Consider the following 72,089-nt stretch of genomic DNA (forward strand, 5'->3'; position numbering starts at 1 on the left):
GTGAAGTCTGAGTAACCGCTATTGGGTCACCTATTCCGCTGATTCTTGATAATTGTAGTTGTTGTTTAGGTACAATGAGATCTTCAAAGAAGAGACGCACTATCGGTGGTTCATCCTGGGCACTGGCATCATCCAATTCAGGGCAGTTTTATAGCACCTGGTTTGTCTCCAGAGCTGCCCAAGACCGTTTTGTTGAAAAGGGTATTATAAAGCCTATACCAAAATGGAGAATTGATAGGGGCTCCCTCTAGGCTTAGTGCCCCAATATGTTTAGGGAGCTGACTAGGCATAGGCTTGGCATCTTCTTCGAGGAGCCGGAGGATGGTAACTTGTTGCTTGTTAGGGAGTTCTACGCCAACTGTCCCGAACATGAGGATCACGTTTACATGGTGCAACAAAAGAGGGTGAATGCCCCGATTGAAGTTATCAGACGAGTGTATCGCTTGCCTACATTTACTGGGGAGAGGGATTACTATGACACTTATAAGCGAGAACCCACACATTGGGAATTGTTTTTCCAAACTATCTGTAAACCAGACAAGGTAGTAGTGTGGGTTGCTTAGGGATCGAAGTCTCTTCACTTACCTTTGAAGGCAAGTGTTGGTTGTACATCATTAACAGTCGACTGCTGCCGTCCCATAGCACCACTGAAGTTTATGGACCATGAGCTGCTTTGATCTGGTGTTTTATGAATGGCCACGATTTTGATGTGGCCGAGGTTATTCACTCGGAGATGTTCACCTGTTCACCATTATGGATGTATGTGTTGTTTTTCCCATCTCTGGTCACTCGATTGTGTGGGGTTGTAGGGGTAGCAGAGAACCCCCATGTAGACGGCAAGGTGAAGAAAGAACCCATGTTCCGAGCTTCCAAGGTGACCATTGGGAAAGAGGCAGTGGTAACCAGTTCAACTGATAGTGATGATTCTGAGGCATCTGAGGAGAGGGATAATGCGCACGATGAAATAGGGGTTGCGTCGCCCTCCTATGAGCATGTTGTGGAAGCCGAATGACCATCCAAGGTTGGTTGGGTTACACGGCTGGCCGCCTTAGAGCAGGAAATGGCAGGGCTGCGGACTACAGTCACGGACTTGGGGACTAGAGTTGATGCCTTGGCCACCGAAAATGCTAAATCAGAGAAGAAAATCATGGGTTGGCTGCGTGCACTGGGAAGAGCATGTCACTTAGACCCCGGTACAGTCTCTGATCAAGACTGACCTTCTACGGAAGTTCCCTTGCCTCGCATTACTTTCTATTTTATGACATGAGGACATGACATTTGTTTAAGTATGGGGTGGGGGTTACTTCATTGGTATGTTGTGTATATATAGGAATATAGCTTGATTCTAGTCGTTGGTTAGTTTGATTTTCGTTTGATTAGTAGTCTAAATGTTTTCGACTTGTCCCGACGTTGGATATCACTCGACGGGTTTCTTGAGGGTCTAAGTCGATATATAAACAAATAGATTTTCTTTTGTAGGTAGTGTATCAATTACCCCTTGGTTTTTCTTTTGACCGCGGTTCTTTTCCAAGGGTTTTTGTTTGAACCGGGTTAGTTAGTTTTTTTATATTTTTTTTTGGTACTTTTAGGCTAAGGGCCGATATGGAAGGAGGATCCCTTATCGTCATTATGCCTTGAATATAGTAGATACTTTAGTATGATGCTTAGGCTCGGTAGTTGATTTTTATTAGAGTGCCTTAAATTGTATGTTCTTAATTTGGCTTAAGTACTCTGACTAGAGCGTTTCGATGATCCAATTGGGAGTGAGTCATGTGCCATATGTGTGTGAGGATTGTTGTATTCTGTGCACTGCATTGGATGCCTAGAACTTGCCCTGTGTATTTGCGAAGCAAAATAGTAGTTTGTTCAGTCTTGGAAATGATATAGGCATTTTTTGTTAATCTAGATATATATTTTACCCGCCTAATTGTTATGTATCGTAGTTAACCCCTTTGAGCCTGTAAACCAATTTTTTGGCAACCACATTACAAACCTTACCCATTTGTTTGAATTAATCATCTATTTGAACCCTTTACCTCTCATAAGCACTTGAATTGTTCTGAACTTTGTAAAAGTTAAAGTGTTGGGTAGGTGGTTAGGCTTTTGAGTGGAACTAATGAAATAAGGAGAAAGGTGCACTGTTTTGAACAAGTAAGAGACACTTGAAGTGAAAGAGAAAGAAAATAATAGTGTTGTGAAAGAAAAAACAATTCCTTGATAAGGGGTGGCTCTTGATGTAATTGTGCTTAAAGAAGGAGGGAGTTAATATATAGTGATATGAAGGTGGAGTTATGGTTTGACATAAGTGAGGGGTTTTAAATGATAAAGGTTATGTTTTAAAGTGCTTAGGGAGATGTAATCACTCTTATACCTAAATGTATCCTATCCGTCCCGCAGCCTACATTACAACCAACTGAAGTACTAATTGATCCTAGATTGAATGAACTCGAATTAGTGGAGTAGTACACTACGGGCAAGCCTGTGGTGCATTTTTGTGGCATATGAATGTTCTTCTTGAGAGTGAGTTAATTCTTTCTATCTTGAGTTCCTAATTGTTCTTAAATGTTATCGTGTGTGGAATCACTCTCATTTTTTATGAAAGGGCACTTGATTCATGAAGGAAAGGTGAGTCTTAACCTCTGCGCTAGAGTAAGTGAGTAAAGTTAGGAATATTGCATGGCATGGGAGAGTCAGCTCTTGAGGTGAAGATGTTACACTATTGAGCTCAATTTTTGTGAAATGTTCTTGGTGTGACGAGTTGGGGGAGTCGCTCAGTGAAGTTAGAACATTGTAGAGTGTGGTGTGATTGCTCGAGGACGAGCAAGGATTTAAGTGTGGGGTGTTGATAATAGATGATAATTATGAAAGTTAGTTGATATTTACACTCTAATTTGGCCGCATTTTACCTATGTTTGATTGTAAAAGATAACAAAATGCTCTAATTATGAGTTTATTGCTTTGCATGAGCCACTCCGAGCTAGGAGAAAGCTAAAAGAGTGTTTTGGAGTCAATATGGAGCATGGAAGGCCAATTGGAAGACAACACGATCGAAAATAAAGAAGAAAGAGCAAGTATGAAATCTGCGCCCAGGTCCGCGGTCAATCCGCGGCCGCGGACATAACATATGTCGAGTCCGCGGTCCATCCGCGGCCGCGGATGGGGTGCTCAGAGCCAAACATTGCAAGGTCAATTGTGTAATTTTCAGGACGACTCTCCTTGACCTATAAAAAGCCCAACTCGCCCAAATAGAGGATATCGAGGTTTTTGAAGGCAAGAACAAGTAAGAAGCAAGGTGGAAGATTCGGCATAGAGTTTTTACCTTTATTCGTCTTGTTTTTATCATTGAGAATGAATTATATCATTATGATTGTGAAAGCGATTATGCGTAGCTAAACCTCTAATCTAGGATTGATGGAACCAATTGTTGGATGAAGTCTTGATTACGTTTTGATATAATTAAGTCGTTTCTTAATCTATAATTGTTCAACTATGTGTTTTCCTGTGATTAATTGAAAGGTCCCTTGATTAATCGTGTCTAGTTACCTTGTGTTGCTTGAAAAAGAACACTGGGTTAGATTGTTATTGAACAAAACCACTTTCGGGTAAGTTAAGAGATTAATTACTTGAATTTAAAAGCAGGGTTAGAGATAACGAAGCTTTGTGGAATAATTCTGAGTTGCATAAATTGTTAACTAGAGTAGTTTGAGAGAATACTTCTAGTAAATTATCGTAATTAATCGAGAGATAATTGCGGTAACCCAGAACTCATATTTCTTATAGAGTATTACGACGAGATTATAGCTAACGTATCAGGAATTAATCCGACAATTGGGGAAATTAATAACCCTAGATCATTTTACCATTGAATTCAACTCTATTCTTGATTATTACTAGTTTTATTATTATTTTTTCTTAGTTAACTAAATTCTACTCATTATCCATTAAAAATCTTGCATTCGGAGATTGTTTGAGCTATTCATTAGCAGTGTTAAAAGTTGTAGTAAATAGATTAGCTCCCTGTGGGATTCTACTCTGGATTGAACCGAATTATATATTTGCAGCGACTGCTTAGTCCTTTTTATAAGGCATAGTTGGGCGTGATCACAAGTTATTCTCTCTGATTATATGGTAGCATAGCCATGTAAAAAATTGGGATTAATACCTCATCGGAGTTGGGGTGCGTGACCCGCCGGCAAAAGTTTCCTAGCAAAGTTCTTTCAGGCAGAGCCTGGAGGCGCGTGATAAATCAATTTTGTGTCTGGTTTTTGTGACGATATTGCCTTTCTATTTCAGGTCATGTTGTAGTGGTTCGTTGACCAACAAACCACGACTGTACCTGTTCGCTTAAGCAAAAACTATCCATCTTATCTCTCTCGGTTAGATCTGAAACCTTTCCTTTGTCATCATATTTGGATGATTTTGTGTCTGAATATTAACAAGTTTTGGGGCATTGTTGTGTGTCTTGGTTTGCTAGCTTCAATTGATTTTGGCATTGCTTGAATTTGGTGGAGTCTTTGTGTTCATTAGCATTTGATATTATCTTATTTGGTGGTGCAGAGTTTCTTTGACTTATCACTTTTGGTTTATTTGGTCAAGCTGCTGCATGATTTCCCTCTTTGTTGGTCGATTTAGATTATCAGTTTGGTAAAGAAGCTTTAGTTTTGTCTACTTTAATTGTGATATTGATTTTATCTAAAGGTTAGTTGAGACATTGACTTGGCCTCTCTTTGGTTGGCTCTGTTTTGTGCATGTTGAGGAGTTGATTTTATAGCAAAGCTTGTCAATATCATAGGCCGTGAATTTTAATTGAAAAAAATGGTTGTAAAAAGTAAGCAGAGAGGAAATAATGCTACTACTCCTAGTTCAACAATCTTGGTTTATGATGAGTTTTTGAAATTCATTCAATATCATATTAAGGAACCTTCTTCAATTACTGCTTTTGCTGGATCAGATAATATGTCTTATCACCTCTTCAATAGATGATTGATTTAGGTACCACAAATCACATGGCAGTTAATCTAAATATTTTTCTAGCTTTCGGTCACACAAAGCACCCTCTCCAATTACTGTAGCTGATGGATTAACTTGTAGCAGTGTTGGATCTGGGATTATTAAACCAACTTCCTCTATTACCCTATCATCTGTGTTAAGTCTACCGAATTTGGCCTTTAATTTGATTTATGTTAGTAAAATCACCAGAGACTTTAACTGTTGTTTCATGTTCTTTCCCGATAATTGTTTGTTTCTAGATCTTACAACGAAGCAGGTTATTAGCAAAGGATATTTATCTGATGATGTCTACATCCTTGATGAATGGGAGCCGTGGTCTGTTGCATGCTCTAGTGTCGTGTCTCCTTTTGAAGCACATTGTCGATTGAGACATCCCTCTCTACCTTTGTTGAAGAAGCTCTTCCTCAGTTTTAGAATATTTCTTCATTGAACATTGAGTCATGTTGGTTTGCAAAACACCACCATAGCTGTAGGTCTTAGAGTTAATAATCGGGTTGAGTCAATTTTTGAGTTAGTTCATTCTAATTTTTGGAGACCATGCCTTGTTGTTTCTAAAACGGGGCATAAATATTTTTTCACTTTTGTAGATGATTTTTTTCGAATGACTTGGATTTATTTTGTGAAAAGCCACTTTGAAGTGTTTATTCACTTTTGTGCCTTTTGTGCTGAAGTCAAAACTCAATTTAATTCTTCACTACGTATTCTAAGGAGTGATAATGCTAAAAAATACATGTCAGAATTATTTTAATCTCACATAAGACAACACAATATTCTTTATCAATCTTCATGTATTGATACACTCTCCCAAAATGGAGATGCTGAGAGGAAGAATAGGCATCTACTTAAGACAGTTCGGACACTTTTATTCCAAATGAAGGTTCCTAAATAGATTTGGGTTGATGGGTCTAAATGACTTGTTTTCTGATTAATCGCATACCATCTACTGTGCTCGTTGGTGATGTACCTTATAATGTTCTTTTTCCAAACAAGCCACTATTTTTGGTGGAACCTAAGATATTTGAAAGCACATATTATGTTCACGATGTTCGATCATTTGTTACTAAGTTGAATCCCAAGGTATTGAAGTGTGTGTTTTGGACTATTTTCATCTTTAGAAGGGTTATCGATATTATTCTACTGAACTTGGTAAATATCTGGTGTCAACTGATGTGGTACTTTCAGAGACTACACCAGTTTTCTATGCACTTCGTATTTCTACGAGTCAGGGGGAGGATGATGAATGGTTAGTCTATCATGTTACCCGTGCTTTGGTAAAACAATCAAATGATGTTGTTCCTCCATCTCCCAATTCTTCTATTAAGCACTAATCGACTATTGTGCCCCCGGAACCTGCTCCATCTACGTTAGAAATACTACCAATTATTCAAGTTTATTAGAGGAGAAAAAAGAACAATGACAAATGTCGTGCACCAGTTCATTAGATACTTAGCCACCCGATCCTTCCGAAAACCTTGACCTCCCAATTACTCTCCGTAAAGGTATGTACTTGAAAATCCACTTATTCCATTGCTAATTTTGTATCTTACTACTACTTATCTTCTACGTCTAGATCTTTGATTGCTTCTCTAGGCTCCATCTCTATAGCCAAAACAATGAATGATGCTTTGAATTATCCTAGATAGTCAAATGCAATGCTTGAGGAAATACCGCCTTAGAGAAAAATCACACGTGGGATTTGGTGGATTTACCAAAGGGAAAGAGACTAGTGGAATGTAAGTGGATCTTCGCAGTTAAATTTAATCTAGATAGTTCTATGGCGAGACTTAAGGTGAGACTTATGGCTAAAGGGTATGCTTAGACTTATGGGACGGATTTTTCAGATACTTTCTCTCTAGTTGCCAAGCTCACTTCTATTCGCTTGTTCATCTCTCTAGTTGCTTTTGAAAATTGTCCTTTACATCAGCTGGATATCAAGAATGCGTTCCTTCACGGTAATCTTTAAGAGGAAGTGTATGGAGCAACCACCTAATTTTATTACTCAGGGGAAGTATGGAAAAGTTTGTCATTCGGAGAAGTCATTGTATGACTTAAAGCAGAGTCCCCGGGCTTGGTTTGAAAAGTTTAGTAAGGTAGTTCAGAAGTTTGGGCTGAAAATGAGCAAATGTGATCACTCAGTCTTCTATAAACAATCAATAGCTGGCACTATATGTTGATGACATTGTCATAACATGAAGTGATTATGCATGGATCTCATCCCTCAAGTCTTTCTTGCACACTATCTTTCATACGAAGGACTTGGACTAGTTGAAATACTATTTGGGAGTAGAAGTAAATAAAAGCAAGAAGTGAATTCTTCTGTCTTAGAGAAAGTATAATCTTGATCTAATTGCAGAGACTGAAAAGTTTACAGCCAAACCATGTAGTACTCCAATGATTCCCAACATGCATCTTATGAAATATGATGGTGATCCTTTTGAGGATACAAAGGGATATAGGAGATTAGTTGGAAATTTAAACTACGTCACTGCGACCCATCCAAATATTACTTTTGCGATAAGTCTTGTTAGCTAGTTCATGTCCGCACCTACGGTCAAACATTGGGCAGCTTTGGAACATATTCTATGTTACTTGAAAGGACCTTCTAGAATTGGAATATTGTATAGTAATCACGACCATACTCGTGTTGAGTGTTTTGCAGATGCTGATTTAGTTGGATCCAAAATTGATAAAAGATCTACTACATGCTATTGTATCTTTGATGGAGGGAACTTGGTATCGTGGAGGAGTAAGAAGCAAAGTGTTGTATCTCGATCTTGTGCAAAATTTGAGTACAGAACTATGTCACAATCTACATGCGAGATTACGTGGATACATCATCACTTAACTGAAAATTGGATTGAAGCATCATGCACTAGCAAAACTCTAGTGTGATAATCAATCTACTCTTCATACTGCCTCAAATTCGATGTATCAAGAAAGAATTAAATATATTGAGGTTGTCATTTTATTCATGAGACGATTCAGGAAAACTTGATTTTCACTGGCTACGTGAAGACAAGAGAGCAACTAGTTGATTTATTCACAAAGGCGTTGCATGAAACTCAAGTTGATTACCTTTGTAAAAGGATGGGCATGATCAATATGTGTGCTCCAACTTGAGGGGGAGTGTTATCGAATAATTGGTAAGTTGTAAGTTACTTTTTATAGATAGGTGACTCAATTATAGGAGTTAGTCCTTAGAATTTTTTCCTTTATTTTGTTTGATTTAGTTTCATTTGATAGAGTCTTGTGAAAGTGTATAAATCTCTTGTATTCATGAATAAAAATACAACAAGTTATTCTCTCTGATTACCGTGTTATACTTGGCTCTGGTCAATCCTCACAATGTTAGGATACCTATCAGGCCTTCTTAGATGCTACGTGGTGGCCTCAAGATGCGATGACTACCAACTTTGGCTTGATAAGATTTTCTCCTAGACGTACAACTATGACATGCAAGACGTATCGCGAGGTTTAGGGTTGAAAGGAAAAAGAGAGCTTGCTACGCGAGTTGTAGCGCGAGGTAAACTGGGCAACATGAAAATCAAGAGCACAAGAAGGAAAAGTTATCTGGAACTTTAGCATGCTATGGAACATGACACAACCTAGTGCCCATGGCCCAGGCAAATGAATAGCAAGCCGTTGACTGGAAGAGAAATAATTTGACCAAAATTTGTTGAGTGTTGCAAGCTTTTGAAGGGGTTCGGCCATGGGGTGAAATATATACAAGGTAAGTTTACATATTTTTGTTAGTTATATCTAGTTAACACAACTATTAACGTCAAAACACTATTAAAATTGTTAAATTTCACCAAATCTCGAAGAATCTACCAAAAATATCAAAATAAGAGTTTTCTAGGATTTGTGTAATGACCCGGCCGGTCATTTTGTGTATTGTAGCTCTATTCCCCCATTTATCGCATCTTCTATGCTCATTTGGGATTATGTGACTTGCCGGAGTGGTTGGTCTGGTTGCAGGAATGTTTCGGAGTGAATTGGGACACTTAGTCCCAAGGTTGGAAGCCTAGGTTAAAAGAGTTAACCGAAGTTTGACCTTTGTGTAGAAAACTCCGAAATGGAGTTTTCATGGTTCTCGATATCTTCGTATGGTGATTTTTTACTTAGGAGTATGTCCGAATATTGATTTGGAAGTCCATAGGTCGTTTTGGCTTGAATTGGCGAAAGTTAGAAAGTTGAATGTTTAGGAGGTTGAGAAGTTTGATCGATAGTTAACTTTGTTGATATCGGGCTCGGATTTTGGTTCCGAGAATTGGAGTAGGCCCATTGTGTCATTCATGACTTATGCGAAAAATTTGAGGTCAATCGGAGTTGGTTTGATATGATTCAACATTTGATTTTAGAAGTTGAAGTTCATAGTTTCAATAGGCTTAAATTGGGGAATGATTCATGAATTTGATGTGAATTGAGACTTCAACTAAGTTCGTATTATTTTTTAGGATGTGTTGGTATGTTTGTATGAGGTCTTGGGGGCCTCGGGTAGGATTCAAATTAAAATCGGATTGAGTCTTGGACTTAAGGATTACTGAAGCTTTAGGTTTCTGGTATGATCGCACCTGCGTGGATTTGGCCGCAGGTGCGAGACCGCAGAAGCAGCCCTGGGGTCGCAGAAGTGGTTTTTGCTGAAGCAGGGTAGATGTGCAGGTGCGAGGGAGTATTCTGCACCTGCGAGCTCGCAGGTGGGGGCAGATGGGTCAGGAGAGGCGACTCATAGAAGAGGAGGTTCTTCTAGGTGCGGACCCACATGAGTGAAGGAAGGACAACTGAAGCGGTCCCATAGGTGCACATGAGGGGCTGCAGGTGCGCTTGGTCGGACGTTAAGTGAATTTCGCATAGGCTGAACCCTTGACCGTAGAAGCAGAAAATAAGGGCACATGTGTGATAGTCCAGGCAGAATTCTAAAACAACGGATTTCGTGATTTTCTCTTATTTTAGACTTGTGGAGCTCGGCGATGTGCAATTTTTGAGATGGTTTTGGCTACAATTGAAGATGTAAGTGAAGATTCATCACTTTTATCGATAAATAATGTTTACCATTGATTTTTACACCTAGATTATGTGTTTTTGAGGTGAATTTTTGGACTATGTATTGGAGAGTGAGATTTGGGGAGTTGGGGGGTCAATTTGTGGTTGGAATTGTATGATTTTTGCATGGACTCGTTATTGAATTGGTGTTAGGATTTTGTGAATTTTATCGGGTTCCGAAGTGTGGGCCCGAGGTTGACTTTTTGATTTTGGTTAAAGATATTAGCTTGATCTTTTGGGATTGTTTCCTATAGCTATTATTGATGGAATTAAGTTGATTTAGCAAGATTCGAGTCGCTTAGAGGCCGATTCGCGTGGCAAGGGCTTGTTGGAGCTTTGAGTTGCGTGTTTTGAGGTAAGTAACACTCTTAAACTTGGAATTGGGGATAGTTATCCCCAAAAAACATGTTATTTGTGTTGTGTTGGAGTGACGCACATGCTACGTAATGGGAGTATGGCATGCACCGTGATAATGATGATCCGGGTTGATTCTTGTAATGTGGTGCTATGAAGTCTTGTTTTATCCGTGTAATCCCTTCGTGTTAGAGTAATTGAGATGTGATTCATGTTAGAAATCATGCTTAGGCGATGTGCTTATTTGGTTAAGATCTAATTAGGTTAATTATGTTGTTTTGAGTTATCCGCTTTAATTGCAATTATGTACTCAGACATGATTCTTCATTTGCATATCATATCTTAGTCTTTATTATCATTCATTGTCACATCACATGTTATCATTTTTGGGACAGAATGGTACAAGATTTCTGAGCCTTTGAAACTTGAGAGATTGATAACTATTTATCTCGAAAAATGGGTGTAACAATTAAATGTGATTTGTGGTTTTAAAGATACGTTATCTATTCTAATACTAGTGAATATACAAGTAATATTAAGTTTAAGTAAGAAGAATTGATGAACCAAATAAGTATTGCTATAACAATGAGGACCTTGAGCTCAACTTTCTTGGGGGCCTCGAGGTCAGCTAAGAGCACTGAAGTATGAATAATAAAGTAAAGACAACAACGCTGAAGAACACTTGTTGAGCACGGCAAACAAGAAAAGCAGAGTAGCATATTCTATTGCAGTGAATAATGTCCCCTTTACAAATAATTGGGGTCCCCTTTATATAGGAGGAGAAAACCCCAATATAATACATTCCTAATTGTGGTAAAGAATTCTATTGGTATAGGTGTATAACAGTCTAGTACGGACTTGTACTATTTTGTACAGATCTTATCCTATAATTTATGCTCTGACCCACGTGTCCTTGAGAAATTTCCGCTCTTTCTTCAGTGTCTTCGAGATTGTACTGCCTCGATGTGGGTCGTACCAGGCCTTCGGCCTGCTTCCTCGAGGTGTGTGTCCTTCATCCGGGTCCGACCCCTACTTTGAGTCGCCCAGACTTGGACTCATAGCCCAATTTAAGACTTCAAAATCGGGCTCCTTGATTTGACCGTATACAGATAGTCCCCACGTTTCTTAGAATAAGATGATAAGAAATGATTTGAACCTCGATTTTCCCGATCCTCTTGTGATAACGTCATGCTCGTAACGTAGGCACTTGAAGTGATCAGAAATGTCATGTCAGCATACTTACCCAAAACATCAAATACGTTTTAGCTTTTTTCAGCCACTTGCGCCGCCGGTCCCATCGTAGGCTTTTTATAAATAAGGGGTTACTTGGCTAAACAAAAACTACACGTATTCCTTATTCATCTGCTTCTAGCCCTTTCCTTTCTTTATCTCTCCCTCTAATCACCTATTTCTATGGTTCAAATCTGTGACCACAAGGTCACATGATAGCAACTCTACCAGTTACGCCAAGGCATCCTTCTTCAATGCTTTGGCTCGAGACAATGAGAGAAGGGCACCGAATCCTTCCCATATCAGAAGATATGAGAACTTTACACTGCTGCTCATCTCTCTTAACTTCAACCTGGTGTGACACCTCATTCCTTTTGCTTTCCATGGCACTATCATCTACTAACTTTTGCATCTCATACCAGAATAAAGTTCCGAGGATGATCACTTTTGGATTGTTGCTCGTGCATCTTGCAACCCTTTTTATTTTTTATTCTTTTGCTTGTTCTTTATTAATGTATTGTGGTCCAAAGTTTCAAAGGAATGCTTGATATGGGTTGCTGGAGATATAATTACACTTATCGAGGGCCTTCTGCCAAACATTTCCAAATATCAGAAATGGTGCCCCCGAGAAGAGGACTTCCGGAGATGATGCTCTCGAGGTCGTGGCCTTAAAAGTGAATTAGGATCTTTGGCTTTTGTTTTTTGCTTCTTTTGTTCCTGTGCAAGTATCCTTCGTGGGTGTCGTAGTTATACTTTGTAATCAATTCTTGGAAGTATAAAAGTATCCTTTTGTATCCCTTTCGACTCATGCTGAATTTTATTCTATCTTTATTCGTGAAAGACTCGAGTTTACTATTCCAATGACTAGCCCAAATATCGAGCTCAAGGCATAACAAACCCTTAGGTTTTTAATTGATCAACACAATACCCCTCGAGGTTCTCGTTAATCCTCGAGCTAAGCTTATACATGAACTCATAACATTGGGATTCTCGAGCCCGAGTTAGGCGAGAGCAAGATCTCGAGATGAAGTAAATCCTTAGATTTCCTAGCAGTCCCCGAGTGGGAAACTTCTCCAATTTGGGTAGCCCTCGGGCTTTTACAGTTGAGCGGGCATTTGCTCAAACTTGTAATAAGGATAACCCTTAGGACTTTTCACAGTCTTCGAATGAGAAATTCCTCGAACTCGGATAGCCCTTGGGCTTAGTAATCGAGTGGATACCCTGCTCGAACCTGACTTATAAGATGCTCTTTATGGTTTTGACAAATTAATCCTTGATGTCTTGGTCCTAATGCCAATATCGTAACATCAACGGTTGAAGCGACTGAAAAGTTGCTTTTTGTGCGATTCTCAAAATTATTAATTGGAGGCGGCTGACGGTTGGCCTTTTGGCTTCTTCAGCACGATTAAATGACCTCTATAAATAGACAGATTTCACAACCTTACAAACTTTATTCTCATATTGTTCTCATAGTCTCATTATCCTTTTTCAATTTTCTTGAACTCTCTCCCTTCTCTTTACTATCAGCACTTTTCATTTTCTTGGAGCTTCCGTATTACGATGTCTAAAACCTCTAAACCAGTTTCCCAAAAAGAAAAAGCTTCTTCATCTGCTCGATCAACCAAGAGCAAACCGGTAGTGCCTCCTCGTATTGAGGAATGCATCCCGCCGCCGTGTTAAATAACATCTAATTTCAAAATTGAGAAACCTGTATCGACACCAGGCCAATGCGAGCCCATGTCTTGATATGTTTGTTTGGTGACCAAGGCCGAGCTCAGGCAGGTAAATGAGGATTTCAAGTGGGATAACAAATAAATAATGATTCCTTCCTCCGAGGAGGACATCACTACATTTAAAGCGGGGTACTTGAGTGTATATACCTACTCTTTTACGTTAGATCCTATAATTCTGAATCAGGGTCCCATAGATCCAGTTATCCTTGACTTTTGCCAACAATACCGAGTAACGCTTGGCCAGATCTACCCCTCCTTCTGGCAAATTGTTTACTTGATCAGGTTTTTTTCGAGCCAAATCGAGGGGATGACTTTTACCCTTGATCATCTGGTCGGACTGTATAGTCCCTGACTTTATCGTGGGGGTTTGATAAAATTGCAATGCCGATCCTTAAAATCTCTCTTTTCTAGTATCGATAAGGACAAAGACTGTGGGTGGATGATCCGGTTTGTCCGCGTTATGACCTCCGATCTGATTCCTGTTGATTGGATGTCGTTCCCCGAGGAGTGGAACATGAACCGTGAGTACGCATCAGGTTTATACCCTGCTTTCTTTTCTTTTCCCCGGCTTTATAGTTTTCATTGGTCTAATCCCTTTATGATGGTGCAACCTCTGCTTGGTTTGCTAGTGGGGTCCCGGACCTAGAGGTTAGGGTCCGAAAGTTGGCCTCCACCTTCTCTTACTCGGAGCATTGCTGGCGAGATCTGGCCAAGGGTCGATGGGAGTCCAAAACCCATGGTGAGTTCTCTTGTTTGTTTTCTTGTGCTTCTATTACGAGATACTTACCTCGGTTTCATGTAGGTCTTGGAGATGCCGTCGATTTGAGGTCGGCCCCGGCTGATGAAGTGGAAGTTCTGAAGCCTTCAAAAGAAAGAAAAAGAATAAGACAGTCATCTAAAAATCCCCTGAAGCCGAAGAAGAGTGTGGCTCGAAGGCCAAAGGCCGATACAACGGCCTTATCTCCGAAAACGGCCCAATGCCTTCGGGATATGGAGGAATAAAAAGATGACGACTACCTACTGGTAACCCGTGAAAGAAAAAATACCGATGCTTTAAAGCCCATTAAGTCGGTGGCAGTTGATATGGCTCATTCCAGAGCTGAAGAAATCTCCAAAGGGAGTTCAAACAAAGTCCACGAACCATCGTCCAGAAAGAAGGTGCCTCACCTAGGAAATCATTTGGATGGTGAGGCCGACCAACCTGATCCCGAGCCTCTTCAAATAAAAGAGAGTGCCCCGAGCAGATCACTTAGGGTAATCAACGTGGATGATTCACCTCCTGGCCCCGAGTTCTCCGAGGGACAAATCCGAGATGCTCAAAATATGAGGTCTTCCAAAGTGGAAGCAAGCCATGAAGGGTATGACATCTTTCGAGAATGTCTCGCAGGACTTGAAGATGGCCTCGACCCCGATGCTTCTTTCATTTTAGATGAGGCTAGTAGCCTCTTTAAACAAGTGAGTTTTCTGTTTTTTATGCTTGCGCCTTTGTTTTAGCTGTTCTGAATCTATCTTTTCTCTTTTTTCATGAAGGCTGTGGTGCTTCATAAAAGGGTATTTTCCAAGTCCCAGGCCGATCTAGCTCGATGCGAGACTGATCGTAAGAAGACTTTGGATAAGAGGGATGTCGTCAAAGCCCTCTATGCTAAGAAAGAGATAGAGATCCACGATCTACAAGTTGAGTTGACGTAGGCATGCCAAGGTCGAGCCGAGTATGTTGAGAAGGTAATACAGCTCTTGAAGGTCTGTTACGTACCTGTTTGTTTTGGCGACTGACACTTTAATTTTGCAGTTTCATCAGAAGGCCGACTTGGAGGCGCAACTTCAAGAGGAGCTTAAGATGAAAGAAGCCGAGACCCTGGGGTGGAGGTAAGGTATGGACAATCTCGCCTCTAAGAAGGATACTTTAAGAGAGCAGTTAGCTTTGCTCGAATGCCAGCTTCGAGGTGTGAAGGAGGAAAGCCTAGCTTGGGGCCTTGAAATCAAGGAGCTTAAAGCCAGATCTGCTGCTAAGCTGGCCAAGGCCAAATCTGATGCTGCAGTAATTATGACTTCGTATCGAGCCGACGCTGAAGCAGCTAATGCTCGGGCAAAGGAGATCTCTTCTGCGGCGGAGGCTAATTTATCAAGTACCCTTGATCATGCTAGGCGGCAATCCTAGAGGATGACAATAGGTTAGGATTTTGGGTCATGACAAGTTGGTATCAAAGCACTAGGCTACTTACATCTCACGAGTCATGAGCAGGTTTAGTAGAGTCTTGCGAATAGGTACAGAGACGTTTGTACTTATCTTCGAGAGACTACCGAACCGTTAGGAAACTTCACTTTCTTGTATTCCAATCGTGCGGATTTGTGAATTCCAAAATCTGAACTTTTAATCTTCTATTCTCTCATAGATGGTGTGGATTGATAACTGAGGTAGGCTTGAGAGCTGGTTATGAGTGTTATTGTGGGGCGGGCTGCATGTCGCATCAGGCTTTATTGGCTTATTTATTATTGTGGATCGGGCTGCACGTTGCTGCAGGCCTTATAGGCTTTCTATTGGCACTTGGGCAGGATCCGCCTATCTGGAGTCTGACATACTAGTAGTGAGCGCAAGCATAGTGATATATATACACGTTCTTCGGGGAAAGGCATTGATGCCAGTCACGCATATATAAGTGATTGTGTGTGGATTATGTGGGCATTTGGTAGACAAATTAAGTACTCTGAGAGTGTGAGTACCTAGGTTTCATTGTGAAATCATTTATTTGACATGCATATTTTACATGTAGGCATAGAGATTTACCATTCCACATGCTAGCTATACTTGACATGTTCTTATTAGTTTTGGTCTTTAATTGAGAACTTGAAAGCATGTCCAAATTTCTGTAGTATGAACGAGATGACTTGGAAATTTCTCTGAGTATTTATTGTCATTGTAGATATTATACTTGTGCTGTCATTATACTGGTTCTGATTGTGTCCTTTTGAGCTCTCACTACTTTTAGCCCAAGGTTAGTTCTGTTACTTATTGAGTATATGGGGTAGGTTGTACTCATACTACACTCTACACTTCATGTGTAGATCCAGGTACACTGGATGAGGTGATTGCTAGATCCGTGCTAATACCTGCTCGGAGAATTTGAGGTAGCTGCTATGATGCCTGCAGACCTTGACTCTCCTTCTTTTTATTTTCTTCAGTAATGTTCTATTACTCAGACAATTGTACTAGAGTTTTGGTTATGTTGATACTTAGTAGTGCTCATGTACTCGTTGACACCAGATTTTAGGGTGGTTGTAGTAGCATTTCAGTTATTTGTTTCAGCTATTTATGAAATTTTCCACTGTTGAATTTATTAAAACATGTTTTTTTCAAATTTTCAACTGTTATGTGATTGTCGGCTTGCCTAGAAAGTGTGTTAGACGCCATTACAATAGGTTGAGATTTTGGGTCATGGCAAGTTGGTATCAGAGCACTAGGCTATTTAGGTCTCACGTGTCATGAGAAAGTTTAGTAGAGTCTTGCAGATCGGTACAGAGACATCTATACTAATCTTCGAGAGGCTACCGAACAGTTAGAAAACTTCAGTTTCTTGCATTCTTGTCGTGCGATTTGTTAATTCTGAAATATGAACTTTTACTCTTCTATTCTCTCACAAATGGTGCGGATTGATAACTGAGGTGGGCCTGAGATCCGGTTTGTGAGTGTTATTGTAAAGCGAGTTGCATGCCGCAACAGGCTTTATTGGCTTATTCGTTATTGTGGATCGGGTTGCACGCTGCATCAGGCCTTATAGGCTTTATATTAGCGCTTGGGCAGGATCCACCTGTCCGGAGTTTAACATACCAGTAGTGAGCGCAAGCACAATGATATATATATATATATATATATATATACACACACACACATTCTTCGGGGAAAGACATTGATGCCAGACACCCGTACAATGCTGAGTGATTGTGGGTAGATTGTGTGTGGGCATTTGCAAGACAGATTGAGTACTCTGAGAGTATGAGTACCTAGGTATCACTGTGAAATCATACATTTGACATGCATATTTCACATGTAGGCATAGAGATTTACCATTCCTTATGCTAGCTATACTATACATGTTCTTATTAGTGTTGGTCTTTAATTGAGAACTTGAAAGCATGTCTAAATTTCTGTACTATGAACGAGCTGATTTGGAAATTTCTCTAAGTATTTATTGTCATTGTAGCTATTATACTTTTGTTGTCATTATATTGGTTCTGATTGTTTTCTTTTGAGCTCATCACTACTTTCAGCCCTACTTATTAAGTACATGGTTGGTTGTACTCATACTACACTCTGCACTTCATGTGCATATCCAGGTACACTGGACGAGGTGATTGCTAGATTCATGCTAATACCTGCTCGGAGACTTTGAGGTAGCTGCTATGACGCCCGCAGACCTTGACTCTCCTTCCTTTTATTTTCTTTGGTACTGTTCTATTACTCAGACAATTGTACTAGAGTTTTGGTTATGTTGATAGTTAGTAGTGCTCATGTATTCGTTGACACCAGATTTTGGGTGGTTGTAGAAGCATTTCAGTTATTTGTTTTAGATATTTATGAGACTTTCTATTATTGAGTTTATTAAAACATGTTTTATTCAAATGTTCAGATGTTATGCGATTGTCGGCTTGCCTAGAAAGTGTGTTAGGCACCATTACAATAGGTTGGGATTTTGGGTCGTGAGAAGTTGGTATCAGAGCACTAGGCTACTTAGGTCTCATGAGTCATGTGCAAGTTTAGTAGAGTCTTGTGGATCGGTAAGGACACGTCTGTACTTATTTGCCAGAGGCTACCGAACCGTTAGAAAACTTCACTTTCTTGTATTCTTGTTGTGCAGATTTGTTAATTCCGAAATTTGAACTTTAACTCTTCTATTCTCTCATAGATGGTGAGGACATGTATGACCGGATCAGGCAGACGACCACCAGTACTACCAGCTAGGGCCACGAGAGGCCGGGGCTGTGGCATAGGCCTAGGTGCGGCTCGTACTACAGCTAGAGCAGTACCTGTGGAGCCACCAACTGCTCCAGCTGAGGAGCAAATACCAGATGTTGTTGAGCCAATTGGACCAGCTCAGGCACTAGCTGTTCACTGTGATCTCAGGCCTTATGGAAGCCTAAGCCCATATTTTCACTGTGTGCACGAGCTTGGCTCAAGTAGTCTCAGTTCCAGCTGCACTAGCCACTTCACAGGCCGGGGGAGGTGCTTATCCTCCCACTGCCCATACTCCAGAGCAGGTAGCTCAGGGACTCCAGACACCTAGGGTACTACCAGCCCAATTGGTTGCTGTTGTTCAGGCCCAGGTTGGCCCACTTATGAGTGATGAGGAGAAGAAGAGACTAGAGTGGTTTAGGAGGCTCAAGCCTTTAGAGTTTAGTGGGGCAGAGTCAAAGGATGCTCAGGATTTTTATAGAAAGGTGCCAGCGGATCCTTCACACAACGGGTATCTTTGCATTCACTACATTTCAGCTGACAGAGGCAGCCTACAGATGGTTGGAGGCCTATGAGTTGAGCAGGCCAGTCGGCACTGCACCACTTACGTGGCATGAGTTCTCAGTTATCTTCAAAGAAGTTTGTTCCACATACTCGTAGAGAGGAGTTGTGCAGGCAGTTTGAGTAGCTACGTTAGGAGGGTATGATAGTGACTCAGTATGATATGAGGTTTGCATATCTGGCTCGTCATGAAGTGTGGTAGGTTCCTATATATATATAGAGAGAGGGAGTATTATAAGGTTCATTGATGGCCTCAACTATGGCTTACGCTTTAGTTTGGCTCGAGAGGCCGAGACAGACATTAGGTTTTATCAGGTGGTCAATATTGCTAGGCGTTTGGAGTTGGTTAGCAAGCTAGAGCATGACGAGTGAGAGGGAAAGAGGCCCCGTCTTTCAGGTAGTTCCAGTGGTACCTCATATGGAGGTCAGTCACATCACAACTGAGGTAATCCTTATACACCCACTCAGATGGCTCGTCCAGTTCATCATGGTGCATCAGCTAGTCATGGTTCATACACTGCTTGTTCGGGTCAGTCATCTTTCAGTGCTCTCTTAGATCAAAGTTCATCCCATGCTCCATCAGTTTAGGGTTCGTTTGTACTATGTTCTTCTAGTGGATATTTTGGTTCTCGGGATCCAGTTCAGTCCCCACTACCATCTTTGGATTGAGGTTATTCGAGTGTAGAGAGTTGGGGCATGTGAGGACGTATTGCCCCCGTCTTATCGGAGGCCTAGGTCAGCAGGGAGGTTAGGATATGAGTTCTGCACCAATTACTTCACCACCCGCTCAGCCAACTTGGGGTGGGACTCAGGCAGTTCGAGGTTGCCCTAGAGGGGGAGGTCGATCACGTGGTGGTCAGGCTCGATGCTATGTTTTTCCCGCCAAGACAGAGGCAGTTTCCTTAGACGTAGTGATCACATGTATTGTTTTAGTGTGCCACAGGGATGCTTCCATATTATTTGACCCTGGTTCCACTTATTCATATGTACTATCGTACTTGCTCGTTATGTAGATATGCCCCGTGATTCTTTAGTTATGCCTGTTCATATATCTATGCCGATGAGTGATTCTATTATTGTGGACTGTGTGTATCAGTCGTGTTTAGTGACTACTGGGGTATTGGAGACGAGGGTTGATCTTTTACTGCTTAGGCATGGATCTTTTACGGTTTATTGACTTATTTATTATTGTGGATCGGGTTGCACGCTGCAACAGGCCTTATAGACTTTATATTAGCGTTTGGGCTGGATCCACGCATCCGGAGTCTGACATACCAATAGTGAGCGTAAGTACAATGATATATCTATACACATGCTTTGGTGAAGGGCATTGGTGCCAGACACCCATACAGTGCTGAGTGATTGTGTATGAATTGTGTGGGCATTTGGTAGAAAGATTGAGTACTCTGAGAGTGTGAGTACCTAGGTATCACTGTGAGATCATACATTTGACATGTATATTTGACATGCAGGCATAAAGATTTACCATATCTCATGCTAGCTATACTTGACATGTTCTTATTAGTGTTGGTCTTTAATTGAGAACTTGAAAACATGTTTAAATATCTATACTATGAACAAGCTAATTTGGAAATTTCTCTGAGTATTTATTGTCATTGTAGCTATTATACTTGTGTTGTCATTATATTGGTTCTGATTGTGTCTTTTTAAGCTTGTCAATGCTTTCAGCCCTACTTATTGAGTACATAGAGTCGGTTGTACTCATAGTACACTCTGCTTGTGCAGATCCAAGTACATTTGGACGAGGTGATTGCTAGATCCGTGCTAGTACCTGCTCGGAGACTTTGAGGTAGCTGGTATGACGCCCGCTGATCTTGACTCTCCTTCCTTTTATTTTCTTCAGTTATGTTCTATTACTCAGACAATTGTACTAGAGTTTTGGTTATGTTGATACTTAGTAGTGCTCATGTACTTATTGACACAAGATTTTGGGGTGATTGTAGTAGCATTTCAGTTATTTGTTTCAGATATTTATGAGATTTTCCGTTGTTGAATTTATTAAAACATGTTTTATTCAAATGTTTAGCTGTTATCTGATTGTCGGCTTATCTAGCAAGTGTGTTAAGCGTCATCACGATAGGTTGGAATTTTGGGTCGTGACAATTTGCTTCTAAAGATAATTCCTACTACTTTGAACTTATTTATGAAGTATAATTTAGCATTTTATTATTATGTATGAGTTGAGAAAGTATTTTGAAAGCATTATAAATGAATCCTAATTTTGACTTTTAATGATGTTGGTTGCGATTATAAAAAAGATATTTCCATGAAATAAGTTTGTTATTATTTAATCCCACATTATAATCCTAATATTATTATTCTGATATACAATTAAATTTCTCTATAACAATTTTATTTGTTCTACTATTTTTTGGTTTTTGTAGTGAGTGACTATTTGTAGTGAATGACTATTATGCACCTATAATAGCTGATGTTTAAAAATTATTTGGTTGTTATAGACAAAAATATCCAAAAAAAAGAAATTATTTATTTTTTAATGTTATATATAAACGATATGAAAATTATCTTTGTTTGGTACAAAGGAGTAGCTTGACATTCAAACACCATATGACATGAATTATGCTAATCAAGAAATCAATATGCCTCACATAAATACGTTTATACATTACAAGAAATATTGAGTCCAATGAAAAACTTAAACTTTAGTGAGTATTCTTCAAATATTAAACTTATGCACGATGAATACTTTGTCTAATAAAAAATCTATGCGCAGATCTTCAAATCGTAAATATTACGCACAATGAGAAACTTTCTCCATTGAAAAGGTATGTGCTGGTATTCAAATATTAGACGTTATGCACAACAAAATGAAAATATACTAAGAATTTTCAATTATAGAAGTATGTACAAACATAATATTGTTTATCATAAGTGGTGCATTATATTTTTGAAATATTTGGTCAAAATCTCTAGATTTACTATCGTCAGTCTTAAAGATTATTTATAACTGTTATAGAGGGGTAATTTTATAAGAACGTACTGTAATAAAGATGAATGCTACTATTATAAGTTAAAAAATGTTATAGAGAGATAAAATACAACATCAAAATCAATTTCGAGAAAAACTTGACTTTTATAGGAAAATACTATTATTATATAAGAATATTTAACCGTAACTTAGTTTCTAGATAGAAGATGAAGGTGGCTGAAATGAGGATGTTGAGATGGATGTGCGGACATACCAAGTTGGATAGAATTAAAAATGAAGTTATTTGGGACAAGGTCGGCGTGTCCCTTGTGGAGGATAAGATACGGGAGGCGAGACTTAGATGGTTCGGGACTGATGCTCCGATGAGGAGGTGTGAGAGGCTGGCGTTGTAGGGCCAACAGAGACGTAGAGGCAGGCCGAAGAAGTATTGAGGGTGAGGTGATTATGCGAGATATGGTGTTGCTCCAGCTGACTGAGGACATGACATGGATAGAAAGGGTGGAGGTCGAGAATAAAGGTAAAGGATTAGGAAGCCGAGTGTTGTCCTTGTTTGTCACAGTAGCTTTGATACATCTCTTAGCGTCCTTGGGGTTTTCTTTTATCCCTAGGATGCTGTTATTTTTTATTGCTGCCTTGTTTTGGTTCCGTGTGCATTACTTAGTGTAAGTGTTGTATTTTCGCTTTGTTTGTCAGATTGGTTTGCTTGTTGTTGCCCTTTCTCTTTTTCCTCCCTGAGCCGAGGGTCTACCGGAAACAACCTTTCTCCTTAAAGATAGGTAGGGGTGAGATGTGGGTACACTCTAACCTCCCCAAATTCCATTCGTGGGACTACACTGGGTTTGTTGTTGTTGTAACTTAGTTCCCAGACCAAACATCTTTAGAAATTATCACCAATTCCATTTCATCTTTAACAACAATTCACCCAAGAAAAGGAAACATGCCAAATAGCAATAGAAGAGCAAAATTTCTTTCCACAAAAGTGAACTATCCCTTATGCAAGAGTGACTCCCAACTCTAGACGAAACCGAATTCTCCCAACTCTGCCCAACGGATTAGTTTTAATTAAAGTGTGCCATTATTGAGTCAAATCATATACCACAATGACACACTATCTAACTTATTTTAAGAGCTACTAGTAATTAAAATTCATCGTATCTGGGAATTCCGGTGGCATATCAATCTTCAATTTGCTCTTCATAGGATTGCGGCGTCCAATCCCCAATCCTATTAACGTTCAATTTTCAGATTCATTTGTGTCAAATGGCAACAGAAGCCAAGAAGATCATCATTGACACTGATCCTGGCATTGGTATCTTCCCTTTCCTCTATTCACACACATATCATATGTCAAAAAATATACCTCAAGAAAATCCCAATATTTTTACTTTACTATAATGGAATTTCCCAAGATTTATCTGGGTTTCGTTTTCTCTAGACTTTTAGAAACTTCAGTGTTTGACTTAAAGTTAAATTGTTTTTAAATATAGAAAGACTTGAGCTTTCCAAGATTGATTTTTCCAATATATTGTGGTTAATTGAGAGCTATTATGGATGAATATGATCAGATGATGCAATGGCGATATTTGTGGCATTGCAATCTCCTGAAATCGAGGTCATCGGGCTTACTACTATATATGGAAATGTCTACACATCTCTAGCTACTAGAAATGCTTTACATCTGGTAACTTCCCATGACTTGTTGAATAATTGTTGCAACTTCTCTGCCTTTTATTCTTTTTGTTGTAAGTATAAATTATAAAAGCTTAAGGACATTTGACTAAGATTTGCTCCATGGTTTGGCTATCGTGTAGTGGTGTATGCTATTTTTTTAACTGTACCTATAATCACAGTTATTGATTTAGGATCTTAATGATTCAGCTGGACGTAGCTGGAAGGACAGATATTCCAGTGGCTGAAGGCTCTCATGTTACAATCACTGTATGTAATCTTGATCTCTCCATTCAATTCTGTTCTGTTGCTCATTTTAACTTGCTGTTACTTATTTTAAGGTTTTATTTATTGTTTTTTTGTAATTCACTGTCTTATAAGATCACTCAAATTTACTTGTTAAAGGGGACTCAAGTATTTGGCGCTACTGTTGCGTTTTTCATTTTTGGTTTTGTTATGACGATCCATAGTAGATAGACTTGTGTTGGTACATACACTGTCCTCTCCCCCCCCCCCCCCTTCTTTTTGTTTTTTCCTTTTCTTTTGCTCCCAGGTGAAGCTTTATTTGAGTTGGTGAAAATATTAAGAGGGAAGGAATAAGAGGAAAAATAATAGGTGATACCCTGTCCCATAAAAGAAATGGTGAAAGCAAAGACGTCCACCTTGTTTATCATGGGACCGGAGACAAGAAAGTGGTTCAGAGAAGAAAAAGAAATAAAAGATTGTTATATACTGGTCCTTTCTAACGTTTCAGTTCTAGGACCAAAGCTCAAAGAAGGAATGAGTGTAAGTGGAGTTTGGTTACCCGCTTATTTGATGACATCTATACTTTCCTATAGTTGTGTAAGTGTTTAGTTGTCCCACACTGGTTGAGGACATGAGCTGTTGTCTCCTTATGTTATCTTGTGCAACTCTCACCTCATAAGCTAACTTTTGAAGTTGAGTTAGACCTAAAGTCCATTTTCTTAATATGGTATCAGAGCCATAACCATCCCAATTCTTTTTTACCAAAATTTTGGGCCCCCTTATGCTATGTTGTCCACGCTCCAATTAACTAGGTCTCGGCATGTGGAAGGGTGTGCGTTAAGTTGTCCCACATTGTTGAGGGAATGAACTGTTGTCTCCTCATATAGTCTTGTGCAACCCTCACCTCATGAGCTAACTTTTGGGCTGAGTTAGACCGAAAGTCTATTTTCTTAACAGTAAGGTTGGAGGAAAATGAACCCTAGATGTTTTGAAGACTCAACAAATTCTGAACAAAAAGATCAAGATGAATTATACATTTTTGTTTCAGTTTTGGTGTAAAGAAGCTTTAGTACAAGATGTAGAATCTTTAGTTGATTTCATTGGGTCCTTGTAACTGTCACAAGACTAGCTTTTTGGTTTTATTTTTTTGGGAGTCTTGTAACTATGCTTGTCTCTCTCAGCACAAAGATTGTGTTGATAACTACTCTTTAACATATATGAAAGCTGCTACCTTCTTCTGCTTCTTCAGAAAAAAAGAAGGGTGAATGACCTTTCCAGGATTGTTGGAATTAGCAACGGATTTGAGTAGGTACTGTCTAGCGACCTTAAAGTCTAAGGTATAAGAAACCCTCAATAGTTAGGATTGTAAGCATAGTCAAGATGATTAAAGAGAACAGGGAGACAGATGAACAATGAAAAAGTATGACAAACACAGTATCATTGCGTGAAAAAAGGGTTGTTCCATGCTGGTAGCGAAAATCTGTTAAGGGATGCACAAAATAGTGAAGTGTCTTTCAGTCTCTTGCTATGCTTATCGTTTGCTTAATCAAAGGATCACTACTTTTTGCTTTCTGGTCTTCTATAAAAAAAAAAAATTGCTTTTTGGTCAAAGCAACTTGCACTTCCCTCCAGCCATATGGACTATATATAGTAATTATTTGTCTCTTCGTGGATGTAAGCATACTTTTGCTGAACTGTATTAAATACTTGTGTCTCTTTTCTTCGGTAATCTTTTATGTTCATTAGTTTTTATCACTTTGTTGTTCTTATGCCACATAGGATTAACTATTTAGCAAAGCGCTTCTGCGGCAGTCTAAAGCCTAGTTGTAATCCAGTTTGTACATAACATCACTTAATTAGTTCTATATTGTCATACCATTTGATGGACATGGGCGAGTTTTTTATTGGGAGGAGCAAACACAAGTTATGGAATAAAAGAGAAATAAGTCATTGACATTTATATGGAAAATAGGTTTTCAAATATTTAAATATATATTATATGAGTTTGTTTTTGATAAAAGAGCATAAGAATGGTCACAACATAATTTGATGGAAAGAACATTGGTGTATCAAGGGAACTCTTGCTTAGCAAGCTTGTCAGTTATGCTTCAAGATGCTTCCTCCATACGTCAAGCATATGAGGTAAGTTTCAAGAGCTTCCTCCATGCGCCAATAGTCAGACGTGGATCTATAATTTAAAGCTTATGGGTTCAGGTCTCGGGGTTATAGGATAGTGACTTCAAATTTCTTGACATATAGGAGAACCTTTTACTTTACCATTACATAATAAACAATTATGTAAGTTTTAAAAAAGTATAGTAATAACACATTTTAAACAAATCTCGCAAAATATTTAATTACTACTATATAGAAGAGGGAATAAGCAGGCAGCAGGTCAACATGCCTATTAGAAAGAAACTGACTACTTGTTTTACATTTATTTGAGAGGGCGAAATTAACTAAATAGTAGTGCTATTATAGAAACCATAGCACTAAGTATTGTGAAGAAGAGGAAGAAGAGCATTGTCGTTTGAAGAAGCATGGATGGTAGCATAGTGACAGCTGAAGTGGATGAGAAAGACGAGGTATTGAGCACGAGGCTAACCTCCTATTTTGATTTTTGGCAGCTATTGGTAACCAGCTGACAAATGTTTAATATAAGAGGTCAACTTTGAGCCTGTCCCATTTGTGTAATGGTCAATTGATCAACTTATGAGTAAATAATAAATGCACCCATTATTTGCTGGCATTTTGACTGCATGCATATTTGCATCTTACATCTTTTTCTTCTTTTCTTATAGCTTTTTCACCAAGGCTACCGAGATTGACTTCTGGGATAATTTCCTTAAGCAATAGATTTAGGTTTAAGTAGAAACAATTTTGGCCTTGGGGTACTCTAGGCTGTTGAAGTGTTAATATATGTTAGGTTAGCCAGACATATCTAGCGGTATAGTTGGGGGATTAACACCTCTGGAATTAAATAGTATGGATAACATCCTACTCGAACAAATAAGTAAATGCATCCAATTATTGTTTTTCATGTACACTGCTCTAGGATTAATGGCGCATTATTTGATATTATGGGTTATGGTAACTATTTCGTCTGGAACCCGGGTTTAACTTTAACATCAAAACTCCCTTATACTATCTGCATGTGGTTCAAAACTATAAGGAGGCCAAAACCACCCAAACTATTAGTGAATGGAATTTGGAGATGTTTTGCTGAAGGGGGCAGAAGCAACGTGTACCACGCTAGCTAGAGAATTGCACCTTACATATTCTTTCTATTCTCAATAGGAAAACTTGTATCTCCACTAGGAAATATTGTCTAACAGCAAGGACAAAATATATAAATGGAAACATTGCCACAGAGATTAGAACATGTATCTCCTCAATGGACAACCCATGCTCCCAAGCCTGTTGCCATTCCCCATCCTCTTGAGTAATGATTTCAATTTGATTTTTGTTGCCATTTAAACTGTTTTTTCATATCTATATATAGGATCTGTCCTAAACTTTATGGGTTGCGTTGTATTCCCCTCTGCCAATAGTGATCTTGCTCCATATAACAAGTGGAAATCAAGATGTTCTCTTAGGGTTGTGGCATAGAGCAAACTGCTTTCTGAAAAAGCATAATTTTTTAAAATAAATATCCTACTTATCTGACCTAGCAGCAAACATATCTACAGAATAAGGCATAGATAAGAATTACAATATAAGAAACGGAAAGTGTATGCTGGAGCTTCTTCTTTTAGTTTCATCCATTTTGTGCCCTATGGAAAAAAAAAATCAATTGCAATATCGGTCTTGGAAGGTGATTATTATTTTAGAATTCTTATATGGTGTACCATAGCATTTCCTTCTTCCAAACTTTAATGTGCTTTTCTTCTGATTACTTGTTCATTTAGCAGAATAGGCAGCAAACCTAAAAATGTTTTTGTCCTTATGAATGGGTTTCTGCTTACTTTGTTTAATTCATCTAAAGAAAGGTACAAAACTTCGAATTGCTGATTTTGTTCATGGCACGGATGGACTTGGGAACCAAAACTTTCCTGCACCAAATGGAAAGCCTATCGACCAGAATGCTGCTGAATTTCTCATCCAACAAGCAAGTCTATACCCTGGAAAGGTTATTGTAGTAGCCTTGGGTCCCCTTACAAATATAGCACTAGTAAGTATATAATCTTCCAACTGAATATTAGATAATAACCTAATAGAAACACTGTTCACCAGTTTGGCATATTGAAACAGGCCATTCAATCAGATCCTGCATTTGTTAAAAACATTAGACAAATTGTTGTTCTCGGTGGTTCCTTTGCTGTAAATGGAAATGCGAATCCAGCTGCAGAAGCGAATGTAAGTTGTTAACAGATACATCCAAAATCATGCTTTAGTTTTCAGGCGTATTCTCTAAGTTATTTTTCCATTTGTTGCTCATCTGCACAAGATCTTTGGAGATCCAGATGCTGCTGATATTGTTTTTACTAGCGGCGCTGACGTTCTGGCAGTTGGAATTAATGTCACACATCAAGTTATCCTTACTGGTATTTTCTTGATTGCTATGGTACTTTCAACTATTTTTTTCCTCTTACAGTACCATATTCTGTTCCTTTTACATTTCCTAGATTCAAACTGTTGTGTCAATAGTGTTGATCTTTTTGACAATTCCAACTGACTTTAAAGAATGGGTTACGTATTCTGGACCATCCTCATGTCAGTTCCTAAATATTGTGCAAACCAAACTAGAGGTTTTCATTTTTCACCTCTGTATTTAATTATTCAAGATATTTGGTTACAGGGAGATAGTAACACGGATGCAGGAAAATAGACACTTGAGAACGAGCTTCAAATAAATTCCTTTCCATGTCTTATTGTAACATCATTAAATGTCAGCATTCAGCAAATAGAAAATGATAGATATTTCAAATATTTGGTGATAGGAGAAAGTAATATAGGAGGATTATGCATTAAAGAACGAGTAGAGAAACTTTAGAAGAACTTTTATCCCTGCATGTCTCTTGGAATATCCTTGAACATTAGCTAAATAATATGCAAGTGCATATCCTTGGATCTTTGATGAAATAAAGCTACATGTTCTGTATAACAAGCTCTTTTACCCATCAAATCCATTGGGCATAAACTGATCTCCACCTTCCCCTATGCTTCGGCGAAGAAAAATTAAGAAATTTGGTTTCTAGAGTTCCTTGGATAACCCAAATTTAGCTGGAGATTAAAACCTGTGCTTTTATCTTTTATTCTTGGCTTAGCAGATTTTACTGGCGGCTCAATGTTCAACTTATAATGGCTTATCTTTTATCTTTTAGCTTTTATTCTTTGCTTAGCAGAAGCTCAAATGATTTATAATGGCTTCTTCATTCTTAAGGGCAAGAAATCAATTTGTTATTTAGGCCAATAACCGTCAGGAAACTAACAGTTTCTCACTTAAATGTTGAAATTATTACTTGGTTACTTGGTGAATATATAACTAGCTTTTTCCACTTAAAGTAACCAAACTTAGAGGAAATGTTTTATTCTACTAGATCTAAATTTCTTTTGACTTTCTTCTTTTTTTTCCTTTCTTTAACAAAGATGCTCAAGTTGAGCTCCTCCAGACTGTTTTCTTTAGCTTCCCACTAGGGATGGCAAGCGGTGTGGGTGCGGTGCGGGTTTTGTCTTCACCCACAAAATTTCAACCCGCCCCGCCTTGCATAGCAGTTTCACCCGCGTTCACCCGCCCTGCTCCCTTTAAGTGTTTTTTTCTTTCATTTTGTTTTATTTCCTTTTTATCTTTTGGCTGGAATTTTTCATACATTTTGCTATATACTCTCATAGTTTTTATTAATTTTGAAGATTACGGGAGGCGTCAGCTAAGGAAAGAAGAAGATAAGATACTTTGATTAAAAAAACAGATTTATAATTAATTGAGAATTATGTGTTAGATATTAAATTTTCAGAACTTGTCATCAGAGAATGAGAATCTGACGTGCAAGCAGTTGTTTCAAACATACTCCACGTAAGATAGCCAAACTACGGTTGAGCAATCGACATGATATATTTGCTCACATTCCAGGCAAAGGTCATAATTTGCAGGAACATTCTATGGTAGCCCAACCCCGTCCTCTTGTACTAGGGTTGGCTCCTCGCAGTTCCTCCGATTTGATCGAATTTCAAAAAGTCTTTCTCACTATTCAGAATAGTGGAGCTTTCGATCAAGATCTTCTCGCCTCACCCTTTGGGCTCTTGCTGGAATCGGAACCTTATGGAACTCTTATTTTGCTTCATTATATTAGGTGGAATCAATATCATCTCCAGAAAGGCAGAACAATGATTTTCCTTCTTCGCTGAAATTTTGAAACCTGCAACCACACATAATTAAATTTTTTTAGTTCGACCTGCACCGCCCCACACTTGCATATGTTTAAACCCACCCAGCATATGTCTAAACCCGCCCCACCCTCACTGCGCCATTGCCTCCCTACTTCCCACACATTATCCTTCTTATTTTTATATATTTACTTTTGTCAGATTCTGATCGCAATGAGTTGGCGAAGTCTAACGGAAAGTTTGCCAAGTACCTTGACAAGATTTTGGGTGTCTATTTTGGTTATCACCATGATGCATACAGCACAAAAGGTCAGTCTCTTGCCAAACTAGCTTTCTTAGTACACTGATTGGTGCATGCTCATTGTTCTGATTTTACGGTTACTGGGACTCCACATAGGTGTTTATCTTCACGATCCGACTGCCCTGCTTGCTGCTGTTGATCCCTCACTAATCACCTATACAGAAGGTGCGGTTCGTGTCCAGACAATTGGCATCACAAGAGGTCTCACTCTATTTTATAATAAACAAAAGAGGTAAGCTGTTGAAATTGTTTCAGAAGATGGAATGTATCTCCTCACTTTTTTTTTCCCAATACCGGCTTCTCTTCCGTGCACCACGTGATGTTGCCCAACAAAAGGGTGGTTGGGTACAGTTCCTATTCGCTAGATTGCTACCACCATCATTATTATATGGTTCTATCTTTGGCTAACAATTCCAGCTGGACCAATCCACTTGCCATCTTCAAATAACAGTATAGGATAGTACTTTGAGGTTTCAACTTCCTTCAGTGAAGAGACAACGGGAAAGGAAAACCTCCTCAACCCTCGCCATGTTGGCCCTCCAAAATTTGATCCTCAGGCCTGCCGTAGTTCCATGAACCCAGTCTAGGAAATATTCAGGGGCAGATCCAAGATATAGAGTTGGATGAGTTCGGAGTTTTAACTGGCCTGAGGAGCCAATTCTATCAGATTTCACATATGTATACAAGGTTGGAGCCGAACGAACCCACTGCTTTAACACTAGGTCCGCCTCTGGAGATATTGACTCAATGTCTGAATGACCATCCTCACAAGAAAGAAGCATGGCGATCCCCTTGAATAGATTCCCATCCTCTGGATTGTCAATCAGGCTGGAGCAGCAAAAACTAAAAACAGAATACAGTATTTGCAGGAAAGTGTTGTCGAGACGAATGATTAGACAAGAAGTAAAATCTGAATAAGTTACATTCTTAGTGCTTTTTGCCAAGGAGGTGGTGGAGCGAGAGAGTGAATAATCTTCTTTTATTTTCTTTTTTGTGGTCCCCCTTGCTAGATCTTTCTGCCTTCCATTTTCTTTAACAGCCCCACTGCCCCCGTGTGGTCCGACACGTTCACTAAAGGAAAGATGTAATCCTACTTTCACTACATCACGTTATTCTTTTATTTTTTACTCAGTTGCGATGATCTATCCTGGTAGTGATGGGGATAACATGGCAAGATCCTCCCTTAATGTTAATGTAAAGTAAGACACCAATATTAAATTGTTATCACATGAGAGAAAACTGAAGTAGAAAATCTTATTGAGCAACTATTACTTTTATTTATTTTTCCTTTAAAAAAGAGGGAATATCTATGTCACTTTTAGGTATCCTTTCAGAAAAGGAAGAATGCGAACCGTCCTTTGTGTCAAATGACTGTTGTGTTCTAGGAGGAAATTGGGTGTAGGTTGAAATGATTTCTGTACATCTATTGGCCTCTTTTGACGTATATGGTTGGATAATAACAAGGGCTTGTGGAGGAGAGAGTTGTTATCAAGCACAAAATCTCTTTTGCAACCGCCTTTCCATTCTTACTGAAGCTAGACCTTTTTGTTGTCCTTTTCAGTTAGGCTTCTGGGTTCAAGAACTTCAACATCTGTGTTTCGAATGACTAAAATACTCCATGCACAATTCTTTTGCTCTTCCTTTGATGCTTTAGGAAATTTATCATATCTCTGAACTTATAAAGTTTGGAATTGAGGGATATATGATTACTGTGTACTTATTATATTTTCTGTTGGACACAAGGTTTGGTGAAGTCACTGAATGGTGTGATAAACCCTCAGTAAAAGTGGCAGTAACTGTTGATGCTCCTAAGGTTCTCAAATTGGTCATGGAACGACTCATCAATTCTTAGGAGAATCTGTTAGTTTTCAACATATCTCCTTCAGCTGCACAGTTCCTTGTATGTTTGCAACTCAGTGTGCTTGAAACATGACATTTTTTCAGAAGGTGATAGCAAGATTGCCTTCATGCTAAGAATTTCTTACTGTTTATTGCTTCTATGCCAATCTCCACGATTGTTGTAACAAACTTAATTATCTGCTTCTAAGCCCTTTGTGTAAAGTGATCTGTAGAACCCAACATTGTCATCATTGTGTCTCTTTTAAATAAAAAGGTCTCATATATCTTGTATGCTTAAGTTCAGAGGATAATGGTAACATTTTTTTCTTTATAAACAATTACGGGTTCAAGTTTAAGTATTATGTATATGCTGTCATCTCCAGATTTAGTCATAACTAAAACCTAATAAATGGTGAAGACTGTTGCCTATAGGTTGGGGTTGATTTTTACTTTAACTCTCCTGAAGTAATGGGTTTGTGGCAGCTAGCCTTCTGAAGTCATTTTTGCGCCTCTTTACCCCAAAATCAGAAGTCGCATCTTTAGATGCCAGATTCATTACAAAGAAGAGAATGGGATCAGATGCTACATCAGATGTGTAGTGTTTAAGCAAGTGAAAATGATAGATTTTGTCCAACAAGAATGACTTCAAGTTTTATATCACATGATTGCTCAGATCATCACAAGAAAATGGAACTTATTGCGTATATCAGAATGGGGTTCTAGATTTAAGAAGATATTCTAATTGTCGTGCGTAAAACATACATTTGGAGAACATTTTTCTATTAACTCTTCAAGGTTTCTGACTGACAGAAGTTTTAACTTTAATTGAATTAGTACTCGTGTGATGCAAGTAACATATGCTAATTTACGACTCCATGTCTAAGATATACGAGTTTCACTACTGCCAGAGTTCAAAGAAGTATTGCGCAAAAAGAAGGGAAGAAAAAGGATTTTTCACTAATGAAAGAAGGAACGGAGTGATTTATCCTTGTAACGGGTACCTCACAATTGCAACTTTATAATGCTCCCTCCTACTGTAGAGTGTAGACTATACAGACGGCCTCCTTCCAGCATGTTATCCAATCCACATTAGAGTTAGACAAACCTTCAACAGAAGAAATCTTACCAATTTTGTATAGCTTTAAGTTAATATCTCAGGTTCAGTGTTCCAAAACAAAATCACAGCACAGCCTTTTTGGTTTAACAACAAATAACAGATCTCGTGTCTCGACTCTTTTGCTGCTAAATCAACCGATGTATCATCTTCACTGGATTGACAGCAGTCTTTAAAACCCTGCAATCAATACTGCAAAGAAAGAAGGAACATCAACCCCCCCCCCTCTATACTCGGGAAATGCTGGCATGAACAGACCCCTTTTCACGAAGCTAGAAAGTTGTCACTCAGTTCTAACTGCAACCGGTTTACCTCGACCCATGGAGAATCCCCTAGTGCCATCCGGCATGCGAGGCACAGAAGATTGCTTGCCTGCTGACTGATCACAAACTACTGCAGGCTGCCCTGCTATACTAACACCATTAGTATTGGAGGGGGCACTAGCCACATTGCTTCCACGATTCAAATTTGTTGTGGAAGCCCCTGTACGGCCTCCACGATTGTTTTGTTGAAACTGGGCAGGTCCACGTCCCCGGCCCCGCGTCTGTCCTGGGCCTGGTCCTTGTCCCTTACCCCGACCACGATTGTGCCCTTTCCTCTTCCCATTGCTGCCATGCTTATCCTGTCCAAGTGAATTTTAAATGAAGTCACCAATAACATAAACTGAAGAATCATCCACTACATCCTTGAAAGAAGTGTCATGTCTTTTAGGAGACCTATATCTGTATGATTTTTCTGATGCAGTTTCTAAAAGAAAGTAAGCAGAAATATCTCCATGTTAATTTAAAACATGCAAACACCACTTACTGCAATGTCATTTGACTGCACGTCAGAATGGCACGGAGATTCTTCTTCATGTTTCTCATTTAATTCTGATGCAAAATCATCGTCTTCCTTGAAGTTGAGCCCACTTTCATGACCAACCTTCTTCTCTTGGGCTTGACCAGATTTAGCCTGTACGATTTAATCAAAATGCATAAGTACTGAGCAGATCAGAATTGCAGAATACAAACACATTTTATGTTAAGAAAAGGGGCTCCCTTTGAACCTTCCTATACGTGGAGCCAGATGCTCTATCTTTTTGAGTGTCATGGAACTCTTCAGTTATCCTAAATGCATCTATCCATAAACTAAACCATGTACCCTCATAAAAAGGGAGTTGAGCCCTGTAACCTCAGTGTAAAAAAAAAATGGATCTGGTGCCTAACTCATCCCCAAAAGTTAAGCCATGGGGTGAGGATTGTCCAAGACCATAAAGGAGACAACCCATTCCCTCAACCAATGTGTGACAATATAGCATCGGGGTCCAACATTGGGTAAATCAAGAAATAGGAATGAGTTTGGATCTTCTACCATGTAAAGGAAATGGACCTTAGACCAAACTCATGAGGTGATGATTGCGCAAACCATATATGAAGACAGCAGCCCAATCCCTCAACCAATGTGGGACACTTAACACTCATGAGTAGGGAGAACTCAAGCTTACTTGGAATTCAATAATGGACCGTAGCAACCTGAATGCCCAGAATATTGATTGTAACGATCTTCCTTAATTGAAACTAAGCTGATATACAAGCTAAATATGAAAGCTAAAACACGCCTGATTAAGCATTCGTTAAAGCTCATTCTTCTTTCACTATAAATGACAAGTTGGAAACTAAGCTGCTTTTAGGACGTGGTTTCAATTTTTATCAACAGGGATAAGAATAATCAGGACTTACTGTGCATCTAAGCAGTAGACGGACTTTTAGACCATTTCGCCAGTTATCCACATCATTTAGCTCAAGAACCTGCAAAATCATGTTGCAAAGTGAAAAAGGATGTCAGAGATAGAGATACACAAGGTGTAACTAAAAAAATACACTAATATTCACTTACCGCCTTCTCAGCCAACTCAACAGACTCGTACTCCACAAATACGTGCAACTGCATTGAGGTATTAAATTCAAGTTCTAGTAACAACCAACTGTATTTCAAAATACCAATATAGACAGAAAATGTTATTCCTTCTCAAGAGATTCTTTTGGTAGCAGTAAAAAATTTTGTCGGTTCCAGTTGAGTAAGTTACTTCGCATTTCTTTTGTGGATATAGTAAGTTACTTTGTACCAGCAGTGTACATTATCTAATTTTAGCTCCCAAATCAGAACTTCAACAACTCATTACCATCATTTCTTACTCCAATTCTGAAAGCAGTTTCAAAATGTCATTTTTCTTTGTATCGGGTGACAGCAGTTTCACAATGTCATACTTGTGCATAAACTATTTATTGATAATCAAACTATCTGATGTTTACCTTGTTACTATACAACGTGCTGTCTGACTTTGCCGATCTAGATGCTGAAGAAGCCCCGCCATTTGAAGGCTGAGGGTGGCAGGTGCGTATCATTTTTACCCTGACACAATTCATTATGCAGAGTCTTAAAAAGGCTGAATATTTGTTGGCCAAATTTTTCAGCCTATTCTGGATTCAGCTACAGCAAAACAAGTGTACCTTCCAACCGCCGAAAAAATCTTCATGAGGTTCTGGTGGCAGTGGTCCTCAGGCAAATTCTCAGCAACCACTATGCGAGACTAAAAATGAAAATGAGCAACAGATCAAAAGATTAACCAGCCAATAAAAAAACAAAGCCTACTGACAGAAAAGATGAACCAGTAGATAGAAAAATGAAATGCTTCATGCATTCATAAATTGTCCTTGTTGTAAACCACTACTGCTATAGGAATCAAACTTACTTGCAACTCTTCTAGGGCAGCTTCAGTCAGAGGATTTTGCCGTTTAACTTTCTTTCCATCTTCACTAACTACCTAAAAGCAGAAATGTCAAATAAGAAAATCTTGAAAATTAACATCAGAAAGGAAAAAATTGCAAGATAGCAATGACTGCAGGATCTTGCACAGGGGAAGCACAAAGAGTGATTTTAATGGTGGAGGGGGAGAGATGAGGATGATGAGGAGATGAAAAGAGAACTGACAAGATTTATTGAGCTCCGCAGAACTTCGGCAAGCTGGGCATGACTACCTATTAGAGCTTTAATCTTCTTGAATGATGCAACCACAGATATTGGTACTGTAACAAAGTACAAACAAGGAAGATCATGAAGAAGTATTAACTTCAAATATCAATCAAAACAAGATTAGTCAAGCCGGGAATAAGAACAGTCACCATATCCTTCGGGATCCTTGATCATATGCCTTATCAAATTATCAGTCGTTGCCAAATTTAAATCACTGAAGTAGAACTCCACCTATAGAAAAAAAGAATATACCTGAATTAGCTGATTAAAGAAAGAAAGTGATTTTCATAGCTTTCAGAATTTTTTTTAATGGTTAAAGGAAGTACGCTGATCATAGCTTTTCAAATTTCACAAATATTTGGAAAATTTTAAAAATGCCATTGAATAATTTTAAGCTTCCAGCGGTTCCTTCCAAACAAATTTGAAAAGCTGCAAGTATATATTCCAAAAAACTGTTGGTTCTTCCTCACGTCTGGACATGCTTTTTACAAGTACATGAAAATTTTGAAAATTTCAAGGCATTTATTTTTAAGCAGCTTATCCCAAACAAATTTGAAAAGCTTCTAAGTCTAACTTCCAGCAAATTTTTGATCTTTCTCACTCATCAACACATGCTTTTGTCCTCTCCAGTAAACACTTCTTTTCCGACACTAAAACTTCCTCTTAAATCAACAGATAAGACAGAAGTATAGTATTTAATTTCATCACATAGTTCTGATTCACTAAATTGACATATATCCATTGGTAAAAGATTCACATACTCCCTAATTAAGAACACAACAATCCATTTCCAATAAAATTATTTATGATGACTTTCCTGTGTTCATTACCGCGGCACACATCAACCAACCAAGACCAATACATAGTAGGTTCCTAAGTAAAATGTCAAATAGTACAATGGATCTTTTTTTAAGGGTGGTAAGAAGGTAAACATTTTTTTCTTTTGATAAGGGTAATCATTTTATTGATTCAGAAACAGCACTAAGAAAATGCTGATGAAGCATTACATATTGTGCAAGGCACTGAGCGGATTTATATGTCATATACATCATCTACAAAAGTAGGTCTGCACCAAAACGCTAACAAACAGATGGTTATCTTCTTCAAGCTTTTGTAAAGTAGGTTTGCACCAAAAGGAACCTTTAATCTTTTTGATAAGTAGAAATACGCTAGTTGTGGAATCAACTTGATTAGTTGAATCAAATTACAGGTAATAACTCAACAGCAATATGAAAATAGACGTCTTCAAATCCACTCTTCATTTGCAATAAACAAGAAAAAAGTATTTGAGTATTAATTACAGAATTAACACTTTTGAATACCTGATTGACGATCTTCTGAGCAGCTTCTTCAGGTAGCCCTCCATTCTTAGCAGAATTGTTCGAATCAGCAGCAGCAACCTCTTGATCAACAAACCCTCGAGCAACACCGCCATAGTAGGGCGACGGAGGAGACTGCTGAGGCGCGTAAATGAACTGATTTTGTACTACAGGGACGACGTGGGTAACGTTGATCTGATGAAGGCGCGTGGCGTACACCCGCCCCGGCGCCGAGATTCGGGGCACGAAAGCAGGAGCCTGAGCGTTAAGCTTGCTTGAATTATTATTATTATTATTATTATTATTATTATTATTAATAGAAGAAGAGGAGGATTCAAATGGACAGTCCTGATTTAAACTGAGAGATGCAGACGATGAACTATGGGAATCTTCTTCTTCCAGAGCCATAAAAAAATAAAGAGATCTAGGGTTTTGAGGAGTAGGAAGCTTTAGTGTGTGTTTCTTATTAATCCGATCTTCTTTCTCTTTTTTCTTTTTTGTGTGTCGTTAGTTTGACTGTTAATAAAGAAAGTATCACAAGATTTGCAGAAGAAGAAAAAGAAAGCAAGATTTAGGACAGCTCGTTTACACTCTATCAGTCTATCTTCTTCCATTTTCCTTCCTCCAATTGATACTTTTGGGACCCAATCATTGACTTGCTTGCTGCCTACCTTCTAATTTTTACTTTTTTAAACAATTTTTTTTTTATATATTTAGCTCTAAACATAATAAATATTTATCCTATTTTGCTAGCTTGATAAAGGAAGACCTCATATGGTTTATTGTATTTTTGAGAATTTTGTGAGAAATATCTTATAAAAATTCCATGATCGGCGATTTTTGTATTAAAGAGCGTATGATAAAGAAAATCGATATTTATCCCATATAAATAACCACACGCTTGTTTGAGTAATTATTGTAACTCTGCCTTTCATTCATTGACTTCCTAATTTGTACATAAGTAAATTCATGTCTTAATTTTTACAGATAAATATAATCTTGAAAATAATTTAATTCTTCACTGTATTTTCTATTGCACTCGTAACATATATATATATCTTAGACCTATGTCCAGAGAAGGTCTAGACACGAATCTACTCATCTGTCTTAGAAATTCTAGATTTCTAGACTTCAATAATTTCCTCCTACGAATGGTAGAAACCAGCATTTGTAGTGGTCCAATTAATTTTGATTGTTTTTCTAATTTTACATTGTCTCTCAGAGATAGAAATATCTTAGATTCTCTGACACTCAATGTCAAAACAACGAATTATAAAATCAAAACTGGATTTCTTCCGGTAGTCATTATTTATAGAGTACAATACAATATAAGGCCATGAGTTCAGCCTTTAAAACTGGAGCCATGAAAACCCTCCATAAAGGTGAAACTATTCTCTTCCAAATAGATCTACAAATATCTCATCTGTCAATATCATTACCCATTTCTTGGAGCCAAGTTTCTCTACCATAAAACTGGTTGTTGCAAGATGCTACTCAGGCTAAGAAGCCACAAAATACTATGGTCTCTCAGATCCAACAATATTCTAGCGGATCTGTATCCATTTTCTTCCAGAGATCCCTCAGTTAAAGAGTCTCTGTCTTTTCTTCTGCACAATCTGAAATTGAATCTGCTAGACATTTAATATCTTCATTTCCTTCTAGGATCGAAACTTTTATTTTTGACTCCAGGATCCCACAAGCCAAATATTCTGTAAAAACAGCCCCTCCAACAGAAGTTAATTATGAACAACCTCAATCTCCCACTTACTCATCCCTAGGTGTGGAATTAGGTATTTTAAAAAGGATTTTTAAATTGATAAAGATAAATTTCGAGCAAATTTTTATTCACAAGAAAATATTTTCAAAAGAACTTGTTTTTTTTTTCAAAATTTTCAAGGAGACAAAAGAAAGATCTTCAAAATATTTATTATGAGCCTTTAAACTTCATCAAAGAACAAATTAATTTCTTTGAATGGTTTGAAGCTTATGCTGAATATCACAAATTAGATTTTCCTTTTTCAAGTTTGTTAAAGTTTCAAAAGTTTGGAAAACTTCCACTAGAGAGGAAGTCACCTTTGAACTTCCTCCATATTATGAGGTAATGAGTATACTAGGCCCCGCATTGGGATAAGTAGTATTGATTATAAGGTGACACGTGCACCAAGCCCCATATTGGGCTAAGTGATATTGATCGTTGACTTAGATCCGATTAGTGCTTGGGCAAGGACCCTCCCCTCCGGAGTCAGGTATTAACCGTAGGCATAGGCACAAGGTCATAAATGTGATTGGGTGAGGGACTTGTGTCATGCACCCGTACATTGCTGAGTGTTGTTGTTGTTGAGTGTGAGGATCCAAGGAAAATTGTTCCAGAGACTACACATGTGCTGAGTTATGACATACTTGATGATTTAACTGCGACATTGTTAGCACGATTACTTGTCATGTATGTATCAGGACGTATTTTTTTTCCTCATGCTTATTGGTACTTGATGTCTTTATTTAATATGTTTGGACTTGGAATCACTGTTAAGTTGATGAAACCATGTCTAGATGACTTTTTTGAAAGAATTTATGCCTTAATTACAATTCTTGAAAAGCATGCCTTTATTCCTTCTATTTGTGAAAAGGTTGAATTTAATATTGCTTGAGCTACTTGTCTTTACCATTATTATTCCGCTATTGTTGTAATTGGTTGTTGGAAATGAGTATTGGACCTTGCCGAGCGCATTACTGCTTTCAGCCTAAGGTTAGGCTTGTTACTTATTGAGTACATTGGGTCGATTGTACTCATACTACACTCTGCACTCTATGTGTAAATCCAGGTACTGCCGAGAGAGGTGATCGCTAGTAAGTTGCACCAGCACTAGTTTCTTGGAGATTTCGAGTTAGTTGTTGATTTCGTTCGTAGGCCTTGAAGTCTCTTCTCCCCCTTTTTATGTTATTACTGTTCCATCTTTTAGACAATTATATATTTTGAAACAGGTCGTGCATTTAAAATTTTTGTAGCACTCACGTACTCAATGTAACCAGATTGTGGGATGATTTTAGCTGTATTATTATTATTATTATTATTATTATTATTATTATTATTATTCTGTTATTTATATGATTATCCAGCTGTTGAGAATGTTAAATTTTGTTATTTGAATATTGGCTTGCCTAGCAAGTGGTGTTAGGTGCTGCCACGACTTTGGTGGGATTTGGGGTCATGACACATGGACAAGGTTGCAGTTCTGAAAGGAAGTTCATGAGTTCTAGACAGCATGAGAGATTTCAGATGTTTAAGACAATGCTAGCACTATCTTGTATCTTAGAAGAATGTATGTTTTAGAAGACGCATTGTGTATTGAGTTGCGGATGCTTGACTAGTACTACTAAAATTGCGTGGTTGATAACCGTTGATGTCTAGGTTTGCTACTTGATACGGGAGATTTATGGAAGTATGCTCAGGATTGGACAACATATGGTATGTGTCATGGATAGGGTCACTGTGGACTTTTGCAAGGCTATTTACCTATCTCGGATGTTTTGATTTGTCTTGAGGGCTTATTGGTAGGGCCTTGTCACGCCCAACCTCGGGGAGGGGGGGGGCTCAATCGAGTGAACCCAACTGAGCAAGCCTTATCAAACACTTTCTACCCAACTCAATGTGATTAAGAAAACCATGCTTCCGTTTATTTAGACAATAGGAAAGGTTGTACATTCAACATTGTTAGTTCATTTTATATCACAACCTTAAACTGTAGTTAAGTTCCAAGATTTCCATACAATTACAATTTAGAGAAACAAGAGTTAGAACTACAACATAGTTCATAGATCCATCCAACACTTGTACATAACCCACACAAACGTCTACGGAGCCTCTAAGGATACAAAAGACAAGTATGACAACGCCGGCAACAAGGCCCCGGCTATACCTCAAGAGTGAAAATTTACAACAAAATATGTGCAACATAACCCCTTGAAGGAAAAAGGAGCTCACCATGACTATGAGAGGAGGATACTCCGCTACGCGCGATCGACACTGTCCGCTATGGAGTCACCTACATTCATTTAAAAATGTAGCACCCCCGGCAAAAGGGGCATTAGTACCATGGAATAGTACTAGTATGTATAACTAAACATCATGTTATTAGAAAGAACTATTATACAAGAACAAGGAAGTCACAAGAGACAATCAAAGCTTTAACCGAACACCACATAATCAAATAAGGAATCATACAACTTTCACATGATTTCCATAACTGTAGTTTTGGGGCATTTCAAATGTTCATCACTGTTCTCAATACCACCGCTATCTTGAGCGGAGTCCGATCACGAGCCGATCAGCTAGGTTGCCTCATTTGAGACATATACCTCAATCGCCGTCTTATTTCCCTTTTTCCGGAATTCAATATCAGCATATTACCACCATGTGTGCGGCATGGTATCCGATCACGGCCCGATCGGTTAGGCCGCCTTACCTAGGCGTTGTTCCTTTCTCATTAATCATCTCATTTGAATCTTTATTTCACATATGTCATACCAATTCATCGGCACTTAGGGCCACAATTATCACATCATTTCCACTTTCAATGTCAACCTTGCAATTTATGATCATAGGCACATACAAAAGCAATTCAAGTTGTAAGCATATGTAAGATTTCACATAATTAGCATGACAATCTCAGTTTTAAATCTTGACGTGAAGTCTAGGCAATTTCAACACATGGTTCATATTCTTTGCATATCCTTAAATATCTAGAATAGTACTTTGCACACAATGAAGCACAACTTTCATGTATATATATATATATATATATATATATATATATATATAATTTTAAAACTAATCCATGTAAAATAACAATCAATACATCAATCAAGGTTTCGGTCTTACCACATTCGCACATACACATGCCAACGGAGCTCAATTTCTAATAGGAGGGGGTTTTAGCCATACATACCTCAATAAAGCTTTCCTTAATTTCTTACAAAATTCCGGGACCCTTAGCAACTTCAATCTATTTTACGAAAATTGCAAATTGAACCAAGAATTAGAGACATGGTTAAGATTCTAGCTCGTTTAGGTGTACTATCAAGCACTAGGTGTGCATTGTGATTTTAGGGCCCTTTTGTGAGAGATTTCCATCATTTTACACCCCAATTGCTATCCTTTTAGTTCATACCCTCCCAATACTCTATAATCTTGTATGCATGCAAGAAAATCTATTCTTATACCCATGAACCCCCAAGCTAATTACTCATTCTAGTGTGAATTTCGAAACCAGGGGTTAGGGCTCAAGTTCTTACCTCTTGGGGTGAAGGTCTAGCAACTTTACTTGATAATCTTCAAGGGTTTAGGCAAAGATTGAGTGGGGACTTGATGAAGATCATCCTCTCTCTCTAGAACTCCCTCTCTCACTCTATTTGCAGCAAAATAACATAAAAGGGGTCTAATGGGGTATTTTTAATGGGATGGGGTCGGGTTTTAAAAGTTAGAAAATAATAGCCCCGACGAAATCTGCGATCGCATAATGGACATGCGACATGCGAAATGGACCGCAAAAATGGTCCCAAAACCTGAACAAACTGTCTGGGTGTGCAACAAAAATGCGGTCCGCATACCTGTTCTGCGATCGCATAATGCACCGCAGAACTGCTTCTCACAAAAATTCTAAGGGGATTATGCTATGACTATGTGGCCCGCATATCGATTATGCGATCGCATAGTTAGCGGAATAGTTGACCTCAAATTAACTGTCACACTGTCTGACTCTGTGGCAACTATGCAGTCCGCATATCTATTATGCAACCGCATAATGGACCGCGGAAACGCACTTTTCTGGAAAAGATAATTTCTTAACTTTTTAATACACAGATCAATCCAAACGATCCGAATCGCATGATCTTAACTTGGCACCACGAGATTCGGGTTTTTGAGTAGAAATTTCACGGGGCCTTACAGGCCTAATGAGAATGTGTATCCTACATTGGATTTGATTTTCTTACTTGGCACAACATCTGCTATGGCATGTCGTCAGGTAGAATTGATCTTCTTCATGCCCTAATCTATTTCATGTGTTACGCTCTTATGTTATGATAGGTTGTGAGAAGACTTGATTATTCACACGTATGTTGTGGTTCTATTTAGGCCTTGTGTCTATAGATGAGCAAGATGGCTCCTGGGATATTGATATACTTATTACACCTCAGCCGTGCTTACCATTCTCGTATCCATATTATATTGTTTGTCTCACCATGGTTATGTTTATGTACGTTACGTGCTTGTAGTTGACACACATATGTTTGTTGATTTTGATCACTATGGCTCGATGGGTATTCCATGTGGATTGATATGTTGGGATCGGGTTATACACCGCAACAGAGTTATGATTAGATATGATTCCTTGTACTTATTTCGTGTGTTTTATTTTTCCCTCATGGAATGGATTCATAGCATTATGCCTTTGTGGTTGTATCTGTTAAACTTGTTGGAAAGTTATGTTATTTGGTTCTCTTTCCATTATTGATCACATTCGAGTAGTTGCTTGTTTGGTGCTCAGATGTCATCATATGTGGTTCTAGGTGGTAGTTGGTGTGGCATGTCGGTCAATCAGCTTGTGCTGGGTTAGACGAGGTTATTGGACCTGAAATTAGTGCAATCAATTTTGGATAAGGTATGTTTAAAAGAAGAATGTCATTAGTCATCTCAGAATTTGGCAATGGTTATTGTCGAGCAAGAGAACTCCACGACTTGTTGATTTGAGGGGTGGTTATAAGTTTCTACATGTTTCTTTATTCATTAGATGTTTTGCAAAGTTATAGCACATGATTTTTTTTGATATGTAGTATATTACGGGTACAAGGTTTGGTAATGAACAACTACTGTGCTCGGAAGATATTGCCATGAATATATGAGTTATGCGGCACATCGTATGTTTATATTTTGGTAGTAAATTTATGGTTGATATAGCTTGACGGGATTGATACAATGTATATATACAAGAAGCAGATCTTAGAGATAAATTCGAAGGTTGGAATTTGGCTTTAATAATTGTAAGCTAAGGTTGAAGGAATAATCTTCAGTCAGGATTATGTTAATGGGCTTATATGTATTGAGGCTGTTACACTCCATGTTTTTATACGTGAAAGTACGCCATAAATAAATTGATGGAAGCTCGAAAATGAGATGTTATATCCGCATTTTCGTACGATAAAGTTTCGTCGTAATTAATCTCGGGAATGAGATTATTTTGAGATTATAAGCATTATGTTATTTCAAATGAGTGATGAGTAAATTCGTGAAGGTGAGAGGGTAAGCAAATCGAAGAAAATAAATTTTGTCAAAGTTTGACATTTTGGGATAAAATACGGTCCGAGCTATAATACCCGATATTTATGGACTAATGTCATACAAGGTACTACATGACCATGATAGTAAGGTGTATAAGGTGTGTTAAAAATAAGTAGTATTTTAAGTAATTTGAGATAATTCTTAATTATGTGGATAATTGAGTAATTATAAAATTTTAAATGGAAGATTAACTTATAATTAAGAAATTATTGGATTAGTGAGGGAAAACAAAGTTGATTAAGGAATCTTGGATAAGCCTACGGTGCCAAAATGTGGCAGCAAATGAAAGTGACTCACAAATAAAAAATATGACTCTTTGTCTAAGTGGATGCGTCACATTTAAAGGCTAGGTCATCAAAAGTGTGGGGCCCACCCACTAGTACAAAATTCACAAAAATGAAGATAATTTATATTCAAAAGTTACGGATGTTTCATCAAGAAAGGTTGTACAATATATTATGATCAAATTTACAAAAAAATGGTGACGTTTTACATCTACCAAATAACGATCTTCAGCAAAGGAATTCATGCGAATTTTTTCCTACTTCGATCTACCGTTACATGTTGTCGCAATTGATGTGTGTTAGAGGAATTGTTAAGAGAATCGCCTCAGGTATGTTAAGGCTATCCCTTCTTTCTTTTTGGCATGATCTATACGACACGAACGAGACGAGCAAATGTACAATTTCCATAAATGACTCTATTCTTAGAAGTATTAGAAATGCCTATGTTCTTGAACTCCCATATGTCTTATTATTCTATCATCTGTTCATGGGTCTTAGAAAATACGTAAGTTGATAAAGTTTGTTTCATGATATTAATAAGAGGTATAATGGTCTTATGATGTTCCAAGAGATTTTATTGACGTACTTCTCATGCACTGCATTTATTTATACATGTACATTGACCCATGACCAGATAGCGTTATATACGCGTATATATGTATATTATAGTATATGGAATATAGGAAAAGGTTACAGCCTTATATACACACCACCACATGATCAGCTGGTATACGTTGATGATTTACCCACAGTGGTCGAGATGATATGATGGGATGCCCTCGAAGGCTTGATGATGTTATGTCATGACCCAAAATCCCGTCGTGATGGCACCTATCGTGGTACAAGGCAAGCCTCAACTCAACATCTCAACACAGTAGAACTTTTAAATAAAGGCGAAAGCAGTTAATATTAAATAAAACCTTTTAGAAAAGAATATAACTCTAAAAGTACTAAACAATCCATTCCCAAAACCCGGTGTCACTGAGTGCATGATCATCTAAATGATAACAACATACGATTGATAAAACACTGTCTGGAAATATAGAACAGTACAACATGAAAGGAAAGAAGAGTCAAGGTCAGCGAACACCATGCAACTACCTCAATAGTCTCATGAGTCTGACTCCTCAATCAGCAACCGCCGTGACCAGAAGTGTCTAAATCTGTACACGAGGTACAGGGGGTAACGTGAGTACACCAACTCAGTAAGTAACAGAAATAAATAAGGAACTGAGATGTAGTGGCGAGCTATGCAAATACAGTTATCTCAATACCTTTCAAATAACAGTAGTCATACTTTCAATTTAACAGTTTAAGTCACATCAGTACGTACGTAATAAACCAGATATCAAATTTGACTAAGCAGTAAGTAATATCTTTCAATAATTTTCAAAACAGTGATATGACATCTACGATGCAACAGTAATGAAGTAAATGTATTTTCTCAGAATAACAGTCACTCTGTCCTCCCATTCACTCCAACCTCACAATCACTCATTCCTCATATTCACTCATTCCTCCCAGTCGCTCAACACTCGGCACTCACAATCAGTAGGTACCTACGCTCACTGGGGGTGTAAAGACTCCGGAGGGGCTCCTTCAGCCCAAGCGCTATAAACTGCACGGACAACTCACGTGCTATAATAATATAGTATCTGGATCCGCACAGATAACTCACGTGCTGCACGGACAATTCACGTGCTATAATATAATATAGTATCTAGATCCGCGCGGACAACTCACGTGCTGCACATACAACTCACGTGCTATAATATAATATCTGGATCCGCACGAAAAACTCACGTGCTGCACGGACAACTCACGTGCTATAATATCAATAACCTCACAACTAGGCCCTCGGCCTCACTTAGTTATCAATATCTCCAGTCTCTCGGGCTCTCAAAAATCATATAAACAACCCAAATAGAGGTAATGTCATGTATCAACAATGAACAGCTAGAGACAGAGGCACAATAAGCAAGAAAAGCTATGACTGAGTACAAAACAACAATTAGCAGCTAATTTAGCAAGTACATGACCTCGCAGGTCTCAACAGTGATCACATAAGGCCTAAACATGATTTCTAACATAAAGTACAGTCAATTTCTATGAAAGCAGAGGGAACATGTATTAAATAGTAGGTCAATTAATTCCATAGTCTCGCGGGACGGACCAAGTCACAATCCCTACGGTGCACGCCCACACGCCCATCATCTAGCATGTGCGTCACCTCCAAAATAGTCATACGACACAATGTCCGGGGTTTCATACCCTCAGGACCAGATTTATAACCGTTACTTACCTCAATCCGAGCAAAATCTTACTCCGCAATGCCTTTGCCGCTCAAATCGGCCTCCAAACGTCCCGAATCTAGTCACAGTTAATTCGATTCAGTCAATAAAAATTATAGGAATTAATTCCATATGAAAATACTAATTTTTCAACAAAATCCGAAATTAACCCAAAAATCGCCCGTGGGGCCCACGTCTCGGAATACGACAAAAGTCACGAAATATGAACCCCCATCCAACCACGAGTCCAATCATACAAATTTTACCAAAATCCGACATTGGATTGGTTTTCAAATCTTATAAATTTATCTTTATGGAATTTTAGAAAAATCCTCCATTTCTCTTCAAATATCAATAATCTAATGCCAAAAATTAAGATTTATTCATGGAATATAATCACAAGAGAGTCAAGAACACTTACCCCAAGAATTTCCGTAACTTCTCGCTCAAAATTGCCCAAAATCCGAGCTTGGAAGTCCAAAACAATGAGGAAAACCAGACTGCTCATCCTTTACACTGTCCAGAATTTTTCGCGGTATTGTTCACGCGTGTTACTATTCATGGATACTGTTCACGCATGTGCGATCACTATTCACACGTGCGAAAAATGCAGAAACTGCCTAGAAAATTTCAGCAGATAAATACAAGTCCGAATTGATCCGTTAACTTTCCGCAATCCACTTGAGGCCCTCGGGTCCTCAACAAAATACACCAACAAGTCTGAAAATATCATACGAACTTAGTCGAAACCTCAAATCACATCATAAAATGCTAAAACCGTGCATCACACCCCAATTCAAGCCTAATGAATCTAAGAACGTCCACCTTCTATATTTGATGCAAAAACCTATCAAATCAAGTTCGAATGACTTCAAATTTTGCATACAAGTCATAAATGACATAACGAAGCTATAAAAATTTTCAGAACTGGATTCCAACCCCGATATCAAAAAGTCAACCCTCGGTCAAACTTTCCAAAATTTTTCTATTTTCCAACTTTTTCCAAAATGTGCCGAACTATCCTACAGACTTCCAAATCCAAATTCGAACATGTGCCTAAGTCCAAAATCACCATACGAAACTATTGGAATCATCAAAATTCTATTCCGGGGTCTTTTTTTGTCAGATCTCCGGTCAAGCTTAAGAAATCTTTAGCCTTAGATTTCTAGATTCTGTTAAACGACGATAATTTGATCCAGGGACTTCCGAATTCGATTTCGGGCATATGACCAAGTCCCAAATCACGATACAAAACTATCGGAATGGTCAAAACTTTTATCCGGGTTCGTTTGCTCAAAATATTGACCGAAGTCAACTCAGTTGAGTTTTAAAGCTCTAGTTCACAATTTAATCCATTTATCACATAAAAACCTTCCGAAAAATTATACGGACTGCGCACGCAAGTCGAGGAATTATTGATACCACTTTTCAAGGTCTTAAAATACTGAGATAATTATTTAATTTAAAGATGACATTTTAGGTCATCACATTCTCCACCTCTAAAATAAACATTTGTTCTCGAACGTACTAAGAATTATTTTTAGGTTACCAAATTGATGATTTTACTTTTACAAAAATATTCACGATTGATCCCACATTATCGCATTCGACATAAGTCCGAAAACACCATTTCAATTGATATTATTTCCTTTATCCATATTTGTAAACTTTAAGACCAAATTTCTTACACTCAAATCATTTCCAGAAAGGTCCGATTTTCACGTTAACACACGATATTAGTCTCGATTGGCTATAGCAACTCGTGCCTACGCACCCATCAAATATAGGGTATTACATTCTCCCCCACTTAGGGTCATTCGTTCTTAAATGAGAAGTAGAGCATGTCCTTAAACACATAATGTAACTTATCTCTTTCTTTGCACATCTCAATATCCCAAATTTTTCTAACTCCCAAATTTTTCAGAAATTTTGGCAGAGTCTCCCCTGTAATTGGGCCTATCCACTGCCAGAGTAACACCAAAAGAACTCCTAACAACATGTCCACAACCCAACAAAGCACCACAAAGTATATATTAATAACACTAATCTCCGCATTACAAGCACGACATTATCACAATGATATCTTGACATGAAACACATCATATGTATGACCATAACCACATCTCTGGTCTTAATAGTTGTTCATAAAACATTACAACATCACCAATTAACCTCATGTTAACAAAATATCGTTTCAAACCTCCAGTTTACTAACAATGAGGCATGAAGATCTCATAATTACTTACCCGAATTAACGAGTAACAATTTACATCCCCCGGGCACTCACCTCGTAGTCTAAAACTCAATAATTACAATATAAATCTGGGAAATTATGCACAAAGATATTCATACACGAATTTTCAAATGAGTCTAATAGGCATGACTCCCTATAAGTACTATAGTACAAATTTTAATTTCACAAAGGGAGCATTTAAACACATAATATTTTTTCACCGTAAGGACATCGTCTTTATATAGCATCTACCGCAGCTTGTAGCCCAGTTTAAATATTTCTCATTATATTAAAATGCGAGGATCTCGTCCTCAGTTCTGAATCACAAGTATTATGCACATCGTGCCAATCGAAATATTTCATTTTCTTCTTTCAAATATTTTCCGTTTAACAAAATCACAACACATAATGATAGACATAGCCATCTCCATCGAATATCTCAACGGGAGCATTCACATAAGTAGATTTCAGAATTACGAAGCTCACTCATAAGTGGAGTACAATAGGAAGACTTTCCTCAATACTCAGAACCGAATCAAGTTAAGAAAATTGTTGCTTTATAATAATTCAAGACCGTACGTGTAATGACACCATCTGGTGTTGTGACCTTAGCCATACCATAGAAAATATATTAACGAGTTGGGTCTCCACCTCTAAGAGTCTCACCTCCACCTCTAACATCCTGACCCCTACCTCTGGCTGGTCATTTAAGTGGAGTAGTAACTGCAATGGGGCACGTAGCCTGAGTGCTTTTATAAAATATGTTTCTCCTAAGTCTAGGACAATTTTCCCATGATGTGCCTAGTACTACCACATTCATAACAATTCCTTTGAGGGTTCAACTGCTCATACTGAGTCTATGCTAGATAACTGGAACAACCATTATACGAAGCTCATGTCGGTAGTGCATTAAAAGAACTTACTGGAGGACCCTGAGTCATCAGATATATTGACTGGGCTGGCCGGCTACCTGAGCCCCTGTCATAATGATTTGTAGTTGTAGAGTAGAATTCGCTGAATCCTTTAAAACCTCGAGACCTATTGGTCTCCTTAGCTTCCTCTTTTCCTCATCCAGAACACATTCTAACATTTTGGCAATTTCTACTACTAGCCGAGATGAAGCATCAGCCTGTAGCTTCCCGAATTGTACAAAATTCAATATCATAATTGAGTCCTTTAATGAGTCTGTGGACTCGCTCTCTAGCTTAGGAACCAAAGTAGGAGTATGACGGCTAACTTATTGAACCTGATGACATATTCTGACACTGTCATGGTGACCTGACACAACCGTTCAGACCACATATACCACATATTACAGAGAATCCGGGAAACAAACTCCTTCAAAAACATTTCTAAGAACTGAGCCGAGTAGGTGATGTTGCATTGGCTAGTTTGCCCTATTCATAGGCTTGCCACAAACACCGACGACTAATTTCTTCTTTTGCTATGTTGACTCAACACTGCTGAGCTAACCTATTTATTCATATACTCTTCGATTCTTCTTTGGGGTAACTCTTTCCCCTAATTATGCACAATAATCACAAAAGTATAGCTCCATCAAGATAAATCTTGGCACGAACTACATAGTCTAAAAGATCGTCAACCACTGTACTTTCTCTGAAGCACCCCAAAATCTGTAACCTTGACTTCCACACTGAGCAAGCCTTCTGTAAATGTAAAGTTATTTTTTTTCTAACTCCTTTGAAACTGAAGTATTGGATTATTAAGGAGGTAGACATACCGCAAGTCCTAACCTTATTCCCTGCATGTCTCAGGCCTTAAATATGTGTAAATTATTGGGGAGACTTTCAGTACTATATATATATATATATATATACACACACACATTTCAGGTCAAGACTGATACAACATATGACCATTCGATGCATTCATTGAGAGTAGACATCCCCATTTGGCGCGAAGTCATGGGTCACAACGTCCAATAATCCATAATGTTGACCTTTGTAACTCATATAAATCAACCAGACGCCAAGGTCCGTTGCACCCCTACATGATTCATTGGGTGATCTTCTCAATGCGTACGCATCTTCAAATAGAACCATAACAGGTCTAGTAAATACATAATCTTTCCACCACCTCTTGGCGGAATCCGTCTTCTGAAACACAGTAAAATCAACCTCTATTGCTTTCAACTATTCCCATATTCTGCAATACTTTATGGCAGTGGTTCAGAAAATCCTATGGGTCCTCAGAAGGTGTACCACTGAAATGGACTGGAAATAGCTAGGTAAACTTATCCAATCACAGCAAAGCCTCAAAAGACAAAACAAGTCTGTCATCGGCCTGTGCCGCAATAATTGGTTGAGCTGCCCCAACTGGATGAGATTAAGCTAAATCCTTTATAAGCTAATGCAACACAACCCATCTAATTCCTCAAACTATTTGCAAATCTCGCATTCACCCTCGTAACAGTCAAGCTCACTCTCATAAGCGATCCAAACTCAAATTGCAACACGTATATTTCACTGGTAAAAGAGGACTGCCAACCAACAACATAAGGGTCACACAAACTTCAGAACATCCTGCAGGAGATAATCTACTTGCTTAGCCTCAAACTGGTGTCTCTCTATACTCTTCAATAATCATAACTATTACACAATCACTTAACCCCCCTTTGAGTCTGAACTCATAACACAACATGAAGATTTACTCCGCTCCACAACTAAACTACACGAGAGGTCCTTCAATACACCCATAGCTCGAGGCCATATGCCAATTCAAGACAGATGTCAAACACCCAATAATCCTTGCTACATACTCAACAAACTCTTCCTGTCACATTCGAATAATTTGAACACATCTCGCAATCAAATCATACTCACCCCTAGTCATCCAGTCACAAATCCTACCAGTAAGGAAACAAACGGACATATAAGTCCCACATGCACGTGCTCACATAATCGAAATCTCAGTACTCAAGCCACAGACAAAACCCGACCTCAAATTCTCCAGATTGGACAAATATCACACATAGAAATCACATCTCGCATCTCATCCAGGGAATCACAATTTGTCGATGCACATAAGATACCGAGCGCTCATGTGCGCACACGAATGCGTGGAAGGAATTCAAGGAATTATGCTTCAAGTTTAATCAATGTGGCACGATAAGAATTCAAGAATGTGGAATTTCCTAAAGGGTTCTACAACCTCTCGAAGATAAGTAAGACGTCTTCGTACCGATCTGCAAGACTCTACTAAACCTGCTCATGACTCGTGAGACTTATGTAACCTAGTACTCTAATACCAACTTGTCACGACCCAAAATCTCACTCGTCATGATGACGCCTATCGTGGTACAAGGAAAGCCTCAACTCAACATCTCAATACTGTAGAACTTTAAAATAAAGGCGGAAGCAGTTAATATTAAATAAACCTTTTAGAACAGAATATAACTCCAAAAGTACTAAATAATCCATCCCCAAAACCCGGTGTCAGTGAGTGCATGAGCATCTAAATGATAATAACATTCGACTAATAAAACACTGTCTGGAAATATAGAACAGTACAACATGAAAGGAAAGGAGAGTCAAGGTCAGCGAACGCCATGCAACTACCTCAATAGTCTCATGAGTCTGACTCCTCAATCAGCAACCGCCATGACCAGAAGTGTCTAGATCTATACACGAGGTACATGGGGTAACATGAGTAAACCAACTCAGTAAGTAATAGAAATAAATAAGGAATTGAGAAGTAGTGACGAGCTATGCAAATACAGTTATCTCAATAACATTCAAATAAGAGTAGTCATACTTTCAATTTAACAATTTAAGTCACATCAGTATGTACTCAAGATATCAAATTTGACTGAGCAGTAAGTAATATCTTTCAATAATTTTCAAAATAGTGATATGACATCTGCGATGCAACAGTAATGAAGTAAATGTATTTTCTCAGAATAACAATCACTCTGTCCTCCCATTCACTCAAACCTCACAATCACTCATTCCTCACATTCACTCATTCCTCCAAGTCGCTCAACACTCGGCACTCGCAGTCAGTAGGTACCTGCACTCACTGGGGTGTCTAGACTCCGGAGGGTCTCCTTCAGCCCAAGCGCTATATACTACACGGACAACTCACGTGCTATAATAATATAGTATCTGGATCCGTACAGACAACTCACGTGCTGTACGGACAAATCACATGCTATAATATAATATAGTATTTGGATCCACACGGACAACTCACGTGCTGCACGGACAACTCACGTGCTATAATATAATATCTGGATTCGCACGGACAACTCACGTGCTGCTCGGAAAACTCACGTGCTATAATATCAATAACCTCACAACTAGGCCCTCGACCTCACTTAGTTATCAATCTCTCTAGTCTCTCGGGCTCTCAAAAATCATATAAACAGCCCAAACAGAGGTTAATGTCATGTATCAACAATGAACAACAAGAGACGGAGGCATAATAAGCAAGAAAAGCTATGACTGAGTACAAAACATCAATTAGCAGCTAATTCAGCAAGTACATGACCTCGCAGGTCTCAACAATGATCACATAAGGCCTAAACATGATTTCTCACATGAAGTATAGTCAATTTCTATGAAAGTAGAGGGGACATGTATTAAACAGTAGGCTAATTAATTCCACAGTCTCCCAGGACAGACTAATTCACAATCCCTACGGTGCACGCCCACAGGTCCATCACCTAGCATGTGCGTCACCTCCAAACTAGTCATACGACACAATGTTCGGGGTTTCATACCCTCAGGACCAAATTTATAACCGTTACTTACCTCAATCCGAGCAAAATCCTACTCCGCAATGCCTTTGACGCTCAAATCGGCCTCCAAACGTCCCGAATCTAGTCACGGTTCATTCGATTCAGTCAATAAAAATTCTAGGAATTAATTCCATATGAAAATACTAATTTTTCAACAAAATCCGAAATTAACCCAAAAATCGCCCATGGGGCTCGCGTCTCGGAATACGACAAAAGTCACAAAATATGAACTCCCATCCAACCACGAGTCCAACCATACAAATTTTACCAAAATCCGACATCGGATTGGCTTTCAAATCTTAAAAATTCATCTTTATGGAATTTTAGAAAATTCCTCCGTTTCTCTTCAAATATCAATAATCTAACGCCAAAAATGAAGATTTATTCATGGAATATAATCACAAGAGAGTCAAGAACACTTACCCCAGGAATTTCCGCAACTTCTTACTTAAAATTGCCCAAAATCCGAGCTTGGAAGTCCAAAAAATGAGGAAAACCGGACTGCTCATCCTTTACACTGTCTAGAATTTTTCGCGGTACTGTTCATGCGTGTTACTATTCATGCGTGTTACTGTTCATGCGTGTTACTGTTCACGAATACTGTTCACGCATGTGCGGTCACTGTTCACACATGCGAAAAATGCAGAAACTGCCTAGAAAATTTCAGCAGATAAATACAAGTCCGAATTGATCCGTTAACCTTCCGAAAATCCACCCGAGGCCCTCGGGACCTCAACAAAATACACCAACAAGTCTGAAAATATCATACGAACTTAGTCGAAACCTCAAATCACATCATAAAATGCTAAAACCGTGCATCACACCCCAATTCAAGCCTAATGAATCTAAGAACGTCCACCTTCTATATTTGATGCAAAAACCTATCAAATCAAGTTCGAATGACTTCAAATTTTGCATACAAGTCATAAATGACATAACGAAGCTATAAAAATTTTCAGAACTGGATTCCAACCCCGATATCAAAAAGTCAACCCTCGGTCAAACTTTCCAAAATTTTTCTATTTTCCAACTTTTTCCAAAATGTGCCGAACTATCCTACAGACTTCCAAATCCAAATTCGAACATGTGCCTAAGTCCAAAATCACCATACGAAACTATTGGAATCATCAAAATTCTATTCCGGGGTCTTTTTTTGTCAGATCTCCGGTCAAGCTTAAGAAATCTTTAGCCTTAGATTTCTAGATTCCGTTAAATGGCGATAATTTGATCTAGGGACCTCCGAATTCAATTTCGGGCATATGACCAAGTCCCAAATCATGATACGGAACTATCGGAATGGTCAAAACTTTTATCCGGGTTCGTTTGCTCAAAATGTTGACCGAAGTCAACTCAGTTGAGTTTTAAAGCTCTAGTTCACAATTTAATCCATTTTTCACATAAAAACCTTCCGAAAAATTATATGGACTGCGCACGCAAGTCGAGGAATTATTGATGCCACTTTTTAAGGTCTTAAAATAGCGAGATGATTATTTAATTTAAAGATGACATTTTAGGTCATCACATGTTGTGAACGCATATACCCATGCATGGTACGACATTTATACGTATATGCTTGACATTATAATATTAAATGATTCACAGAGCTATTCAGATATACACGTTGAGTCTTTTACTCCATGTTTCTCTCATGTCTATTGTTTACTGATTTTCATTCCTTACATACTCAGTACATTATTTGTACTGACGTCCCTTTTTGCCTGGGGATGCTGCGTTTCATGCCCGCAGGTCCCGATAGACAGGTTGAGAGCCCTCTAAGTTGGCTATTATCTCAGCGGAAGATATTGGTGCGCTCCATTTGCTCCGGAGTTGCTTATTTGGTTAGTATGATTTAGACATGTATTGGTTGGTATGTCAGGGACCTGTCCCGACCTCATGACGTTTATGTACTCTTAGAGGCTTACAGACATATGTCATGTATATGAAAGATTTTATGGCCTTCTCGGCCTATGTTCAGTGTGCGAGTGATTATTTTGGCCTTATAGGCCCGTATGTCATATGTATAAATCGGTATATCAAGTTGAGTATTTCCTCATGTTTTATTCTACTTATCTCATAAAAGCCTTTCTCTCTCATTTACCTATAAGAGTATGATACAAAATATACGTTACGTTGGTACTCGGTAGTAAGGTACCAGGTGCCCGTCGCGGCCCATTGATTTGGGTAGTGACAAAAGTGGTATCAGAGCAGTTCTGTCTTAGGGAGTCTACAAGTCGTGTCTAGTAGAGTCTTGTTTATGGGTGTGTCGTGCACAACACTTATAAGCAGGAGGCTACAAGGCATTTAGGATTGTCACTATTTCTTCTTACTCTGGATCGTGTGGTAAAGCTCAGTTATAAGAACTCAATTTCTTAAACTCTATCTTATTCGTAATACTACGATGCCTACATTCAGAAAGACGGTTGGTAAGAGATATAGTTGTGGAAGTTTTGAGTTAGAGGAACTCGATTTGCATTATTCTTATGATGAGTAAATGTGAAGTTTTCAGCAGATCATGCATGTGCTAAAAGGTGTAAGGTTCTTGATAAGGAGCTCTAAAGCAAGAATACTTATCCACTCTTACAAAATCGGAAGAAAGACACAAGTTTCAGCAAGTAAAAGAAGCAAGGTAAAGAAGGGTACGAGGTACCCAATTAATGAAGATTATCATTATTTACCATTCAGGAAGAGAGATATAAGCCTTTTGAGTTACCTTCAACAATAACAGAAGTAGTATAAGAGAAGGAAGGATATCAGGATCCGGCTGGGGTCAAAGTGACCCAAAATGGTGAATGGATTATTTGCATTAATTGACATTTCTGAAGGATAGTGCAAATATGCTAATAGATCTCCTTATGAGACACCCAGATGATACACTCTAAAATAGTACAACTAGATATGAGTACTAAAAAGATGGTCACTGGAAGCTTGGAAGGGATAAATATTATCTTAGTATGGCTCATGTCCTTAGTAGAGGGAGAATGTTAGGCAATTTGAAGAACTAATGAATGGAGCAAGAGGAGCTAAGAGCAAAAGAATAAAGTGATAGACATAAACGTTAGTGGGAAATGAGAAGAGAGTTAATGAAACATTATGAGTAAGATGTGATACATGGATAATAACAGTGGAAAAAAATGAAATGACAGTATTACATAGTCTATAATCGAGGGAAGGAAAAGATGAGAGATGCCAGGCCTTGAGACAACATAAGAGTATAAGGCATAAAGTTGTATCCTCATTTTGAGAAACAAGTTCGTGACTCCAACGCGACCGCCAAAAGGAAAAATTAAACCCCAAAATAATAAAAATTGGTATGGGCTGGTAAACAAGATAAACTAAACCTGAGATAGGGATTGAGTGATTTGATAATGGTCGACATCATGAGAATTTCAGCTTTCATTCCGGCAATAATAGAATGGATGACAAAAGAATAACCTTTAAAGGTCATTCAGGAAGATGCTTCCCTAAGGCAAGCAATGTGAACAAAGTTAATCTTAAGGGACTATATGTGCCAGTTATACTGAGTATCACCCTCGTAAGTAAGGAATTTCGTTATCCTTGGCACAAAATGATTACCATAAGGCGAGTAAGGGTTATCGATGATGTGAAAGGACGCCAAAGATAAAGAGGTAAAACATCTATAAGTAGGTCGTCGTAGCTCTAACTTTTAGTAATCCCCTAAAGGGGGGAATATGGAGTAATGTGGCATTAAATCAGAATTAAGTGGTTCTAGTGACTATGGATTGGTAAAGAAAGAATGCGATAAAAATGAAAAAGGAATGGGATTGCACTTATCCAAGTCCCACAAATTTGCTATGATTCTAGAATATTATGCAAATACAACGTCAAGGAGAGGAAGTAAGGGTTCCTGCCCGAGATGTTATTGATTAATAAGGAGCAGTGCGAGAGATATGTTAAGACAAAGGAAATAACCCGAGAAAGATTACACGAAATATTGCTATAAGAATGGACCAACGAGTAGTTAGCAACTGATTCAAGAAGAGCCTAGTTATGGCTAAACAAGAGGATTCAGACAAATCAACAGATTGTGGAAGATAAACTCAGTAAACCCCAACATGGGAAATTCAGTCTCGCAGATATGACATCGTAACCTTGAGAAATATTAAGATAGGAGTTGGGGTAGTTAAGGGTACCGTATGAGTGTAACAGAGATAAAAGAGAGTGCCACTGTGAAACAATCAAATTTTAAGTTCAAAAGCAACCCTACAAGCACAAGGGCATGGAGATAATAATTATAGGCGAGCTAGGACATAAAAAATTCCGTCGAATATATGATGTAATAAGCTTGCAACCTTACAAGAGTCAGAAAATCCTCCCTAAATACTACAATGAAAGACTAGCTGAGGAAGTAAGGAAGAAGGCTTCAACCTAAACTCAGTAACCTAAAGAGGAAATGGTCTTTTAACAACAGTCTTACAACAACATTGTATGCACTCCATGTCGCGCCCCCTTTTTCTAGAGCGAAATCGGGTTTATGACATTTGGAGGGACAACTCATTCCTTTTGGGAATTGGGTTTGCATTTGTAGAGTCGCCACCTAATGATTAGGGTGCATTAGGACACCAAAAGAATTTAATTTTGAATAACCAGAGATTAGGGTAAGGGCTTGAAATTATTCCAAGGGGAAGGTGTTAGGCACCCCTCAGAATCCACTAGCGTGGTTCCTGGCCAGACAATTATTGTGAATTTGGGGTGCAATTAACATGTAGACAAATAGGGCTCAAATAAGAGGGGGTTTCATATAATGGTTTGCAAATAAATAAAGTTTGGAAGAGCAAAGAAAGCTGATTTTTTAAGAAGGAGTTGAAATGATAAAAGAAATAAAGAAATAAGAGAAAGGGGTCCTAGGTTTATTAACAATATGGATCACCCCACACAATGCCTGGTAATCACTCCTCAATGAGGGGCTACACGTGACATTATCGCGTGGTCATCATATCCATATCTACTCGAAGGCGACATACAAAACACATATTGCAAATTGGGGAAAACATATAACAAGCAGAGGCTCAGATATACCTCCTTAAACAAAGAATCACGTAATTAGCATGACTTACACATACTGTTTAGGTCTGATTTAAAAGGTATTAAAGACGAGTGAGAGGAAATTGTTGAGATAGTTTTAGCTTATCACATAACTTAGATAAGAAGTCCGAATCAAGCCTGCCTGCTGGTTGTAATTATTAATAGAAGCAGATTCAGTTTATATTTATTACCCTAGGGCTTGCCTAAGTGTTGGACAAGGATGCTATAAGCATGGTATCTACTGGATTCAGAAAGCAATGAAACAGTAAGGCTCGAAATGAACTGTTTGAATGCATACTTGTTAAACTTGCTAAGTGAGGGACTCAGATTATTGAAAGAGAGAGGCAGAATTTAAATGAATTTATTTCAAGTTCTGCAAACAATAACAACCATTACTACTGGTTTTATATCTAACACTAAGTGAAGCGAATCAGATTTTTTATTAGAAACTCCTATAGGCATACTTTCTAGGCATTACTGATTTTAAGACCTTGTAGACGTAGTGTCGAAATGCAGAAGCCTTATAGACATGATTTCTAAGTGAAGTTTGAATATGAAAAATCCTATAGACATGATTTCTAAGTGAAGTTAAATATGCAGAACCCTATAGATATGATTTCTAAGTGAAGTTAAATATGCAGAATCCTATAAACATGATTTCTAAGTGAAGTTAAATATGCAGAATCCTATAGACATGATTTCTAAGTGAAGTTTGAATATGCAGAATCCTATAGACATGGTTTCTATATGAGGTTGAAAATGCAGGAATATAGTAGTCCTATAGTCATGATTTCTACCCTTTGCATACATAGTTACCCACCCTTTTTCACTAATCAACCCCAAATGTTTATTACAAATTATTACAAACCAGAATAAATAAAATTACATCAGGAAAAGTAAAAAAAAAGTACAACTAGAGGAAGCCTGATTCTGACTTCCTCTCTGAGTTACATGATAGACCCAACTCAAAGACCATTGATCCAAAACCTTTCTCCAATCTGAGTGTGTCAAAGTTCCCTAAGAGCCTCAATGGGACTCCGGGCAATGCTCACACCCAAATTGCATTATCAGAATGGGGATAAGTGCAGTGTGGAAGGGCCATCCCGCAAGTGTCCAAGTTCAGAGGGAGCTCAGGGGTCCAAGGTAAGGTTCACAAGAGGGGGGCAGAACTTAAAGTCTAAGAGAGAGTGCAAGTGAGGAACAGAGTTCTAAAGGGGTGAAGGAGAGGGAAACAACTACAAACAAGTACACAAAAGGGGTTTAGAGGAATAGGAAAGTTGCAAAAAGTCCATGTGCTTAGACATTTAGCTAATTCTAGGCATGCACAACAATAGAGAGTGCTGTTATGCTTACAAATCAACAAGAATACACAACATATGATAGTGACATGGAGGTTATGATTCCAGGGGAATCAAGTTAAAGCCATAGACAATGATACTTAATACTGTCATGCCTCAAACATACCATTAGCATCAAACACATTAGGGTAGGGGGTTTGGGATTCATAATAGGAAGGAAATTACAGCATACTAAAGTAAATTCTAAGGTAAACATAAGCAATAGGTAGACATGCAAGTGAAGGTATTAAATAAACATATTGTTGCGGTTGCTGAAACCCTTAATCAGGACATACCAGTTTCAAAGGAGAAAAATACAGTAGTAGTAGTACTTGAAAGAAAACAGGCCACAGTAAAAGTAACAAGAGAGAGTGCTTTTTGAATGTGAGTGTGAGTTCAGAAAACTAAGAGTGTTCGTGTGTTTTTGTCAATGGAAGAGCATGGTATTTATAGTTTGAAAACAGGCAGAGAATAAAGCAAGAAAATAACCATGTACCAATTAAAATAAATCAGTAGAAGAACTTCCTTTAATTAAGGAGTTCAAACTTAAACGGCAATGAACAAAAATCATTTAAGGAAAGAGATCAAATAAGCATCTTATGCAAAATAGACAATTAGGGGTAAATACATAGGAGTTTAATTAAGGGAAGGAACTTTGAAATACACGGTTAAACAAATAAGGTAAGAATCAATCAGTACATAGTAGATCAAGGAGTTGAAGATTCAAAATTACTGGTTCATGAATAAACCAAGTCAGAAAGGCTAAGGAAAGTTTTCAAATCAAACCAAGAAACAGGGAAATTAGTAAAACAAGGAGAGAATCAATCAGACTTACACAAGGAGGTCTGAAATCAGTCAAAAATTGAAAGTCATTTTAGAGGAGAAGCTCAGCGTATATAAAGAGCACACAAGTATTAGGCATGTGAGCCTGAATTTAGGACAAAGAAAAGTGTCATGCAATTGCAAAATCAGTAAGTAGTGGACTATAGCATAGGTCAGTTTTAGTAACTCAACAATGGAGAAGGGAGAGAGTATCAAGTAGCATGCAAAGGGTCCAGTAGAAAAACCTTAGAAGAGTTTAGCAGGGATTCAGAATCATATAAAGAAATAAAAGATTTTGAAATTCAGTCGACCAACAGATGAAACAACTTCAGAAACTCAAATAGGTCCGAAGAAATTAGGGTTTTGAAACCAAACAAGTTCGGGGATGAGGAACAAATAAATCACATAGCAAATAATATCAGAACTCGAATGAACCCCAAATCTTAGGGTTTTTGCCATCAATCGAGTGTAGAGGTGAAAGACAAGAGAATCAGGCAAAATATCAACAAAGAAAATAAAATTAGAAACCCTAAGAAAGAACTTAAGACATTAACATAAAGAAACACAATAGAAGAATCAACATAAGAAACATAGTAGACGAACAACATAAGAAACACAATAGAACATGCTAAAGATCAGAGAGACTTCTAAATATCTTGCCAAAACCCTAAATCGGAAAAGATAAAGGTTTTGAAAGCAGAGTTTTGAAAGAAACTTTGAGAAAGCGTTTGAAAGTTTAGGGAAAATACAGATCTAGAACAGATCTAAAGAAATCAGAAAAACCTCAAAAGATAGGGTTTCAGAAGAACCCAGATGGTGAGAAAGGCTTGGAAAGTCATTGATCTAAGCAGGAGAAGTCGAGATTAGGCTCGAATAGCCATGGCTGGCCGAAGCAATGTCGGAGATGGCCATAGAACTCGAATCGAACAAAGTTTGGGCCAAGCTTCTTCAGGGTAAGGCCTTGAAACTATAGTAACCAGGCATGTAGGAGTTATAGGAGGCCGGTATAGGACTTCAGTGGCCTTGGAAGCCATGGATTTCGGTTATTTTAGGGTGGAAGCGGAGGGAGGCGGCTAGGGTTTGAGGGGAGCTTGAGAGAGAAGTGGGAGAAAGGGGGGATTCAAGGGCAGCTACAGAAGGGAAATGATTGGGTTTAGGGGTTAGGTCTGGTTAAAAAAGGAAGGGGTTAAGGGTGGTTGTTGATCATTTTGATCAACGATCTGGATTGAAGGGGAATCCGGGCGGGTTATTTTAAAGGGTCGTGGGTCGGGTAGATTTAGGATTTGGGCTGGGTAATTGGATTTGAAATTGGGTTTAATTGGGGTGTCAAATCTGGCTAAAATTGAAATGCAAATGGGCTAACATTTAAATAGCCATTTTCCCTTATTTATTTTATAAAAAATAGTAAAATAATTTCTGGAAATAAATTAAAGGTACTAAAATGATTAATAATACATAATTATCAAATTAAAAATATTGGAGTCAATTTTATAAATATAATTACAATTAAATCTCGAAAGAGGCCAATATTGCAATTATATGCAATTTAGCTTTAAAAATATTAAATAAATTTGTAAAAATATGAAAAAATTATGCTAGCTATATGTTAATATAAATATGAGAATAAAATAAATAAATCACCCAAAATGATAATTTTGGGGATAATTACTTGGTTTTTCTTGATAAAATAGGGCAATAAATTGATTTAAAAATCTTTAAAAATTAAGAGAAAATTAATATAACATTGGGACATACTTATATATGCACATACATGCTATTCTGAGAGTATTTTGCATATTAAAAATATACAGGGAAAAATTGTGTATCAATAGCTGCCCCTCTTTACCCGGGAAGGATGAAAGAGTTGTCAGGTAAAGATATGATGGACAATTTTGACCGAGAGAAATGGTTCGAGGAGACTTAGGCCGTAATCTAGTTTCTGATCTGCCTACATATCCCTGGTTTTACAGGAATCAGGCCGTATGTAGTTCGGGATTCATCGGCGGAATATGCCGATGGAGACTTTTCAAGAACGGACGCAATATTCAGGTTGGGATGAATGGTTTGAAACCTGACAGGGCTGCGGGAACTGGAGCGAGATCGCTCCTGACGATACAACCGTTGCTCGTTGGTTTACCTGCAAGTAAGCGATACAAGCATATATTGTGCGTAAATTTAAACATGATGCAAATTTCCGTTGGACCATGAAAGTTGTCTTTGGACGGTTAGGATGACGTCCTTAGACCATGATGTCCTGGGCCATGAAGCGTATAATAAAGGATTCACAGGCCATGAAATTATGCTCTCGGGCTATGAGAATGATGCCTCCGAACTATGATGCCTTTGAATAATGATATGCAAAAGATAAAAAGGGTTCTCAGGCCATGAAATGGTGTTCTTGGGATATGAGAATGGTACCTCCAAACAATGATGCCTTCAGATAATTTGGCGATCTTTCAGCCCATGAGATGCAGTGTCTGGCGATCTTTCAGCCTATGCAATGTAGTAGGTGGAAATCTTTCAGCCAATGCAAATGTAAATAAGGTGGCGATCTTTCAGCCATGCAGATGTAAATAAGGTGGCGATCTTTCAGCCGATGCGAATGTTAATAAGGTGGCAATCTTTTAGCTGATGCGAATGTAAATAAGGTGGCGATCTTTCAGCCGATGCGAATGTTAATAAGGTGGAAATCTTTCAGCTGATGCGAATGTAAATAAGGTGGCGATCTTTCAGCCGATGCAAATGTAAATAAGGTGGCGATCTTTCAGCCGATGCGAATGTAAATAAGGTGGCGATCTTTCAACCAATGCTAATGGGGGTAGAGCTTAACCTCGGAAGGCAGAATAGTAGCCTTATGTAATGTAGAAATGCAGATGGAGGTAGAGCTTGACCTCAGAAGGCAAAATGGTAGCCTTATGCAATGCAAGAAATGCAGATGGAAGTAGAGCTCAACCTCGAAAGGCAGAATGGTAGCCTTATGCAATGCAAGAATGCAGATGGAGACAGAACTTAGTCTCGGAAGGTAGAATGGTAGCCTTATGCAATGCAAGAATGCAGATGGAGATAGAGATTAGTCTCGGAAGGCAGAATGGTAGCCATATGCAATGCAAGAAATGCGGATGGAGGTAGAGTTTAACCTCGGAAGGCAGAATGGTAGCCTTATGCAATGCAAAAATGTAGATGGAGGTAGAGCTTAACCTCGGAAGGCAGAATGGTAGCCTTATGCAATGCAAGAATGTAGATGGAGACAAAGCTTAGTCTCGGAAGGCAGAATAGTAGCCTTATGTAATGCAAGAAATGCGGATGGAGGTAGATCTTAACCTCAAAAGGCAGAATGGTAGCCTTATGAAATGCAATAATGCAGATGGAGACAAAGCTTAGTCTTGGAAGGCAGAATGGTAGCCTTATGCAATGTAAGAATGCAGATGGAGACAGAGCTTAGTCTCGGAAGGTAGAATGGTATCCTTATGCAATGCAAAAAATACGGATGGAGGTAGAGCTTAACTAAGAAGGCAGAATGGTAGCCTTATGCAATGCAAAAATGCATATGGAGGTAGAACTTAACCTCGGAAGGCAGAATGGTAGCCTTATGCAATGCAGAAATGCAGATAGAGGTAGAGCTTAACCTCGGAAGGCAGAATGGTATGCAATGCAAGAATGCAGATGGAGACAAAGCTTAGTCTTGGAAGGCAGAATGGTAGCCTTATGCAGGAAGTAAAAAGGCAAATAATAATAGAATTTTCTTAGCTGATAGCGGATTGCGATATTGCGACTGCTGGGGATACTGTGTTTGTTGGGGACACTACATGCGGATAACAGCTGTGAGTAAGTACAACGGTTCTGAGAGTTGTATTTCTGAGCAATGCGAGTCTCGTGAGTGTATAGTATATTTGATGATTTTGCAACTCAAGTGCCTGCATCCAAAGAAAAATCGTGAGTTTTGTAAAGGGGGAGGTTAGCTCGTATCCCCACTGGCTCTGCTTGACCTGCTTGGCTTTGATCTGGTGATACTGTACGTATCATTGGGGTAGCGTTGCTAAACAAGGCAATTTTTGCAATAAACATGCATGATTTAGTAAAGGCATACATAAATACATAATAAAAAATAGTTTTCTTTAGATAAACCAACGACTGCGACGTGGTTCAAGACATTGCAACCCTTCTTGTTACGAAATTTTGAGGGTCCTCCTAAATTTCTGCCCCAGTTTAATGCATTGATGTTTTCGACTGCTGCTAGCGATGATTGGCTGAAATTAACTTCAGAATTTTGAGGGTCCTCCTCAAAATTCTGCCCCATTTTCCAATTGCGGGGGGAAATAAAAGTTTTATTGAATTGTGACCGAACCCATAGGGCTGCCTACGTATCCCCTCTTAAACGGGAATTAGGTCAGGTGTAGTTCAAATTACATCATATGAGGAAAGCATAAAGATTACACATAGTAACGCTTGACTGCATCTTGATTAGCTTTGGCCAGACTTCTCTGTCCATTTCTGTGAGTATGAGGGCTCCTCCTGTTAGAACCCGGTGAACCATGTATGGACCCTGTCAGTTGGGAGAGAATTTCCCCTTGGATTCATCTTGATGCGGAAAAAATTTCCTTAACACTAGCTGCCCCGGTATGAACTATCTCGGCTTGACTCTTTTGTTGAAGGCTTTGGACATTCTGTTATGATAAAGTTGACCATGGAAAACCGTATTCGTTCTCTTTCCATCGATAAGAGCCAGCTGCTCGTAACGACTCTTCACTCACTCTACATCGCCGAGCTCAGCTTCCTGTATGATCCTTAGGGAGTGAATTTCCACTTCGGCGGGAATGACTGCCTCTGTACCGTAAACCAGCATATAGGGGGTTGCCCCGGTTGATGTGCGGACTATGGTGCGGTATCCCAGTAAAGCAAACAATAACTTCTCGTGCCATTGTTTATGCTTCTCTATCATTTTCCTCAATATCTTCTTGATATTCTTATTGGCGGCTTCTACTGCTCCATTCATCTGAGGTCTGTAGGCTGTAGAATTCTTGTGTCTGATCTTGAAGGTTTCACACATGGCTTTTATCAAGCCACTATTGAGGTTGGAACCATTATCAGTGATGATTGACTCCGGAATCCCGAATCGACAAACGTTGCGGTCGCGAACAAAGTCTGCCATGACTTTCTTAGTTACTGCTCTGTAAGATGCTGCTTCGACCCATTTGGTGAAATAGTCAATTTCTACTAGGATAAACCTGTGCTCGTTGGAAGCAGCAGGTTCGATTGGTCCGATAACATCCATTCCCCAAATAGCAAAAGGCCATGGTGAGCTCGTTGCATTAAGCTCATTTGGAGGTACCTTTATCATGTCTGCATGTATTTGGCAGCGGTGGCATTTCCGGACATATTGGATGCAGTTCGTTTCCATAGTCATCCAAAAGTAACTAACTCGGAGTATCTTCTTTGCTAAGACGAAGCCATTCATATGCGGACCGCAGGTCCTTGCATGAATTTCCTCTAGTAGCTTGGATGCTTCCTTTGCGTCGACGTACCTTAGTAACCCCAAATCAGGAGTCCTCCTCTACAGGATCCCTCTGCTGTGAAAGAAATTGTTGGACAACCTCCGAAGGGTGCGTTTTTGATTAGGATTTGCAAGTTCTGGGTATTCTCCTTTCGTCAAATATTTTGATATCATGAAACCAAGGTTTTCCGTCTGCTTCTTCCTCAACATGAGCACAATAAGCTGGATGATCATGGATCTTTACCAGAATAGGATCAATGAAGTTCTTGTATGGATGTTGTATCATGGATGATAGGGTAGCCAATGCATCGGCGAATTCATTCTGGACCCTGGGAATATGTTGGAATTCTGTCTTTATGAACCTCTTTCTCAATTCCTGTACATAATGCATATACGGGAGTATCTTGGAGTTCTTGGTTTCCCATTCGTCTCGGACCTGATGTATTAGTAGGTCCAAATCTCCGATCACTAGCAACTCTTGAATGTTCATGTCATTTTCCATTTTGAGCCCTAAGATGCAAGCTTCGTACTCGGCCATATTGTTGGTGCGCAGGAACTTGAGTTTAGCGGACACCGAATAATGCTGACCGGTTTCTAATACCAGGACTACTCCTATGCCAACTCCTTTGAAATTTGCTGCTCCATCAAAAAATAATCTCCAACCATCATAGGATTCCGCAATGTCTTCTCCTATGAATGACACCTCTTCGTCAGGAAAATACATTTTTCAGGGGTTCGTATTCTCCATCTACGGGATTTTCAGCAAGGTGATCTACCAATGCCTGACCCTTGATTGCTTTCTGAGTCACGTAGACAATGTCGAACTCACTCAACAGGATTTGCCACTTGGCTAGCTTGCCAGTGGGCACGGGCTTCTGGAAGATGTACTTTAAAGGATCCATCATTGATATGAGATATGTAGTATAGGCACAGAAGTAGTGCCTCAACTTCTGAGCTACCCAAGTCAAAGCACAGCAGGTGCGCTCTAACAGAGAATACCGGGCCTCGTATGGGATGAACTTCTTACTGAGGTAATAAATGGCCTGCTCCTTCCTCCCCGTTTCATCATGCTTCCCCAGAACACAACCGAATGCTCCATCCAATACTGCAAGGTAGAGTAATAAGGGTCTACCTGGCTCAGGCGGAACTAAGACTGGTGGTGTTAACAGGTATTCATTGATTTTGTCGAAAGCTTTTTGGCAATCATCAGTCCATTTGGTAGTGGCGTGCTTCTTCAACATCTTAAAAATCGGCTCACAGATAACTGTAGATTATGCTATGAACCGGCTGATGTAGTTACGTCTCCCCAAGAAACTCATCACGTCCTTCTTGTTCTTTGGCGGTGGCACTTCTTGAATAGCTTTGACCTTTGATGGATCCAGTTCTATTCCTCGGCGTCTCACAATAAACCCAAGTAGTTTTCCGGCAGGAACCCCAAATGCACACTTCGCGGGATTCAGTTTCAGGTTGTACCTCCGTAATCTGTTGAAGAAATTCCTCAAATCTTCCATGTGGTCAGTGGCTTTCTTGGACTTGGTAATAACATCATCTACATACACCTCTATCTCCTTTTGTATCATATCGTGGAAGATGGTAGTCATGGCCCTCATATAGGTAGCCCCTGCATTCTTCAGGCTGAATGGCATCATCTTGTAACAGTACATTCCCCATGGCGTAATGAAAGCCATTTTCTCAGCATCTTCTTCATCCATCCAGATCTAATGATACCCAGCGAAACAATCCACAAATAACTGCAATTCATGCTTGGCGCAATTGTCGATCAGGATATGTATGTTTGGCAAGGGGAAGTCGTCTTTTGGACTGGCCCGATTGAGATCCCGATAGTCGACATAGACTCTGACCTTTCCGTCTTTCTTTGGTACTGGCACAATGTTGGCTAACCATGTTGGGTATTCTACTACCCTGAGAACCTTGGCTTTGACTTGCTTAGTGACTTCTTCCTTGATTTTCAGACTCATGTCAGGCTTAAACTTTCTAAGCTTTTGCTTTATCGGCGGATATGTTGGATCTGTTGGCAGTTTGTGAGCCACAATAGATGTGCTCAGACCAGTTATGTCATCATACGACCAAGGGAATATGTCTTCATATTCCCTTAGAAATTCTGTGTATTCATTCTTTTCTGGTGGCGATAAGTGGACACTGATTCTCGTTTCTTTGACGTTCTCTGCATCTCCCAGGTTAACAATCTCGGTCTCGTCCAGATTGGACTTAGGTCTGTTCTCAAAGTTCTCAACTTCTTTGACAATCTCCTCTGGTATGTCATCTTCCTCTGAATCAATGTCTGTTTGTTGCGTTGTCTCATTGCATGTCACAGTCATTGGTTCATCAAAATAAGTAATAGTAATGCTGTATAAGTAAATAAATGAGAGAAAATGATAATGAGTGTTGATTTACGAGAAAAAAAAATCAAAATGCTTTGATAAATTGCATAACCATTTTGAACATTGAAGGTTTTATTGCGGGAGTTGAAAATGCGAAAAGAAAATCATTTAGTAAAAACAATGGAAATGCTTGTTTTAGCCTTGCTACCCCAAGGCTCGTCGGGCTCTGGTTGTCCTGATGGTCTAGTTATTGAGATGTGCACCTCTGCTTACAGCCTGTATGGAAGGGCCTTGTGAAGTAAAATGATGATGCGAGAGTGCACGAACTAACCTTTGGGGAGGCGAATAATAAAAACAAAAACAAAAAATAAAACAAAAGGTAACCAAGTTAGTGAGGATTATAAAAAGTATTGCAGTATTTAAACACATAGTGAGAGAATTTAAATCGTGTCCTATTTTGGTAACCTCTTTGTCCCCGAGGTAGGCCTAGCGACAAATTGATTTGGAGAACTTAGGATGCTAAATTCCTCATTTTATTGATAAATTGTAGACGAATCCCAAATTGACACTAAATAAACAGGAAATGAAAATCACTAATGGCCATTGGCCTTATTACATTTTATAAAGCGAAAAAGAAAAACTCCTATCTATTTGGTCCCAGAAGGACCTTCCTCAGGTTGAATGCTCTCGTTGATCAAATCCTCCAGTTCGCGTAGGTTCACCAGTAAAAATGCCTTTGCCAGGTGTTCTCTTTTGTTTCCCGCGGCATTCTGGTAATTGATGACTCTCTTCCTCACTTTCCCTTCCAATTCTAGCAGACTGTACTCCAGATATTCAACTTTTCGCTAGCTTTGGCGGCCCTCTCTTTCCACTCGTTGATTTGGTCATTTGATGGAAGACTCCTCCACCAATCTAGCAAGAGTGGGGGCGTGCTAATCATAACAAAACTGGGGACCTCGTGCCTCATTTTCTGCAAAACAAATAAGGTTAGGCCCTTACCCCCACCAGACTCGACTATTTAATACCAGCAATTAGCATGAAGCATTTAGTTCTCCAAATAAATACACAGAATGTGGTGATGTCCGTTTGGGTTCAGGGAAACCCGGCGGACTTTGGATGAGGCTATCTGAAAGGATCATTATGTGGACAACATAACTGACCCGGCTAGGTTTGACCATGATGCATGCACAGTTAAACAGAGTAAGGTTTCTATGGGGTTTTAGACTGGTATCCTTGAGCGGACAACTCAAGGGGGAAAGGCACGGAACCGTCGACTACACCGTTGATCGACTGGTTTTACCGCAATTATGCCTTTTTCGGATTCAGGGGGTGATAATATCGGAAGAGCTCAACCACTCATTATAAGCGTTGCTATGGTATTTTGTTTGGCACGAGTGAAATATGATGTTGAGCATAATTATGCAATAGTTAAAGCAGGTTGTCACGTATTTGCATGTTAGGAAAGCAGTAAATACAACAGTTTTTCATAATTTAAAGCGGTAGTAAAAGAAAGCAGTAAAGGAAAGTAATAAAGGAAAGAAACAAAAAGACAAGTCAGTTTTGCAATCGAAAAGAAAATTGAATGCTTGAAAGAAATAAACAGATAATTGCGCATAAAGAAGCATAAATTCACAATAATAGTCTGAAATGGTAAAAGCCTAAAAATCCTCAGCAGAGTCGCCATGCTATCGCGCCCCCTTTTTCTAAAGCGAAATCGGGTTTATGACATTTGGAGGGACAACTCATTCCTTTTGGGAATTGGGTTTGCGTTTGAAGAGTCGCCACCTAATGATTAGGGTGCATTAGGACACCAAAAGAAGTTGATTTTGAATAACCAGAGATTAGGGTAAGGGCTTGAAATTATTCCAAGGGAAAGGTGTTAGGCACCCCGCAGAATCCACTAGTGTGGTTCCCAGCCAGACATTTATTGTGAATTTGGGATGCAATTAACATGTAGACAAATAGGGCTCAAATAAGAGGGGTTGCTCTGATGGTAAGCAACCTCCACTTCCAACCAAGAGGTTGTGAGTTCGAGTCTCCCCAAGAGCAAGGTGGGAAGTTCTTGGAGGGAAGGATGCCGGGAGTCTATTTGGAAACAGCCTCTCTACCTCAGGGTAGGGGTAAGGTTTGCGTACACACTACCCTCCCCAGACCCCACTAAGTGGGATTATACTGGGTTGTTGTTGTTGTTGTTATTGTTGTTGAAATAAACAAAGTTTGGAAGAGCAAAGAAAGCTGATATTTTTAAGAAGGAGTTGAAATGATAAAAGAAATAAAGAAATAAGGGAAAAGGGTCCTAGGTTTATTAACAATATGGATCACCCCACACAATGCCCGGTAATCACTCCTCAATGAGGGGCTACACGTGACATTATCGCGTGGTCATCATATCCATATCTACCCTTCCCACCCCGTTAAGGTATTTAAAGCACGAATTTTTCTCGTTTACTTATTGCATGCTATTACCCATCCCAA

The 72,089-nt window shown here is 38.8% G+C and overlaps 2 protein-coding genes across 2 annotated transcripts; one reads left to right on the top strand and one right to left on the bottom strand.

Moving 5' to 3' along the window:
* The first annotated feature begins 22,787 nt into the window (after nt 1-22,787).
* On the top strand, nt 22,788-32,526 carry LOC104213521 (probable uridine nucleosidase 2). The gene is made up of 9 exons (XM_009763040.2): nt 22,788-23,159; nt 23,416-23,531; nt 23,729-23,788; nt 27,750-27,935; nt 28,016-28,120; nt 28,212-28,308; nt 30,290-30,397; nt 30,486-30,621; nt 32,133-32,526. Exons 1-9 carry the CDS (start codon nt 23,111-23,113, stop codon nt 32,239-32,241), a joined length of 966 nt encoding a protein of 321 aa, XP_009761342.1. The 5' UTR covers nt 22,788-23,110; the 3' UTR covers nt 32,242-32,526.
* An 808-nt stretch (nt 32,527-33,334) lies between these two features.
* Nucleotides 33,335-38,265, bottom strand: LOC104213531 (la-related protein 6B-like). The gene is made up of 10 exons (XM_009763049.2): nt 37,680-38,265; nt 36,507-36,588; nt 36,316-36,410; nt 36,077-36,148; nt 35,835-35,914; nt 35,637-35,736; nt 35,221-35,268; nt 35,064-35,132; nt 34,150-34,296; nt 33,335-33,964 (listed from the first exon to the last, which is right to left on the bottom strand). Exons 1-10 carry the CDS (start codon nt 38,082-38,084, stop codon nt 33,626-33,628), a joined length of 1,437 nt encoding a protein of 478 aa, XP_009761351.1. The 5' UTR covers nt 38,085-38,265; the 3' UTR covers nt 33,335-33,625.
* Between the last annotated feature and the right edge of the window lie 33,824 nt (nt 38,266-72,089).

This window comes from Nicotiana sylvestris, chromosome 6 (genome assembly GCF_000393655.2).
Source record: "Nicotiana sylvestris chromosome 6, ASM39365v2, whole genome shotgun sequence".
NCBI classification, from domain to species: Eukaryota; Viridiplantae; Streptophyta; class Magnoliopsida; order Solanales; family Solanaceae; genus Nicotiana; species Nicotiana sylvestris.

What these genes read in the sequence shown, in the direction of transcription:
- LOC104213531 (XM_009763049.2), bottom strand. Translation starts at nt 38,084, where the DNA reads ATGGCTCTGGAAGAAGAAGATTCCCATAGTTCATCGTCTGCATCTCTC. An exon ending in CAAGGATCCCGAAGGATATG is followed by an intron (nt 36,411 to 36,506) that starts GTGACTGTTCTT and finishes ACTTTGTTACAG; the next exon opens with TACCAATATCTGTGGTTGCA. An exon ending in TTGAGTTGGCTGAGAAGGCG is followed by an intron (nt 35,133 to 35,220) that starts GTAAGTGAATAT and finishes ATGATTTTGCAG; the next exon opens with GTTCTTGAGCTAAATGATGT.
- LOC104213521 (XM_009763040.2), top strand. Translation starts at nt 23,111, where the DNA reads ATGGCAACAGAAGCCAAGAAGATCATCATTGACACTGATCCTGGCATT. An exon ending in TGATGCATACAGCACAAAAG is followed by an intron (nt 30,398 to 30,485) that starts GTCAGTCTCTTG and finishes GACTCCACATAG; the next exon opens with GTGTTTATCTTCACGATCCG. An exon ending in TTTTATAATAAACAAAAGAG is followed by an intron (nt 30,622 to 32,132) that starts GTAAGCTGTTGA and finishes GTTGGACACAAG; the next exon opens with GTTTGGTGAAGTCACTGAAT.